This window comes from Osmerus mordax, chromosome 1, assembly GCF_038355195.1.
Source record: "Osmerus mordax isolate fOsmMor3 chromosome 1, fOsmMor3.pri, whole genome shotgun sequence".
NCBI lineage: Eukaryota > Metazoa > Chordata > Actinopteri > Osmeriformes > Osmeridae > Osmerus > Osmerus mordax.
Genome location: NC_090050.1, coordinates 16,599,539 through 16,662,863, shown reverse-complemented (window position 1 = coordinate 16,662,863; position 63,325 = coordinate 16,599,539). Strand labels below are relative to the sequence as shown.

At 44.0% G+C, this 63,325-nt stretch overlaps 6 protein-coding genes across 6 annotated transcripts; 4 read left to right on the top strand and 2 right to left on the bottom strand.

Moving 5' to 3' along the window:
• The first annotated feature begins 3,811 nt into the window (after window positions 1-3,811).
• Window positions 3,812-19,960, top strand: LOC136948573 (FYVE, RhoGEF and PH domain-containing protein 5-like). The gene is made up of 20 exons (XM_067242514.1): window positions 3,812-3,930; window positions 5,160-8,064; window positions 10,475-10,625; window positions 10,719-10,777; window positions 11,042-11,072; window positions 12,213-12,364; window positions 12,684-12,840; window positions 13,118-13,205; window positions 13,404-13,454; window positions 13,872-13,930; window positions 14,110-14,181; window positions 14,857-14,925; window positions 15,971-16,054; window positions 16,178-16,257; window positions 16,615-16,711; window positions 16,849-17,182; window positions 17,270-17,406; window positions 17,568-17,693; window positions 17,807-17,961; window positions 18,389-19,960. Exons 1-20 carry the CDS (start codon window positions 3,921-3,923, stop codon window positions 18,423-18,425), a joined length of 4,854 nt encoding a protein of 1,617 aa, XP_067098615.1. The 5' UTR covers window positions 3,812-3,920; the 3' UTR covers window positions 18,426-19,960.
• A 3,966-nt stretch (window positions 19,961-23,926) lies between these two features.
• On the top strand, window positions 23,927-35,096 carry prkcda (protein kinase C, delta a). The gene is made up of 18 exons (XM_067229422.1): window positions 23,927-24,040; window positions 27,132-27,261; window positions 27,376-27,575; window positions 27,704-27,770; window positions 28,099-28,255; window positions 28,806-28,837; window positions 29,018-29,103; window positions 29,244-29,373; window positions 29,474-29,574; window positions 29,941-30,037; window positions 30,122-30,252; window positions 30,351-30,524; window positions 30,776-30,867; window positions 32,727-32,789; window positions 32,893-33,031; window positions 33,307-33,495; window positions 33,590-33,718; window positions 33,806-35,096. Exons 2-18 carry the CDS (start codon window positions 27,153-27,155, stop codon window positions 33,962-33,964), a joined length of 2,055 nt encoding a protein of 684 aa, XP_067085523.1. The 5' UTR covers window positions 23,927-24,040; window positions 27,132-27,152; the 3' UTR covers window positions 33,965-35,096.
• Window positions 35,097-35,333: 237 nt separating this feature from the next.
• On the top strand, window positions 35,334-38,670 carry rft1 (RFT1 homolog). The gene is made up of 10 exons (XM_067240961.1): window positions 35,334-35,507; window positions 35,683-35,768; window positions 35,878-35,997; window positions 36,117-36,408; window positions 36,492-36,626; window positions 36,772-37,032; window positions 37,151-37,295; window positions 37,425-37,530; window positions 37,638-37,887; window positions 38,126-38,670. The coding sequence occupies exons 1-10, from the start codon at window positions 35,445-35,447 to the stop codon at window positions 38,288-38,290; spliced, it is 1,623 nt and encodes a 540-aa protein (XP_067097062.1). The 5' UTR covers window positions 35,334-35,444; the 3' UTR covers window positions 38,291-38,670.
• Window positions 38,671-39,100: 430 nt separating this feature from the next.
• On the bottom strand, window positions 39,101-40,054 carry mustn1a (musculoskeletal, embryonic nuclear protein 1a). Its single transcript, XM_067239823.1, has 3 exons — window positions 39,928-40,054; window positions 39,694-39,814; window positions 39,101-39,332 (listed from the first exon to the last, which is right to left on the bottom strand). Exons 1-3 carry the CDS (start codon window positions 39,934-39,936, stop codon window positions 39,235-39,237), a joined length of 228 nt encoding a protein of 75 aa, XP_067095924.1. The 5' UTR covers window positions 39,937-40,054; the 3' UTR covers window positions 39,101-39,234.
• A 783-nt stretch (window positions 40,055-40,837) lies between these two features.
• On the bottom strand, window positions 40,838-45,353 carry ruvbl1 (RuvB-like AAA ATPase 1). The gene is made up of 11 exons (XM_067239808.1): window positions 45,084-45,353; window positions 44,524-44,610; window positions 44,267-44,399; window positions 43,534-43,685; window positions 43,168-43,257; window positions 42,299-42,448; window positions 42,132-42,195; window positions 41,821-42,019; window positions 41,639-41,741; window positions 41,455-41,546; window positions 40,838-41,362 (listed from the first exon to the last, which is right to left on the bottom strand). The coding sequence occupies exons 1-11, from the start codon at window positions 45,222-45,224 to the stop codon at window positions 41,203-41,205; spliced, it is 1,371 nt and encodes a 456-aa protein (XP_067095909.1). The 5' UTR covers window positions 45,225-45,353; the 3' UTR covers window positions 40,838-41,202.
• Window positions 45,354-45,815: 462 nt separating this feature from the next.
• On the top strand, window positions 45,816-55,656 carry eefsec (eukaryotic elongation factor, selenocysteine-tRNA-specific). The gene is made up of 7 exons (XM_067240602.1): window positions 45,816-46,326; window positions 47,650-47,857; window positions 47,981-48,077; window positions 48,523-48,687; window positions 49,953-50,591; window positions 52,751-52,907; window positions 54,724-55,656. The coding sequence occupies exons 1-7, from the start codon at window positions 46,029-46,031 to the stop codon at window positions 54,903-54,905; spliced, it is 1,746 nt and encodes a 581-aa protein (XP_067096703.1). The 5' UTR covers window positions 45,816-46,028; the 3' UTR covers window positions 54,906-55,656.
• The last annotated feature ends 7,669 nt before the right edge of the window (window positions 55,657-63,325 follow it).

Below are 63,325 nucleotides of genomic sequence, written 5' to 3'. Positions count from 1 at the left end.
AATTTGATAAATATGATCATCCTTCAGGTCATGATAAGGATTGTGCATGACCTGTAATTCAGTTATCACAAGACATTTATCTCAAGCCCAGCTTCATGCAATGTGATGGTAAGTCTGAACTACATTCCCAAGTTCCTCTTTCTTGTTAGGAAATGAAAACCAGGAAACCATGGGTAGTTTCCACCATTTAGTTTACCTGAATGCAATACATTTAATTAGGCTATATGACATTGACAGAATTTCATTTTTCAGCTGGTGTGATCCTTTGGAGAGTATTTTTCTCTATTGCCTTCGGTTTCTCCTTCAGAGTTGTACTGCAAGTGAAGATAGATGTTTGGCTATAAACTTCAACACCACTAGAAGCCAAGACCACTGCTGACATGACACAGATGAAAGGACAAAGGAAAGATTCAGCATCTCCCCAAGCACACTCTTTCCTTCAGTCCTGACCAACAACATATAGACAAGCACACACAGTAGTATTGTTTCACACATAATATTGTTTGCTGATGTCCTAATCTCCCCCCCCCACACACACACACACTCTTTCGGCTCCCCTGGAAACAAAGTACAGGAAAGAAAGAAAGAAAGTCTAAAGAAATGTCCTGTGGTCATTGTGTGAACCTCAGGAAGGTCCTCTAGAAGAACAAAAACAAGCACCCAGCTGTGTTTCTTCCTTGGTGTGATGTGATGCCAACTATATTTACCACCATGACACATAAGGTTGTCCTGGTTTCCCCATCCCTCCCCACAGCTGACAGGACTCAGAGCCATGGCAAGATCAGATGCCCAAGCAAAATGCGTGTGTGTGTAATTGAGTTACTGGGTGTGTGAGGGGGGTAAAGAGAACAAGAGAGAGAGATACAGTATGTGTCTGTGTTTGTGTGAGAGTTGATGTTTGTCTACAGTGTTTAAATAAATATGTTTTTAATTTTCAAAACAGAAGAAAACACATCCACCAAGTCTTTTGTGTATGAGGCCCACAGGCTCATATGGTACAAATGATGTGAGGCAAAGAAAGCTAATAAAGATGACTACACTCAAAGTTGGATTTTATTTTCTCTCCATTGGGGTATTTATATCCTATGCTCCCTGCCTTTGTATTTGCTTGTGCAATGCTAGCTGTTCCAACGCAGAGTTTTTCTCTACTACTTTGCCAACGACAAACCAATTTCCATTTCAAGAAATTGTGAAATAAGTATGTCTGGCTTGACAGAACCTGAAATGCTGTACATTAAACTTATATTGTTGAATAAACATAATATTTTCAATGCTACATTTAGGGAAGCAATAAAATAATTAATACCAAAGTTACAAATGGCATTCTGTCAAAGCATTTCCATTTAAACTTTATTAAGGGAGGGGGCACTTTTTTGAAAAGTGCCCCCTCCCGCTGCTCCACTTTTTGCTGAAAGACCTGAAAACAGTCACAGGATGGAGTAAATCAAAAGTGCTTTTTAAAGCCTCAGTCGTATTGTTTCCCTTGGAGCAGGAGGGAGGAGCAGGAGTGGACCCACCCTTTCCCTTAATGTTGGGGGGGGGGGGGGGGGGGGGGAGAGACATTTCTTTGTCACTTTAAGTCTGAGATCACTGAGCACTGCTGGCCCACTTAACCAGGATGAAAATGGGTGAATGGTTCGGAATGTATCAAATGTGTGTGTCTCTGTATGTGTGTGTTTTCATGTGTGCCACATCTGCAGTCCCTTGTTTATCAGGAGATCCATCATTCCCCTCTTATACCGCAAAGGCCCGAGTCCACAGCCCTCCCCTTTATTGACTCAACATGAAAACACTATTATTGCACCAACCAACAGGGTAGCAGCACATAATGTTTTTCAATGAGCAAAACAGTCAGTGTCAATAGCAGAGCTATACCTCAGCCAGGATTGCACTAAAACAGAGAGGTGACACGTACAGGCAAAGGGGGATCATATATATTTAAAATGGTTCATTTGATTCTAAGTCATGTGGAATATATCAGTTCCATTTCATACAAGAAGCTCTCCTCTTGGGGTACTGTTCTAGGTTTGCTGCATTTGTAATACTGGTGTAAAGTGTTAGTTCTAGTTTAACAGTGGTGCCCAGCATGTTTTTTTAGGTAGGTTACATCTTGAACATATTGGTTATTAAATTCTTTACCAAATTATGTTTGATATGTTGGTATTCCTGTTGTGCATCCATAATATGCCTCTTGACCATAACCACTGCACAGGCCATGGGCTAGTTCCTCAGTTTTGCAGGTTTCTACAGTAATCCCCAGTCAGTGAGAGAGAAATGATGACATGGGACAGAAGCCTACACTTTCGCCCCTTTCCAAGCAGATGCAGTTTATGTAGTCATGTGCAATGTCACATTAGGGGGGAATGCCCCTGGTGTTTGGAAACATTTTAATCCTACAGTTTTCCTTTTTAAGATATGCTACTATACCCATGTGTTAGTCTTGCTTTGAACTGTGTCTGTAGGGATTACTTCTCTCTCCCTCGTCAGGGTTTGAGTGTCTCTCTCTCTTTTTGTGATCCCATGGACGTAAGTGATGTGAACTACAAGTTCAGATGTGTCACTATGACACAGATTTTAATTGTTGACGTGTTGCTGAACCTCAGAGAGACAGATGGATAGTGTAAACCGGTTTAAATAAGAGGTGATGTTTGAACCACGTTGGATAGCATGGCAGTCTCCCCTTCATATTGCAATCTCTTCTTTAAATGTTGTGACCAAACTATGCCAGTCACAGTAGATGTTGAGTTACACACAAGCATTGCTTTTCTTTTTAAAAGATTTGTACTGTGGTGTTTTTTACTGAGGTGTGTTTTATTTATTTACATTTAGTCATTTAGCAGACGCTCTTATCCAGAGCGACTTACTGTAAGTACAGGGACATTCCCCCAAGGCAAGTAGGGTGAAGTGCCTTGCCCAGGGACACAACGTCATTTTTCTCGGCCCGGAATCGAACCAGCAACCTTCTGATTGGTAGCCCGATTCCCTAACCGCTCTAAACCTAACCATAACCACACCTTGTGTGTGTTATTGTCTTGTGTGTTAGTATGGTATCATAATGAAGTTATTTTAGTGGACAATAAAACACATCTATCTATACATAACTTGAAGGGGTTAAATTTGACCGGGATGTCCATCTGTTGCTAAGGAAGTGGAGCCCGGTTGTGAAGGAAACAGGGAGAACAATTTCCTGTTATGTATAACTGTTTTAAGAGGCTGCTTCTCTCAAATCAGAAGGCCATCAGTCTATGGGACCCTTGGAATTCTGAATTTAGCCAATTGTCTCAGCTGCCAGGCTCCAAGTTACTATTTTATAAAAAATGTATAGCAACCATTTACAAACTGTGTTATCCATTTGACGATATACTTATTTAGTATTATGTAAAAAATATATCTCATAGTAAAACAAGTTGTCTTTGATAAAATAGAGATATGAGTAGGAACAACGTACAAGGTGCTTGTGTGTACTCAACGTCTCCCTGTAAGTAGGTTTAGCCTTTGTCCCGTTATTTAACACACTCCAATCTTATTTAACAAATAATCTTACTTAAAGGCACAGCTTAATAAAGTCGTCCAATAACACTTTGGGAGAGTGCATTAGAAGAGCTATCTGCATTGTTAGCTTTCTAGCTGTATAGAAGGATTATAATAAGTCATAGATTGCTTTCTGAAATTCTGAATAGTCTTGTCTTCCAGATCGGGAGGAAGCTCGGAGGAGGAGTAGACTGCTTCTCGCGCTCTGCAGCTTCCAAAGCCAGACCCTCATACATCAGTTGCGCCTTCAACACATACTATGGGCGAGATAGCCGAGGACCACTACCGTTGGAAAGTAACTTAACATGAAAACATCAGTTTTCTGAAGGACGGCTTCACTGATACAGTAGATGTATTGAACAGGCTACGTGCGCGTATAGTAACCCAAAATGAACGCAGGTAAGATATGAAACATCTACTACATTGTAGTCATATTATCCTGTGCAGGATAATTTTGCAATTTCGGGTTGGTGTAAAATAGAAAAAGGTGTTTGGAAGCCGAAATGATTTGTTCTTTAAAGGGCAGTGAGAACAGTCCCAGTTGTCAATAAAGGCGGTCTGCAAATGTTTAAGGAGCTCGGTTTAAGCTTGATGTAATCTAAGAAAAACGATGCAATGCTTCAGTGGCTATTTTTTACATGTTTGAGAAATAGGCTAAATAATGAAAACGTTGAGTAAAGAAGAAAAATACAGAAGACTATTGATGTACAAAATAACTTTTGAGTAAAAAACAGGCTGATAGATTAAGTGCTGAAGTGACAAGAAACTGAATGAGAAGATATGCGCTGAAGTGACAAGAAACTGAATGAGAAGATATGCCTATTCTACTGGGAAAGTCATATTTAATCATTATTCAACTATATTTTCTTGCATAGGCCTACTTAAGTCTGTATTTAGCTAATTCAATTATAGAATTTTGCTGCAATTTGGCTATGTTTTCTGTTCCAGTTAAACATGAGAAGGTAACAGTTTCTTATCATAGCAACTTTTATTAGTTGCTATATAAATAATTAGTGATCGCTGATGACCGTAGAAAGGTTATTCGCGACACAATGTAGGTAAATCCATACAATGGATATTCTTAAGCACATTTCTCTCTTTCTTATTCACTACAAATGAGAATATACTGTATATATTCGGGCAGTCAAGGAAAATCTTGAGGGGGGGAGGGTACAGTATGGTCACTGCATGGTGACGTTTTAACAGGTTAAGTGCTCTTTTACAGTAAGTTTTCATTAATGCAGCAGAATGGAAACACTTTTTTACAGTCAGTTGAGTGAGTCATAAATCATTTTAACAAATGCTGTCATAAGTTATATCTTCAGTTCAGACCTTTATATATTATGTCAATTGATATAGTGCATTCACAGATCTCAAATGAACAACCGTCTGAGAAGGGCTTCTCTGTGAATCACAGGATGTGACTCAGGGAAATCCTTCAGTGCCATAGTTTTTTTTTTTTTTTTACAGAATGTGGGCTGTTAATATATTTCCCATGAGCCTTATCAGTTTTAAAATTTGTCTATTATGCATATTTGGCAATACCTGTAATTTTACAACCTTTTGTGAAATATCATGTAGCGTTAGACGTTTGTTGAGTTGATGGTCTGTATTTTTCTTTGTTCCAGAGTATAAGAAGCCACTTGTGGCTCCCAAGCCACAGCTTTTGAGCCAGGCCAACTTCAATCTGTCTTCCTCCCTCATGTCCAGACCTTGTTTCTCAACCAGAGGTCCCAAACCTCCTATTGCTCCCAAACCTAAAGTCCCACGGAGACTGAAGGAAACAAACACCATATTCTGTAACCATGCCCAAGATAAGTGCATTAATGGGACAGACAAGGATTTGGACCATGAAACAGACCTGGAGGACTGCCTGAGTGGAGGGGAGGCCCAAGGGTCAGAGGGGGAGGGTTTAGATGAGGATGAGGACAGACCAGTAGAGGCTCAGTTTGACTACCACAATTTCAGTTCAGGAATCAAACAATTAGAGAATGGATCTGAGGAACAAGAGGACAAGGCAAAGGAGATGGCAATCATGGAAGAAATGATGCAGGAAGAGGAAGACTGGAGAATAACAGACAGAACTCAAACAGAGGAAGTGGACTCTCTGGACATGCTGGAGGTCAGTGATGCTGGATTCACCATTGACTCAATGGATGGGGTGGATATGATTGACTCAGACCTGACTGATGACATTGATGCTGAGGGCTGTGATGCAGGCGAGGCTCTGGCTGACACAGATGGCCTCTCAGTGGGAGACTTCTCTGTCACTAGCATTGAGGAGGATGAGGAAGCCTGCTGCCTCTGCAGAACTGTGTCTGGGAGAGAGGACAGAGAAATTAAGGAGGATTGGGAAGATAATATCCAGGGAAAGGCAGAAGCTGTCAGTATTACAACATATGCAGTCACAGATTCTCTTGAAGAGGAACCTTTCGTTGTTTCTACAAAGGAAAACTGTTTTCACATTACCCATCATGTGTCATCTTCCAGAGTTAATGAGGAGAGAGTGGTGGAATGTTCACATATTCTTGACATTCCTCCAAATGTCCAAGAAATGGAGGGTGGCTATGACGAAAGGGATCTAGGCTCTACTGTTGCTCGAGAGAAGACTGAAATGACCCTGTCTGATGGTTATGGGAGCACCAAGGACAAGACTCACTGGATTCAAACATTCTCTGTGATTAAACAACCTGTGACAGTTCCACAGAGTTTCTCTGAAAGGGAGTGCCAAGACTATGAGGATGGAGATGAAAACAACCTTTTAGACAAACAGGAGGAACCTGATGCTTTTGAGGTCTGCCAGACCCTTGAGCCCCACTACATCTACTCTGAAGACATTATTTATGAAGAACAGAGCTGGACAGATGAAAAAGGTCATAGATCATCACAGCATGAAGCCATATCACAGAAATCTTCCTCAGTCAGCGATAGTAGGTCACCACTGAGTGAGTATGCAGCCATAGACAATTACTCTTTGGATGAGGACATTGGGCAGATCGAGTGTGTATCCTCTGAGGATTACGTGGAGATTGGGGAGGATGATGATGATGATGATGATGGTGATGATGGCAAAAACAACAGAGGTCAGAGCATCACAGGTCCATGTCAGAAAACCACATCCATGGAAAGTGAGGAGCTCAGAGCCCAGATCGCTGATGGTTTGTTAAATCCCAATAACAGACGGTTCAGACTGGTGTCTATCTCAGTACCAGCAGACACCGACTCTTCTTTGGCCTCCTCCTTCTCAGACAGCCAGCTGCTCTCTCTTGACTGCTCAGAAGTGTTCAGGAATGAGGAGGACCTGGAGGGCCATATTGTACCTTACCTGGATGAGACCACAGACACAGAACAGGACCTCAGTGATGAGCATGTCTATGAAGAAGCAGGGCTGGATTCAGAAGGGGAGAACTTCCTCCCCTTTGACAGGAAGTCCATGGTGATGCGGTCCCGCTCACTGTCAGGGAAAGTACCCGGTTGTGTACCTGAAACAGTTCCAGAGGAGGCGGGTTCAGAATGTCCCCTTCAGAAGTACTTCATGGGGGGATATGAACGGACAGAACCTCTGCTGAGCAGCAGTCCAATGTTAGGCACAGCCCGGGCTAAGATCTCCTCCAAACCTCAAAATGTTGTTCTATATCCCCGTTCCTTCTCCATGGAGGGACGGGACATGCCTCTGTGTGTGTACAGGGAGGGTGAGAATTTCCTGAAGGAGAGTGGCCACATGAAGAGGGGGGAGGACAGTCTGTCCCTGCCGTGTGTTATAGGGTCTTCTGGGAGCTTTTCCCAGATCTCCTCCCTGCCCTCCAGCAGCCTCTCCACACCTACATCTGTGGTGGACATCCCTCCACCCTTCCAGCTGGCCCACATCAGTAAGAAGCCCATCACCAAGAGCTCCCCCTCCCTCTTCATTGAAGGAGACTTCCCTGACCGAAACAAGAAGAAGAAATCCTCCTTCAAACGCTTCCTGATGCTCAAGTTCAGACGGAAAACAGAGAGTAAGCCCCTCGTGGATGCAAATCAGTCTTCCAGGTTCTCTTCAGAGCCCGGCAACCACTCCTCAGGTCGGGTCCTTGATTTAGACAGGCGGAGCACAGGCAGCTCCCCGCAGCTCAAGTCCCGGTGTGTCAACAAAACCCAGCGCTCTCCGGACTCCCCTTCCACATTTCTCTTCTACAAAGACGGAAGGAGAAAAGGAGGGTCTGTCGCATTCGCCAATCGTAATGTGGCACGGGTGGAGTCATTCGAGGACCGCTCGCGGGCCCCCTTTACACCCCTACCTTTGACCAAGCCACGCTCCATCTCCTTCCCCAATGTCGACACATCTGAGTATGAGAACATTCCTGCCATTAGCTCAGATTATGAGAATATCCAAATCCCGTCCTGGAAGCCGATGAGACTGGGAACCTTTGCAGAGTTCTTTGAGCATCCACGCCGGGTGTTGTCCTCCTCCAATGAAACAGATGGATATGTGGACATGAGTAGTCTCCCTGGGTTTGAACACAAAGCTCAGTCAACTGAGCAGGACACTGAAAGGTATGGTGAAACTCCCGAAGTGTCTGTGTTTATTTGTGTAGGTGTATCTCAACATATTTTATTTGTAGTATGGTGTGTTTATTAGTACACAAGTTTGACACATAGGTACTCTTGGAGGTAATATTAGTGATCTTTGCTGTCACCTCTTATATGGAGGACCAGTCTTTTTTATTACCCTGCTTCCACTGTGTCGGTTTACTGCACCCTCGAGGTAGTGGATTTATTGTAGTTTATAATGGAAGGTCCCTTGGTGCCATGACACCACACAGACACATACATATAGTATGTGCTTACTGTACATGCAACCCCATAGTCTTAATTAAATCTTATAACTCCTCTCTGGTTTATAATATTGCTGAGATCTCATGGACCACGGGAAACACATCTAAAAATGTGTTTATCAGCGAGTAGGCTGATGTGTGTATATGCTCAGTAACAACCAAGTTACCAAGCTTCTAGTCTGAGACTCAAAGTAATACAAGCCTTAGTGCAAGGCTCAAATCATCTTTTACAGCTTGCTGAAGACTGTAGTGCTGCATTTGAGTTCTTATTTCTTATATTCCACTGTTGTGAATGGTTGAGTTGACCCATTCCCCTGCTTGGCTGCACAATGGTGTATCCCGATCACGCAGACCTCCCCAAGTGATTAATAGGCAGGGCATTTTGGAGTCATCGCTTCTTCCCTCCAGCCAATCAGAATCAAGATACCATCTCGGTGTTCTTGTGTGTTCTATAATAACCAGTTTCCCTCACAGAAATGCTGTTTTCTCTGCTAATTTATCATTCTGGAAGTGTGTGCAAAAAAATATATGGTTTGCTAATAGTGGAATTGTTGCACAGTTGTTCAGTTAACATGAATGTTGCAAAAAGTAAAACATTTAGGTTAGTGAATGCTTAAAATGTTTATGTTCATTTGGTATTTACTCTGGCCAGATTGGCAGACTTAATGTGGCAGGATTTGGCTGGATGTCAGTATGTATCGGCGAGAACATTTTGACAGCAGGTTTTGGCTAGGTTCAGACTCTAGCTTTGGCTCTTATTGTACTGTGCTGAAGGTGTTGGCCAAAGGAAAGCTTGGGTGTGGGGACTGTTAGGTCACTGCCAGGTCATCCCTTGGGAGGAAGCATCCTGCCTTTCAGCATTCACTTCCCTGTTTACAGGAACAGCCTGAAAATATTGATGTTTGACTTAATATACATACTGTACCTCTACCAGCATGCAGAAAGTTTAGATGCAGAAGACAGATGACACGTGCATTGGATCTGGGTCTGTTTGTGGTTCAGCTAACCTGGTGTTACCCTGTCTTGTTTAGGCTTAGGCTACCTGTCAAATCTTTACAGAATATATGAGCTATTATTGCTGTACAAAAAATACAAGCAATACTAAGAAATGCTATCCGTCAGATCTCTGGGCCCTCCATCCCAAACTATCACTAGGAAATAATAGCCTCACCAAAGCGAGGGGAAGACAGGAGAGAGACATTTTAATCTCCTATCTTAATTTGCCACTGTAGAGTTAGCCTCTGGCTGTCATAAAACATTACTGCAGAGAGGCAGCCGACACTGGGATGTCCTCTCCTTGCCTGAGACCTAGAGTTGTAACGTTCTCTAAATTAAAATGTGGTCTTAGGATAGTCAATTATTTGTTAGACAGGTTATGCCCTTCCTCTTTTGGTTCTGTCTGCGTGACAATCATGGACACCAATCCTGCGACACACACAGTTCATGGTCTATTTGTTAATACACTTCAAAGGGTTAAACTGTGGGAGCGATGAATTCATCTGCTAGTTTTCAGCTGGGGCAGAGAACTTAACATGATATTCACGTGGTGCTTTGTAATTTAAATTTCTTTGGCGCTTGAGAACCTGGAGCTTGCAGTCAAACATAAAACTATAACATCCCACTGAGCAGCAGACATTAGCACACCCAGCAAGTTTCCCTTCACAATTTCATTTGGTAGTATGTTGAATCCTATCAACCTACAATACCCTGGGCATGTAGCTATTGCTGGTGGAATTGTAAGACATCCTTATCTCCTCTAGACACATATGTGATCTATACTGAAATATTGATATAATCCAATATGTTTGAATAATAGTTCTGTTTTGAGTCTGACTGACTCTTTTTACAGTGTGCATTAATATATAATAATACCTTTACATTTGCAGATAGATAAAGACAAGGATTGAAACTACCCACTTGTGTGTCTCACTACATCCCTCTAACTCCTTCCTCCTGCTTGTAATCCTTTGTTCATCCTTTGTTGTGTTTGAGCACGAATGCACTTTGGTTGTAACTGCCAAGGTGTAACGCAAAGTATGTAATTTTGTGTGTTTGTCTCTGTGGGTTTCTATATGTATGTACACCACGCGAAAAAGAAATGGCTGTCTGATTCCGCTGTCTCCTCTCAGTGCCTACACAGAAGCCTACAATGTGTGCTCCATAATGGTAGGCCCACCCAGTGTGTCTGAGGGGGAGGTGGGGGGACTAACAGCCGATGAAGAAGACGCAGGGCGCACCTCTGAGGACGAAGAGGGAGTCGAGAGTAGTTATGATCGACAGGTTCGTTTTAAGCCTTTTGAGTTGTATTCTTTGAGTAATTATTTTTGTTATTAATAAATGTCCGAAGGTTCCTAATAAAGTGTTTCTTTACAGACAGATGGGCGATCCAGAGCATTTTACGTTGCCAAGGAGCTGGTCGACACAGAAAGATTGTGAGTTACGTGTTTCCCAATTATATCCGATGTAACAAAATCATGTATCAATAAAAGAGCCATAGCCATTTCAATAAACTGTAATTCAATTACCTTTAAGTTCTTTTAATGGGCATAAAGGGACAATTCACTCCCAAATCCCCCCAAATATTTTTTCTTTCGGATACAGTTGTACTGTAGTTCGGTGGAGAAGAAAAGTTGGTCATTTTGATTTCGGGGTGAACTTTCCCTTTAAGTTTAACCAAACTGTTTCTCTCTCTGCAGACACGTGAAAGCGCTTAAACTTCTCCAAGAGGTAGGTATCAATGATTTCACCGATTGACATCAGATGCTGTACATATCAGGGGATACTGTAAGCTTAGATCTACATTGATGTCCATTTCCTTTATGTTAGTTACGGTATGACTATATTAGAAGACTGCAGGCATGTTAATGTAACTATATTATGGAAGAATAATGATATCATCAACCTACTGTACCAACAGAAATACATAATTTTGTATAATAGGTAGGTGAACTGTATATCCACTGACAGAAAGTACTCCTCTGTTGTCACTTTAGCCACACAGTGTTTGGGGGATGGTCTCCTCTCCCCTTAACTACTGCTCTGGGGTCAAAGTGTATCTGGGTTACCTTCTCTCTGCATTACATCACAGTACACTGTCTTTCACCCTCTGTATTGAAAAATCCATATAAAAGTGGGTCAGACCTCCCAAGAGACTGATTCCACAGTATGTTAAAGTTTAATTCAGCATTATTGCTACAGTACTATGAAATAACCGGAATACGATTTTTTGCACGCCTGAGTTGATCTCAACAGATAGATCAGACAGACAGTACAGTACAATGTACATGATGATGTGAAACGTGTCACAGTATGGGATTACCATGCCTGCGTTTACAGACACTGTTCTATGAGAAGTCTGGCTGGAGGAGCAATCCTACAGAGTCAAAGATAATCTAATGTTCTGTGGTCTGTCCTGTACACTAGTTTAGCTAACTGACAACTTTATGCTGTCATTTAAGCCTACGGTCAACATAAAAATAAACATTGTAGCCAGTAAATAATTAGATTTAACATCAACTAGTATGAGTTTGTGTCTGTGCAGTATTTACATTTACATTTAGTCATTTAGCAGACGCTTTTAACCAGAGCGACTTACAGTAAGTACAGGGACATTCCCCCGAGGCAAGTAGGGTGAAGTGCTTTGCCTAAGGACACAACGTCATTTTTCACTGCCTGGAATCGAACCGGCAATCTTCTGATTAATAGCCCGATTCCCTAACCGCTCAGCCGTCTGACCCTGATATTATATTTGTGTATGTACTGAACAACAGAGATGAAAGGGTTCGGCACCAGTGGTAGTGTGTCTTGAATATTAACACACATGATATAAACATGACCATCCATCTCTGTCTCCCCTCTCTGTATCAGGACTTCAGGGAGGCAGTGGGGGCAGCTGTGGGAGAGGAGGGGGAGCCTGTGTTGGAGGATGAGATGCTGAGGGAGATTCTTAATGAGCTGCCTGATGTTTACACCTTCCACCGCAGACTGCTTACTGAGCTGGAGAACCGCATCCGTCAGTGGTGAGAGTCCCACCAGCCTACACTAACACATAATATAGAATGTCCTGTCAATTTGAGAGAATTTAGAATTGTCTACATGTACCATCATTGGTCAAGATCGACAACCATGACTGCCTGACTGAGGCCTATGGCTCTCCTGGGGTTTACCTTGCAAGGACCCTTAGAGTCCACATATTTCTATGATAAAATACTGTACTGAACATTAAATGTTTTAACATTAAATGTTTTAGATTGGAGCTTATGCCTAAATCTGTATCAACATAAAGCCGTGTGATCATTACAGTTTCCCATTTCCTTTCAATTATTTTCTGCCATCCAGGGAAGAGAGCCAGAGGATTGCAGATGTTATCCTGTCCAGGAAGTCAGAGTTTGTTGTCTTCACAACCTATATTGGTCACTATGACCGCAGCATGAGCTTACTTGTGGAGAGCTGTCATGGCTCACCAGCCTTTGCCAACATCGTCCACCAATTTGAGGTCAGACTGAACTTCTCTCTACCACACGAACAAAATGCACTTATTCCAAGTTACAATTGACTTCACAACATTACATTCAGTAAATGTGAAAATATCAGTCAGTTTAGTGTTACAAAGAATTTGGGGGGTTGACTGCAACATTTTAACTGTATTTTTCTCTCTTGGAAGTCGCTTTGGATAAAAGCGTCTGCTAAATGCATAAATGTAATGTAAATTGTATGTATGACAATGTATATATAGTATGTTCAGTTATTAGAAGTGTTCTCTCTGTCCTCAGCAGAGTCCGGTTGGTGTGAATGTCTCTCTCAAACATCAACTGCTGCAAGTCATAGTTCGGGTAGCCCAGTACCGCATGCTCCTCACAGGTGAGTATGTGTGTGTTGCCTCATGCCTACACATGCCACATACGTATCTAATAACTTTAATTCCTTTTATTCACCATCACACAAGACTCTCATCCACATTGGAGAATGCTATAGCACTGCGTGGTATCTCATCCCAATATTGAGATGTCTTTCACATTGTTTTGGTCTGTAGTCTCTAAACTTGGCATTTATCTTCAGATTATCTGAACAACCTGTCCCCGGACTCCAAAGAATATGAAGACACACAAGGTACACTGACACTCAACTTTTGGAGGCATATTAGTACATTTGGCATGTTGGGCTAGTCATGAGGGAGACATTTTGGGTTGTGTTCCTCCAAGATGTTTGTGTGGGTAGATCAGGCGAGCCATTTCAGTTCTCTGCTCAGCAAGCTGTGGGTCTGTAATTGACAAGAGGACTATATAAGAGTCATCATGGGAGCAATTTCCAGGCCAGATCAGTAGGCCTTTCCAGCCTTCTGCCCTCTGACACCATGAGGGTACAGACTCCACAAGGGGGGTGGGGGGGGGGTTGGGGGTGGCTACTTGATGAGATGTTAATTTTTCAAAGCATGGAAGCTGTAGGGGGTTGAGTAAATGTTTGTGCCTCACTCTTTGCTAGACTGTTGCAATATTTATCTGCTTCTTTCCTTTTTACCTCCCTCAGCTGCTATAGTGATAGTGTCAGATATCGCCGATCAAGCTAATGACAGTTTGATACATGGGGTAAGTGTTAAGTGGGCAGATAAATGTTTGTGACTCTTCTACAGAAGCGTGTTCTCAGGAAGTGTTCGTATGTGCGTGTGAGTGAAATATAAAGATTGTACTGGTTCTCTTACAAATGTTCTTTTATGTTCTCTCCTCACACCTCTCTCTTTCTCTGTCTCTCTCTGTCTGTCTGCCAGGAGAACCTGTTGCGTCTAGTCAATATCGAGTACAGTGTCCGGGGCCAGAAGGATTTACTTCAGCCGGGCAGGGTAAGCTGATATACGCCTTGTCCTGTCTGATAACAGCATTGTTTCTGCTCTGTATGGCTATGTATTAAAGGGCAATGGGCACCTTCTCACCCCTCCTCCACTTCCACCACCTTCCTCCCTCCAGTCTTCCAGCCCCGGTCACTATTTATATAACCAGTCAGCTGTGTCTGGGAATCCCCTTTCTGTCTGATAGAGAGGTGTAGTGCAGCTGACCTTAGTAACCACTCTTACACAACCACATTAACTGCTGCTGCCTCTCGCTACATGTATTGTACATTTCTCTCACATTCACCCATCAACACAACTAAAACAAGGAAGACTGACTGTTCTTATTGGGTCCATTGACCTATGTATGTAGGCTGTGTCACGATTTGGTTGTGTCAGGTACTGGTCTGCTTCTGAACATAACACGGAAATGTGGACTAACTATACAGTACCAGGAAGTTACCCCTATGAGAAAATAATATTTCAAAGTTTAGTGTTGACTCTACAGGGTGGAAGGCAGATTTGTGTATGTTTTAGTTAGTATGTTCACAACTAAGTGTGTGTATAGTATGTGTTAGTGTTTGTTTGAGCTAGGTGTCACAGTAGGCCAGACACACACAGGCACTGTGACAACAGCTCACATCATCTAATGGGAACATGTGTGTGTGTGCATGGACATTTTGTTCTCAGGTGTTTGTGAAGGAGGGCACCCTGATGAAGGTTAGCAAGAAATGCAGACAGCCTCGACACTTGTTTCTGGTAATTTCCTTTTCCTGTTTCCTGTTGGTTTGTAGGACACCAAAACGGCAACATCCTGTACAAAATACTACCCCTGACTCAATAGGGGTTAAAAACTACAGAAGATGTAAACACTTTGAAATCTGTCTACATCTGATTCCACCATATTAGTAGTGTGGTAAAAAGGGAGAAGGAGGGGGGGAGAATGGTAACAAGGAAGTTTGGATGGGATGAAGGAGAGTGGTGAGCAGGAGGGAGGGTAATTTATAAAGCTATATAAGTCTAAACAGAGTAATGACTCAAGACAGGCACATTCTAGACACATCTGTAGCCGTGCCAACAGAACACTGTGCCATCCAAATCTGAAGAAGGTTGGCACTTGGCAGGATGAGTGAGAGAGAGAGAGTGTGTGTATGTGTGTGTAAGAGAGAGATTGAAAAAGACAGGGAGAGGGAGAGAGAGAGCACACGCACAAGCGCGCAAGAAGAACAATTTCATTTTACATAGCATAACATCAAATTCCATTTGATTTTGTTCTAGTTTAGTAGCTAAATTACAGAAAAATACAGAAAGGGCTGTTTGTTAAGGAGAGAATGTGGTCTGCACCTATAGAACAAAGACGACATCCATCTTTAGTTCATTATTTTGAGATTTTACTGTAACCGTAAACCATTTTTGGACCAGTAGTTTAGCTTTTCTTGACAACTTGTCATGCCTGGGCATCAGATGACTTGGGAAATCAGTCTGCTTAGATCTCTTAAGATCTCCCCGGTTTAATCCTTGATTTTGGCTCTGGTCAGCCACACACGTCACACATCTCTCTGAGCGGGGATAGATCTGCTGCATGCAAATGTGTGTGTATATATGTGTGTGTACACGTGTTAGTGTATGTGCTGATGCTGTAGAATTATAAGAAAAGCTCAATCCAGTTGCTACAGAGAAAAATGATTAAGTTGTGATCAAATCCCCTCTCCCTTCCATTTCTCACCACATTTTTCCCTAGGATTAGAGCGCCCTCAAATGGCTATTATGGGTATAATCACACACTTTTTTTTTATGTTGACAGATGAATGATGTGCTGTTGTACACATACCCCCAGCAGGATGGCAAATACAGACTGAAGAACACTCTCCCTCTCACTGGTGTAAAGGTCAGACTCTGTTTCTCTTCTCTTTCATTCTCTGTATCTCTCACTTTCTCTCCCCCTTTGATTAATAAAGTTGTCTAACTTTAATTGGTGTATGAGTTGTGTGATACTGGGTGTCTGTTCCAGGTCAGTAAGCCTATCATAGAACATGTGCAAAACTCTCTGAGGATTGAAGGAGCAGACATCTCCATCACCTTGTCAGCAAGGTGGGTCACAGTCGCATTGCCAGAGACCTCACACACCAACTCATCACTCCTCCCTGCTACAGTAGTAACAGAACTTGATCTTGAAACTGAAATGTGAATTATGAGGGGGTGTTCTTATTCTAACCACATTGACTCTGCTATGGTAAGATACTGTACAGGCTCAGTCAAACAGTATTCCTCGCTACATTGTAATTTACAGAAGAATCTTATGCAGTCCTGCACAGTAGTAGTAGTTAAGAAATATAATGTAATAGAATACTGCACAGTAGTGAAACAGGTTAATGATGCACTGTATGTAGTATAGTGAGTTGGATACACAACTATTACACTATGGTGCATGTTTGTATGTGTGTGCAGCTCCAGCAGTGAGAGAGAGGACTGGTTCCACACACTTAGCCGTACAGTGGCTGACCTCCATCCCAGAGGACCGTCTTCATTAAGCTGTTCAGGAGAGGTGAGCTTCTCTTTGCCAGACACAAGCACACACACACACACACACACGTGTGCACACACACACAGTGCCTTACAAACCCTGACCATGTGTGCTAGTGTAGGCTCCTTATTCCTGTGCTTGGTGCATGTCTGATTTAGTCCAGAGAGCGTGTGTGGCTGTCTCTAGGAGAGAAGGCTCCTACGCTCGTGCCTGTTTCTCATGTGATGATGTGTATGAACTGCACCTCGGACTTCAGCATCACTCTACGCCGACACCACTGCCATGCCTGCGGGAGGGTGTGTCTACCAAACACAAACACATACACACGTGTATGCTTTGTGTGGTTCTGTGTGCTGAATGTGTTGAATTCGCCCTGTCCTGCTACACAGATAGTGTGCCGGAGCTGCTCCAGAAACCGCTACCCTCTGAAGTACCTGAAGGACCGCATGGCTAAAGTGTGTGACCACTGTTACAGCGAACTCAAGAAGAGAGGTACAGTACTAAACACTGTCACAGCTCACGTGGTTTACACACGCTTCTATGTCTCTCTGTGATTGACTGTTCCCTGTCTGTCTGTAGGGGGAGATGTGTGTGGCCCGACAGGTCATGACAGTCCTCGCCCCAACCGCTCCAGTCGGCCCCTTTCTACTGTCTTCCAGAACATTCACCCTCCAAGCCTTTGGAAGAACCGCAAAGGCACTGCCTCTCTGTCCCAGGTGACTGTTTAAAGTACTCTTTTACAGTAATTACCAAAATTCATCGGTTAGAAGAATATTAAGTTATTATTAAACGTGCTGCCTCTAGATGCTGCTGGTGTTCCATTCCAGCAGTGGCTGTCTAACTATAACGGAGGCCTGTTGGTTCTCTGTGCTGCCAGGTTCATGTGTCTGAACAGGGCTCCGTCAGCGGCAGTTTGCAGCGCAGTAAGAGAAGCAAGAGGAACTGGAAAAGACTGTGGTTCCTTCTCAAAGACAAGGTGCTTTACACCTACCAGGGTCATGAGGTGAGGGGAATACATACTCCCCTTAAACCTGAACCACACACACAGACACACACACATCACAATGTTGTTAGAACTTTACTGTGAACATCTCTGTCTGGATCTGTTTTCTGCAGGAAAAGGTAGCGTCTGAGAGCTTGCCTTTGCTAGGCTTCACAGTGAAGCAGCCTGATAGGCCAGAAGGGGAGCAGCAAGCCAACGTCTTCCATCTGTACCACAAAAAAACTCTGTACTACACCTTTAAGGCAGAAGACAACCACACAGCCCAGAAGTAAGCCCTGCAACACTGCACTGTATTACATGGCTTAGGAGAATGTTTGTGGGGTATGCCAATGGGAAGTAGGTTTGTTGTTAAATGTTGGTGGGACAGCTTTTTTAATAACTGGGGATGCGGCCTTTAAATATAATGTTCTTAATACAAAGTTTTGTGTGTGTGTGTGTGTGAGAGGGGGGAGACAACAGATTTGTTATTTTCATTTTTGGATCTGCATTATTTTGTAGGATGACATTTCCCTCCCCCTTTGTGTGTGTGTGGACGTGTATGTGGGTGTTGGTGAAGGTTTGAGTTTGGGTGGGTGTATGTGTTCCCATGAATGTGTTGCTTTTTTGCCGATGTTCCTTAATAACTCCAAATTTTTTATTTATTTACAGTCACCATGAAACCTAGAGTGTTGTAATAATGCCATGTCTCTGTCTAGGTGGGTGAATGCTATGGAGGAAGCTACAGTTTTATAACATCGGCCTTTATGGGTGTTGTAACATGGACCAGCATGACTGACCTCACCTCACAGACTCAACCCGAGTACCTGTCTGTTGCCCAAAAAATGCCTGAATGTAAAACAAAAAGGGAAGAAGAAAATGAAATGGCCTGAATTGCCTCTGATGCTGGTGTTTCAACCGTTGTAACAGGAGATAATACAAAGCGTCCTTATTTTTAGATAGGTGGCGCTCCATCTAATATCCGATATCCTGCAGTAGTAGGTGTGTTGCTGAGGGCCAGGAGAGCTGGGAGCCCAGATATGTACCCATCCGGAAAATTCCATCATGTAATCTTATAACTGGAAAAAAAAAGATTTTAACCTGAGTTTGAGAATTGGATGAACCTGCTGTTTTGTTCAAATAAAATAACTTTTTAAATTACATTTTAAATTACATTTTATATACACTTTATTTATAAACCCAGATATTATGAACATGACTAAACTGAATGTGTTTACCAAATGCCAATTGCAATGTAGTGTTTTATGTGATGTTGCCAAAAGTGAAGGAGGGAGCGAGCCTGTGCGTAGCCGTGTCACAGTGCATGTTTTATAATGGCCAAGTCTTGAAGAAGAGCACAGCATTACAAAAATAGAACACTGTAACAAATGAACGACCTGTTTCTTGTTCTTTCACACAACATGTTCCCTCTGTAAAACTAGCCAGCTGAGCATGGAGTACCTTAACACCAGAACTGCAGTCCTGCTCCAAGTATAAAATGATGTTGCATTTAAAGCATATGTTTTTTACATTGTAAATTTCTCATGTACTGTATTTTCTTATATGGCCTTGCAGCAATGTGCAAATGTGCATACGTACATGTGCATATTTTGATAGGCAACATTATTTTGCTTTATTTGCACTGATGAAAAAAACAAAAGACCTGAAAAAAGAAGTGTTCTCATCTTTCTTTTCTTTTTTCTTTTTTTTGACTTTGTTGCCAAAAGTCTATTGCCTTCAAGTTTGTCTCCATTTTTCTGAATGTGTTCTTAGAAGTAGCAAAGAATTGGCCAGAAAGACAAAATCATATCGCTGCTACTTCCTAAATATAACAAATGTAAAACATTACAATTTAAGATCAAACTCGATTGATTGAAGTATACCCACTTCAGTTAGCACTGCACCTCTGATGTGGACTGCTAGGACTCCTAATACTGGCTTTATATGGAGAGTAGCCATCCTAGTGTTTGTTATGTAAAATCTATTCTCAGTCATGATCTCCAAAATGGACTTTATCCTCAAGGAGTTTTTTAGTGTGTAAAATGTGTGGGAAGTTCTCTTTGTTTCACTGTTGTTTTATGAAGTTCCCCTCTATGTCCTCTAGATGGCGTGCAGAATGAAGGTTGAGGACATTCAAGTTCTTGTTGACTGCCTTTTGACTCTGACTTCAACAAGTATAGCAACAGTACAAAAACACATGTATATATAAATACTAGGTGTAAGGACCCAGAACGCTATCTAAATCCCTACCCTCTGTTTTCACAGTGAACCGAGTTACTAATAAAAGAAAGTGAAACATTCATGATTGGATCTTGGTGATTATGTTTTATGGTGTCTTAGTGCTCTGTTGGCTACACAGCTACACTACTGCTACTGTAGACCCCCACCTTCCCCACACACATACAGACCAGAGAGGAGGGCAGAGAAGAGGGCAGGGCTGCTCTGTTTCTTAGTGTCCCCTGGGGCTAGCTGACCCAGAATAGAGATGGGGAGAAAGTTTGTTTTATGGAGCTCCTGAAAGTTGCAGACACCTCGTCCTACATAGGATAGATCATTTATCATTCTCTGCTCTCCTTCTGTCGGTCCCTCCCAGACCTCTCTGTTTCTCTCTTACCCCACCATGTCCATCCATGTAAACAAAAAAAACATTTAATTGTAAGATTTCTATAGTTCTGACATATTGTGGACTACTATTTAGAACTCAGTTTGATTCTACCGTAACTAACTGATGGTCATTATTACAGTGGGCCAATCCTGCACCCACACACGGTGTACCCTGAAGGAAGCCTTCCCTCCCCTGATATCTGCACCTGCTCCTCAGGGCTACGTCTCTGTCATCTTGTGTGAATTGTCCTCATTAGCCATCAATGCTTTTTATCTTGGCTGTGTTAATGGCTGCTGCTGATGCTAACGCTATACTTCAGTCAGTATTTACAGCCCCGAGGATTTGCTTGGCAGTAGACAGCACATGCTGATGATAAACAGAGAAAGCACTGTAATGAGACCAAGTTCATTTGAAGGTGGTTGAGAGTTTTGTTTATTAGCCTTTTTTACCCAGTAGAATATCAATACCATTATGCAATATGCAATGTCATCTCATCTGCCCAGTCCTCTCCTAGGTCACTGTTGTATCTGTCTGTTTATACCATCCACATCATTATCATGATTGTGTTTCCCCCACAAATTCAATCTATTGTGTCTTTCAATAGGGACTTGGGATACAATATAACAAAATAGCATAGACGAAGACAGTAACTTGAGCTACAAGATCAATTTAGGTACAAGCAAGGAAAAGTAAAGATAAAGAATGGAGCAGAGGAGGAATGTCAGCTGAACTCTGCCTTTCATTTCTGCCTTGTGTGTTCTCATTATCAAGGGAGTGTGGAGTGCTGGCTTTAGGGTGAGAGGGTTGATGGTGGGAGGATAGGCTACAACAGTAGGATGGCATGAACATGCAGCTGTGTCAGAACTAATGTGCACACATACACAATGTACTTTCACACACGCCGTGGCCAAAAGTATTGGGAGAAACATACATTTTGTGTTTGCAAAGCTTGCTGGGCCTTGGCATAAAATGACTGCTAACATAATTTCAGTAAGTCATATCATCAGCACAGGGGAAAGTGTGAACTAGTTCTAGCCAGGTGAAATCACTCTATCATTCTGATTGGATTTTAAGAGCAGATTGACTGCTGTAAAAGAGGGGACTATTTGCATATATTGAAAATGTTCACCCCAAAAATGCTTAAAAAAATATGAAATGTGCCTTATTGTATGTGAAAACATTTTCCTCAAATACTGAACCAGCAAACTTAGCAAAACACAACATTTGTCATTGCCAAAACTTATGGCCACAACTGTACACACAACAAATGCCCCAGGTATGAAGTAGCAAGGAAACTAGTAACTAGTCAGGTATTCACTCAGCAAAATCATCTGTTTCATGTAAAAAAAAATTGGGCATGGGCTGTAGAAGGAAGTTTGTTTCCTTTGAAAAGACTTGGGGCAGTCATTGAGGTGGGATATGGGACAGCTGTGTGAGAGACAAAGAGGAATAGAAGAATGTCCTAATGACATTGGTTTGACATTTCCAGGACTGCACCTTGTCTAATGCTTCTCCGCAATGCAGTAGAGGACGGAGAACTGGAAGAGGAAGAAAAGAAAAGCAGGTGTAGAGGAGGGCGGGAGAGGAGAGGGACAAGCTGTTATGGCCTCATTTTCCAAGTCTGCATACCCCACACTGACAAGTCAATGTTACACCTATTCCCCTCCCTCCCTCTTCCCTCTAAATCGTTCCTCTTTCTCTCTCCATTAAACAGCAAAGATAGAGAGGAAAAGCCACACTTTTAACTTCTTACTCACTGGTATCCATACAAAGAATGTGTGTCATAGTTTCCAGTCTGTGCCTAGAGTCTACCTCCTCTGTTGTCACCAGTCTCTATCCCAGTCTGCAGACAAGGAAACATAAACAAATGGATGGGGCTGACAGAAGCCATTACACAGAGCTACAAGGGCAGGCGCCCCAGGTGTAGGCTGGGTGTAGAAGAGGAAAGGATTGGTTTGGCTTTCATAATATTGTACAGTCCCATTGCTCGCTGCAGCATGGCAGGTTATGCTCTTCCTCATTCTCTCCCTCTTTTTTGCTGTCTCACTCTCTAATCTCGTGTTTATCAAGAGATTGACTTCTACATTTTAAAGAGAGGTTGTGCTGTGCTCTCAAAGACAGTATTGGACTACACACAGAAAACACAACTACAATACACAAAGCCAGAGGAGGCAGTGTCAGTGGAATTTGTACATCATGAATATTATACCCACAACCACGAACCTCTCTGTACCTCTCTCTCACACACCCACCCACCCGCACGCACACACACACACACACACACACACGCACACACGCACACACGCACACACACACACACACACACACACACACACACACACACACACACACACACACACACACACACACACACACACACACACACACACACACACACACACACACACACAGTGGCATGTTCCCCTTGTCATTAGCTCACAGCTGGGTGAGAGAATAGAGTAAAGTGCAAATGACTATGACAATACATTCATGTAATCTCCACATCCTAAATGTTACTATTTGTTCATGACAAGAAGTTGGGGCACTCCAGACAATAATTTACGTAACACACTTATGAGAACTGGGAACTGGGGAGTAAGCTGTGTTGAACTGTACAGTATGCATGCCAGTTGGTCTATGTAGTTAGAGAGGTTGGCAGAATCTGTGTGAGATGCCCTACAGGAGTACACAGGTGCTGCATACAAAGGCAAACGTACAAACACAATCACAAAAGTGGAAAATCCTGTCAGGTAAGGAGTTCCCTAGTTCTGTCATGAGTCAGGATCTCCCTGTTATGTAACTCCTGAAAGGGTATTATCAGGGTAGAACAGGGACACACCTGTATTCAGCAGTTTTGACTTTCAGCCCAACAAAAACATCCTCACCTACACACCAGTGTGTCTGTTCTGTGAAATTATATTGGATTACTTAATTAATAACTAATTAGATACAACTTAACTGGTACACAGTGGGTGATGGTGATAGCATATGTGAGTATTTGTGTAGGGGATGCGTTTAGCAGGCATGTTGCTGAAATGTTGGGCAGAGATGAGTAATGTGGAGGGCTAGAGCCAGTTTAGCCTGGAGACAGAACCAGCAGCTGCAGGATCCAAATCTGCCACCTCCACAGCCACACAGCGCTGCCCAAACTCAGACTACCCCCGCAAACCAACTCTACAATCCCATCCTCCGAACACACACACACACACACACACACACACACACTTTGCTGTGTGTAAAACCCATGTCTTTTCATACATTAGGCAATCAGGATAGATCCTGTACCAGAGTTATCAGCTGTAGGTTGAGACCCATTCTTAGAACAATGTTTTAATCTAACCCAGAGATGAAGGAAGTAAAAGAGTGTGTACATCAGAAAGATTTAGATATATAGCAACTGTTGGCGAAGTGTCTGACTATGCTTTGTGAACCTGCTTCATCGTCCTCATGAGCACTCACCCAAGTCGTCTATTCAAAAACTACAGAGACAGTAAGATCAAAGACACGTCTACTTTGTCAAAATGTACACAAAATGGGGACACCTACACTTATTGTTGCTAAATAGCTTAAAGTGCGTCCGCAATGCAGTGTGTGTATGTGTGTGTTTCATTGTGTGTCTGTACCTGGTCGACGTCACACAGTTTGCGGAGAAGCTAGAGCGCGCAAGTACTTCCTCAATCGAAGGAATCACAGAACGAGAAACGGGAGGAAGAGACCGACCACGACAAGCATACGGTAACAAGAAAATACAAGTTTTCAAGTCGAGGTAAGTGAATCACACGTACTTTAACGTGAAACCGTTAAATAGTTCTAAATTATGACTACAACTAAAAAATTCGGTCCCTGCTATTCGCAAACATTCTCAAAAGTTTTGGACAAATTATGATGGCCTCTATGTTTTTTGTATTCAAGGAAATATAACGGCAAGTAGCTATCTTCTCAGTTAAAATAACTTGCAGTTGACTATGTCTATGTCCAGGCTCCACAATCTGGACTGCCTACAAATAAATTGAATATAAATGTATCCCTATGTAAGGGACGTCGTAAGACTGTTCTGTTCTGATATCCGCAACTTGAAGCTACATATGTGGATATAGTCGGCCTATAGTTAATATCACAATATATGGACCATCATGCATTTGTTGGTTTACTAGTATGATGCACTTATTTAAACAAATGGATACAATTTATTTTCATTCACATTTTGACATTGTGTTATCAAACACAGTTAAAATCACCGCACCACTGTTCCGGTCACAGTTTAATTGGTGAAATTAACTCGGTAAAGTCAACGTGACAGTTGAACAAAATATCCTAGTCTAGCCTACCTTTCAGCAATCTCCTATACTGGTTTATTTTGACATGAAAGATATAGATTTTGGGAAGAGCGACGTGGTCTACAGATTATTATGACACAGTTTAGAGCATAAATAGCCTATTTAAAAATATGCCTATGAATTGGCATATTTCGTCGATTTAGGTTCAATATAGGCTTATACAGTAAACTAGGTTGATTGGAAGGGAAAACCAAGTTATAACTGCACTATGAGTCACAATGTATCTTACTGCAGCTAACTGAAATGATTTACCACATCCTATTGCATTCATGTAGGCCTACTCGGACAGTTGTTAAGGATGTTGATCATCAACATACTGACACTGACACATCCTCCTTTGCAATATGATTTGTGATGTGTGTGAATGAGAGAGAGTCCATGTGTTTGTGTTAGGATATGTATTATCTACTATTATCTACAAAGGCTTGTCCATTTTTACATGCCTTAAAGATATGTTCAGTGGCTGCACAGTTTGAACATAACCAAGAAATACCCAGGAGAAGCTGGTCACATGGAGCTAGCAGCTGAGAGGGCCGGGCATCAGTAGCCATTGGGGTCAGTTCAGATTGCCCATTGCAGTATTACAGCACAAGTCTCTGACAGGCAGTCGTTACTACACTGTTCCTGTTTTATCTCATTCTATCGCTCAGTCTCTCTCTCTCTCTTTCTCAGTCTCTCTCATTAACAGACACACACACGATCCACCATCTCATTAATTTAGTTATCTCAGTCATTTATAGTTGTTTCTACGCATACAGGACATTAAATGAAATAGGACAGATTTGAGCATTCTCCCTGTCTGTTTGTGTTTCTATGTTTAGAATGTGTGTGTGTGGCTAAATTGTGAAAACAGATTGTGTCTAAAAACATTGGTGCATCAAAACATAGACTCAGTCATGCATACACACACACATACTATTCAGTAACGACCTATTTTATCTGGTTGCATGTTTCTCATATGAATGTTTCTGGGTCTTAAAGCGTTTTAGCTGGATCAGTCACAGTAAACACACCTTGACAACAACACACTTTTTCTGTGTTACCATAAATGGTACCATCACTATATCTGTGTGTGCTTCTGAGGAAGTGATGGAGAGGTAGGCTACAGTAACGGAGGGACTTAAAGTAGAACACTGATGATCTTATCAATCTCAATGCTTCCCTTCTCCACCCCCACCACTGTGCACACACTCACACACACACACTAATACCAACAACAGTGAGGTTATTATTGATTAGATAACAAAAGCATCACAGCTCAGGGCTACGGGCGTGAACCTCTATCGACTTTGCTTTTACACGTACTGACAAGCATCACTTCATTTTTATTTCTCTTATATAACCCTCTATCGCTATCATGTGCAAAATGTTACTTTCTTCTGTTTGTGTACTTTTTTTCTGCCCTTGTAGTTGGTGTTTGTGAGTTTGGAAGTTTGGAAGTGAGGCATGTAGAGGACCTGTCTGGGGTATTGGTGTCTGGACATGTCGGGGCTCGCTGGCTGTCAGGAACGCAGGGAAATACCTTTACTTCTGCAGCTCCACTCACAGTGGTGAACAACATACTTTACTGCAGGAAGGGTTGAAGAGATGGCTTCTCGTTTCTCAACATCACTGTCATACTGTTGCACATAGGAGTTCAGAAATAGCGGTAGAGTTTGAGTAAAGATGTTGCTTGCTTATGTCCTGTTGTGTCTGTGTGTGAGTGTATGTGTTTTGTAATAATTCTCCACCAATGCTTGGCACAGAGCTGTGCACACACACACACACACACACACACACACACACACACACACACACACACACACACACACACACACACAGGTAGATAACTAGGCATTCTTGACAGAGGTGCTACAATGACCTGGTTGCTAATGTATATGGGTGGGGTTTACATTATGAATGACTTAACCTACAATAAACATAAAATATATGTTTAACCTTACCTCAATCAGTATGTCATGCCTGAATTTCAATGCAATTTTACTTCTCCTTATTTGAAACGTATTTAAAATGCTGTTCTGCAGTGAGACCAAATAACTGTCCAAGTTTTACTTGTGTACAGTAGGTGACTTGTGGGAAGGGCACTCGTGCGTTCTTACTCACACACTCTGTTACTCAATTGGCCGATCACAGGCCTCTCAATCACAGGACTCTCAATCACAGGACTCTCAATCATCGGACTCTCTTTCAATCAAAGGACTTTCTTTAACTGAGAACCACGTTTTTTGTGTTATTTCTTTTATTTCTAATTAGAGAAGCTTTTCAAGTTCTTTAGGCTGTCTGTATAAAAAGCAACTACCTAAACAGTAATATTAGTAGGACATTATTGATGCGTATGTATTGTGCATATAGAGTACATGTGACTGAAGCTTGTGTGTAAACGTGTTCTTTTGTGTGTCACTTACAGAGTACAGATGGCGATTTCACTGAATCATGGTACTTCGCCATGTGTATTCAGCAGTAATCAAATTGACATGTCAATATATGTGACTGGGGTAACATTCTGGTCTCATTGAACAGGTGGCGCAGGGACTGGTCACCATGGCGCCCTTCTTGCGGATCGGCTTCAACTCCTACGACCTGGGCGTTCTATCTCCCCTGGCTGACCCCCCCTTCTGTGCCATCAAGATGAAGGAGGCTCTCACCACTGGTGAGGATATGGATTGTGCTGTATAGACTGTTCATGCATACACAGTATGTTTATGGCATGACGCTAATTCCAAAGGGGCCATGCCATTAGATAACTCATACCCCCACCCTCCAGAGAGGGGTAAGACCCTGGTCCAGAGGAAGCCCACCATGTACCCAGCCTGGAAGTCCAGTTTCGACGCCCACATCTACGAGGGCCGTGTGCTGCAGGTGCTGCTGATGAGGACGGCAGAGGAGCCTCTGGCTGAGGTCACAGTAGGAGTGTCGGTCCTCGCCGAGCGCTGCAAGAAGGCCAATGGACGAGCTGAATTCTGGGTAAGGCGCAGGGAAGTGCGACACAGAAGTGATACAGATCTGTGTTAGTGGGGTTGTAAAGGCGCTTTGCGTTTGAATGGAAGTGTTTGGAGGGGTTGGTCTCGACAATCTACTGTGCGTGCATTCAGGTGGATCTTCAGCCTTCGGGGAAGGTGATGATGGCAGTGCAGTACTTCTTGGAAGGAGCTGATCCAGGTGGGGTGTAATGATTTCTTCATCTTCATGATCTCCTGATCCATAGACGGATCAGGAGAGAACAGACTGCATTCCACCGAATGTGTTAGTGTGTATGTGTATGTAAGAGAGAAAGAGAGAGAGAGAGAGAAAGGGCGAGAGAGAGAGGGAGGGAGAGAGAGAGAGAGAGAGAGAGAGAGGGAGGGAGAGTGTGTGAGAGAGAGAGAGAGAGAGAGAGAGAGAGAGAGAGAGAGAGAGAGAGAGAGAGAAAGTAGAGGGACTAGCTTATTTTTTTCCAAACAAATAAACCGAGAGCCTGTCTCTTCTCTTCATGTGTGCCTCTTGGTAGAGAGTAAGCAGTCTGTGAAGGAGGAGGAAGGACCCACCATCAACCGGAGACGAGGGGCCATCAAACAGGCTAAGATCCACTCCATTAAGAACCACGAGTTTATCGCCACCTTCTTCAGACAGCCCACTTTCTGCTCTGTCTGCCGAGAGTTTGTTTGGTCAGTTTGTCCTCTACACCGGGTGTGTGTAATTGTGTGTGGACACGCTGGGGTGATGAGCTCATGTTTTATGTAGATACCATTGTATCTCCACTTGTGTCTCTCTTGGGGTGTTGGAGCCTGAGCCGATCAGAATTCCTATATAGTTTAGCAGAAATAAACTCAGTTAGACTCAATCAAATGCTAGCATTTTTGTCATTTTAAATGACAGGAAAGCATTTCAAATGTGCATTTCCGACTAGTAATTCTGACTAGCAGTACTATCTAACAATATGCTGAACCCTTTTAAATATTGGTTGACCTTGAGGTTTTTTATGTAAAAATGGGTTACCAGCAACAGCAATAGATTATCGGAGGTGTGTGTGTGTATGAAAGTGTGAAGCTGGTTTCTGTACAGTTCTGTGAGCATATAAACCACCCCTTTGCATCCAATGGCATTCATTACCATTCTAATCAAGATAGCAAGGCCATTATTGTCAGCAGTCCATCCTGATCTGGAGGGCATGATCACAGCCCTGAGCTCTCCCTTCCTCTTCTGTGTCCTCCACAGGGGACTCAACAAGCAAGGCTACAAATGCCGACGTAAGTGGATGAAACCAGCACCATGACATTCACAAAAAAATAAATAAGTATGACAATTTGACCATATTTCCCCTCAAATGGAAAATAAGAACTGTAAACACAGTTATATAGGTTTTATGATTTGTTGATCAGCTGTCAGATGTGGAGTGTATGAATTTGTGTTCACCTTATATTTTCCAGAATGCAATGCAGCCATCCATAAGAAATGTATAGACAAAATCATTGGAAGATGCACGGGCACAGCGGCCAACAGTCGGGACACTGTGGTACGTTGGACCAGGTTCTGTCCAGGCTCCTGCTCTTTTACCCCAGTACTTATTCAACCAGGTTGAGAGTTTTCTCTGGAGAAACCTTCAGGAAACTTTCAATACATGTGTGGTACATTCCCTCGTATGTATGTTCACAGTTCCAGAAGGAGCGCTTCAAGATCGACATGCCGCACCGCTTCAAGAACCACAACTACATGAGCCCCACCTTCTGTGACCACTGTGGGAGCCTTCTGTGGGGCCTGGTCAAACAGGGGCTCAAATGTGAAGGTAGGGAACAAGCTCTGTGTGTATGTGAATGTGGGTGTTTTGATTCTTCTCCATGTGAAAGTGTGTATGTCTATAACCAAGTTACTCAATTCTCTCCTAGACTGTGCAATGAATGTCCATCACAAGTGTCAGGATAAAGTAGCAAACCTCTGTGGGATCAACCAGAAGCTACTAGCTGAAGCTCTGACACAAGTCACCCAGGTTGGTAACCTTAACGTTTGTGTCAGCATGTGTCTGTGTGTCAGCATGTGTTTGTGTGTCAGCATGAGGTTGTGTGCGTGTGTGTGTATTTGTAATGTGTGTGTGTGTCTGTGGCCAGACGTGTGTCTGGGCGACTCCCGAGTCAGGCCAGGCTGTGTGGCACCAGAAAGCTGAGCTGCCTCCTCTTGTGTGTTTAAGGACACAAGGCTAATGTGCTCCTCATGTTCTCATTCATTGATTCACTGCAGTATAATCAGATCCGTTAAACAGTCTGTTGTACTGTATATTTGATATACCTCTGCTTATTTAGCTCTCTCTTTCTCTAAGGTATATTTCTCTTGTCGTATTTCTGCTGTCCATTCACAGAAATCCACAAGGCGCTCAGACCCAAACCAGCCAAACCTGCCAGATATAGGAGTCTATGAGGAGGTCTCAAGGAACTTGGTTGCTCTGGATGTCAACGGTCAGTGTGTATGTGTGTGTTTGTGTTTGTGTGTGCGTGTGCGTGCATTTTTGTGTGTGTTGATGAGGATGTTTGCTCTTGTAGACGGCACCCCTTATGGCAGGCTGTGGGAGGGCTCCAGCCCCCTGCCGCCGACTCGTTTCACCCATCTGACCCACATCAACGTGGACAACTTCATCCTACACAAGGTTCTGGGCAAGGGAAGCTTTGGCAAGGTAGGCATTGCCATGATAACATAAATTTGCTTTCTGGCATCTGTAAGAGGACAAGATTACTAACAATCCTCACCTCTCCTGCTCCCCTGCCTTCGTAGGTCCTGCTGGCAGAGTTAAAGGGCAGTGGAGAGTACTTTGCAGTCAAAGCTCTGAAGAAAGATGTGGTTTTGATGGATGATGATGTGGAGTGCACCATGGTGGAGAAGAGAGTTTTAGCTCTGGCCTGGGACAACCCCTTCCTCACCCACTTGTTCTCTACCTTCCAGACTAAGGTAACTCACATGCGCACATGCTCGCACACGCACATAAACACACTCATAGAGTGACAGTGAATACCTTAAATACAATAGACTTATAGAGCTATACGTCAATGCCTTAATCAGGGTAACTTTACTGTGTGGTCTGCACATCTATTGTCTTTTGTTGTCTTTTGATTTCCTATTATTCTTTGCAAACCACATACTGATATGATTTACATATGTGGAAGGCCACTGTAGTAATGCAAATGTCCTGCTTGTGACAGGAGCATCTGTTCTTTGTGATGGAGTACCTGAATGGAGGAGACCTGATGTTTCACATTCAAGAGAAGGGTCGCTTTGACCTTTACAGAGCCACGTGAGTAGAATCAGCCACAGACTGACAGGCAAATTGACACACACACTCACACACACGCATATGCATACACATTCCACAGACAAATACACTAACATTCCACTCACACAAAAACAGACGCACAAACTCAGACCCATGGATGTTTTGATGGAAAACAGATTCGCACAGTTCTGGCAGTATATTATACATTGGTCTCTTTCCATTGGTCAAAGCAATAGACTGTCCTTGTAAGGAGAGGGTAATACGAGTGGGTGAGGGTGTATGTGTGTGTGACATCACTTCATCAGTCACTAAACAGGGTTGTCAACACAAACATGACATCATTTCCACCCTTCTCTAAACCAGAGACTGGGGAAACCTAACTTTTCAAGTAGTTTGACTCGTTCAAGTAGTTTGACTCGTTAAAATGGGTTAAACTGTCTAGTATTAGTTGAACTGAGTTACAAAGCTCCCATCCTAACACTCTGTGTTGAGAACAGGTAAGATGACAGGACTACTACACTGCTGCCAAGCCAGTGACACTCTATCCAGCTGGGAGTATTAATTTTTAACCACATTCTGTGCATGAGTATTCGTGCATGTACTGTGTGTGTGCATTTATGTGTGCACGTGTGGATTCTCCACGAGAAGCTGGCAGCCCAGAGTGGAAAGTCTTTCCTGGGTTTGGTTTCCTGGTTATGCAATAGTTTTCCCTGGCCAGAGTCTGAACCAATGAGTTTCCAATGAGCCCACTATCACAGCACAAAGGGCCTGTTGATCTGCTGCTACCTCTGAACCCACTATCATCCGACAGGCCCCAAACCTCACACTACCACCAGAGGGGAAAACACATCCCATTTATACTCTCCATTTATACTCCATTACTAACAATGTAACTCCCTGTGTCTGAGTTCCCTCATCCTGCCTAGGTGGGAGAGTTTGTCTGAACCTTAAACAACTGTTTGTGTAAGAGCATATGTACTGTACATTCAGTATCATTAGAACCTATACTAGGATTTACCCAGACATTTGATAATGACTTAGTAATCATTAGTGGTGAGTGAGAGTTAGAAAACAGGTCAGGCTGGACAAAGCCATGTATCTTATCAACCAGTCAATCAATCTGTCAGTAAATCAGTCAGTCAGTCATTCAGTGAAGCCCATTGAATCCTCAGCTACATGGGTACATCGTCCCCTGCTTTCTGGAGCCAATCTGTTTCGCCTTTCAGAGATGATAAAAGAAGGAAGCCAGTGATAGGCTTACAACTAAGCTAAGGCTGCTTGGCTGCCATTGGTCGCTGCTCAGTGGTCTCAGGTATCTCAACAGGATAGCATTGTTCACCTGTCCTCACAATACCTCTCCATACAAATGTCCACTTCAATAATTAATACTGTGTGAAAATAAAGAAAGTTACACTCTCTATGGGCTTGAATACTTTCAGAGCAATTTGCAAAGCCAGGATGTAACTTCTTCAATACAAGTCTGTGTAAAAGCATTGCTGATTATCACAAACTCTTTTAAGTTGGTTATTTATCTTGAACATTGTATTGTTGCTTCTCTATTAAACATATTAAGGGTTTGATTGCCCTGCATCAGCAATAGGGCTGCTATGGGTCCATCAATGGAAGAAAGAGAAAGCTGAAATTAAGCTAGTTGAAGGAAACCTAGGTGGGAACATATATTGAGTGTGTTATTCTCTATTTTCCATTTGACACCATTAGTTTTTTTTCTGCTGTAGGCATCACATGAACACACAGCACAGCCCACAGAGACTGCATTCATCACCTCCTACACCACCTTGGAAAAACACTGCCCTCCCGCAAAACAAGTTTTAGATCAGGATATGTTTACCTTATTCTCTCCTCCCTCTTCCCCTTTCAAGATTCTACTCCGCTGAGATTGTTTGTGGCCTACAGTTTCTACATTCCAAGGGGATCATCTACAGGTAGGGCATGAACAACACATGCAAGCACACACACACACATAAACTGATCATGATAAAAACAAACAACTCAGTCATCACTTCCTTTTTATCTTTCTGCTGTCAGAGATCTGAAGTTGGATAATGTGATGTTGGATCAGGAGGGACACATCAAAATAGCAGACTTTGGCATGTGTAAGGAGAACGTGTTTGGAGACAACAGGGCCACCACTTTCTGTGGGACTCCAGACTACATCGCTCCGGAGGTACACAACAAATATTGAACTGATGTTATGATTTGCTCTGATTGATAAATGCTAACAGGTTAGTCTAGCTACGTGACTGAACAGCGTGATGTGGATCTTGTAGCAGACATGGTTTACCAAATGGGATTTGTTGTTAATACAATTACCGATGTTTACATTTTGGCAATACTTTTTTTCGTCCTTTATTTCAGAGACCCTCTAGGTTTACCCGGCTAATATGTTAATCAAATAATCAATTTGTTGGGATGTGTGTTTATGATGCCATCTCTCATTAGATCCTGCTTGGACAAAAATACTCCTTCTCAGTGGACTGGTGGTCTTTCGGAGTGCTGCTCTATGAGATGCTGATTGGCCAGTCACCTTTCCATGGTGATGATGAGGATGAGCTGTTTGAGTCCATCAGGATGGATACACCCCACTTCCCCCGCTGGATCACCAAGGAGGCCAAGGACTTGATGGAAAGGGTTTGTACTGTACCCTACTCCAAATATAAAATATACCTGTCTCTCTGAACTGAGCTAGCATCGTTGATTGTGTTTGTCTTCTCTACTCATGCAGTTGTTTGAGAGGGACCCCACTCGCCGGCTAGGCATTGTGGGAAATGTCCGCGTACAGCCCCTGTTCAAAAACATCGACTGGTCGGCCTTGGAAAGGAGGGAGGTGGAACCCCCCTTTAGACCAAAAGTGGTAAGAGTCTTATAAATCTGTCTGTCAAGATAGTATAGAGGAAAAAGGTGTACAGTGTTACTTGACTAACCTTTACACCCATTACAGAAAGCCCCCAACGACTGCAGCAACTTTGATCGTGAATTCCTTAGTGAGAAGCCCCGCCTCTCTCACAGCGACAAAAACTTCATTGATTCCATGGACCAATCAGCTTTCGCCGGCTTCTCCTTCATCAACCCTGAGATGGAGCACCTTCTGGAAAAGTGAGGAGCAGACCTTCATACCAGTCTCCACCCTGGGCACTGACATCCCAGAGGTCAAAGGGGAGAGGTGAAACCAGGGTTTAATTAGTACTGTTTTAGGGTCTGTTCGTCAAGGTGTCTGTTCTGTCACGTGATCAAACCTGCAAGTGAGTGAGCGGTACCATGTTCAGTATTTTGTGTGCCTGTTCTGTAGTTAAGCACAAACAGTCATTCTCTGGTACGTAGAAATCACAAGAGTATAACTTACAGGAATTGTCCTTTGTACAAATAAATAGTTTATAAATGCATGCTAGTGTGTCTAGGTGTTTGTGAGCTGTATGTAGATGATTCTATTAATTGCCACCTAAATTTTTGGTCATTGTTATGACACTCACCAGTTTGAAGAGCCAACACAAGGAGCCTCCGATTTTCTCCCATTCCTTTGCAGTAAAACCCTGCCTAAAAATAGAACTGAATTCTGATTGTTAAGATGGCTCCTGTTTTGACACCTGGAACCTTAAATGTGGGATACACTCATTGACAACAGTATAGTACCATCACAAGGGATGTCTGGCCCTTCCAGTGAATGGAGCACTTTAGTGTGTGTGGATGAAGGTGTTTAGGTTTGTTTGAGTTATCTGCTTGCAGGTCCAAAGACCTCACACCAACATTCACCATCTCTCCTACAAATGAATTATTTGACTGAATCATTGCTTTTGGTTATGTCGCATGAAGAACCTTTCTCGGTCAATAAGAAAGATTTATAAAAATGTGTGGTTTACTGGTTTGTGTGCCATCTAGTGTTAAGTAAATTCAGAAAATTCAGACAGAGCAACTACAGGTTCACTACACAGTGAACAAAATACAAGCACAGTGGTCTGTCTAGTTAGGTAGGCTATTATATTCCTGTTGTGAAATATCTCATTTATAGACATTTATTATTTGAATGATTTGCGTACTGTTTGCGATGCTAAACATTGGAAAGGGACCTATTGACATGCTGTATAGATATATATGTATATTGATTTAACGTGTATATTTTGGTGCGCTTTAATTATGTGCTTTTTTACCGTCTCCATCTTTTAAATCTTATAAAAAAAATCATTCCAATGTCTGAAGTCAATCTTTCTGAAATGTCCCGGCACAATAAACTTTTCAAAGTAGTTATGGAGCTTTGATGAATTAAATAAGCGTAACTATGACCTAGAGACCTACAAATAAACAATGGGGGTCATATTTATACATGATCTGCAGCTACGGGTCTCAACTGAATCTTGTGAATCAAAGTAAGATAAGATCGCCCTCTGGTGGACCATTACTTTTAGTGTCAATGACGTATAACGGATACGTATAAGATGTATACGGAAGTGCGGTTAGTGTGTAAGAGACATGAGTGAAAATGCCGGATTTCAACTTCGCGATGTAAAACACGGGTTTGTTGAGATGACTTGGTGTTTATACCAGCTTGCCACTTAGTTGTGTCATACAGGACTTTACACAGGACAATGAAGTCCCAAGACGTGTTGAAGGATGCATCCACTCTTGCTTCATACAATGTATTGCTACAGGTAAACCTAACGTTCTAATTCAATTACTTGAACTTAGTTCTGTCTGACAGTTGATACAAGGTGATATCGTGACAGAAACTACTTTTGAGTCTTGACTGGCATTATCAAGGGTCTTAAAAACAATGTATGTCGATCTGTATTGTGTTTGTGCTTACATTTCCAAATGATGTTTCAGGTGATGTTTCGTGTGCTCACCTTCTTGCTGAATGCGTTTACCCTTCGTTTTGTTTCCAAAGAGCTCATTGGTGTTGTTAATGTAAGGTAAGATGTCATAATGTGTAGACTTACAGCTGCTGTGATTCTGAGATGACTTAACTTGCTAAAAAACAATACAATACTGTGTGTTTATGTGTGTTATGTGTATGTGTAGGCTAACACTGCTGTACTCCACGCTGGTATTCTTGTCCAGAGAGGCATTCAGGAAAGCATGTCTCAGTGGATCTGGAACAGATCCTAACTGGAGACAGGTCATCAACCTGCTATGGCTGACGTGAGTTTGTGTCACCATTGACTACTGAGATGTATACCAAAAACAAAACCTCAAAAGTTTAACCTTTTTGCTCTGAACTGGTATGTGTACATGTTTTCCATTGTATTTGAATCTCCCAGGTTGCCTTTGGGTGTTCTGTGGGGGTCCCTGCTTGTGTGTGTTTGGCTATGGCTCCTGGAAGTGCCAGACCCCCAGGCCATACCACACTATAGCCCTGCTGTGGGGCTTTTTGCCCTGGCTGCTGTGCAGGAGCTGCTGGCTGAACCGCTCTGGGTCCTGGCTCAAGCACACTTGTTTGTCAGACTGAAGGTGGTGGCAGAGAGCCTGGCGATGATCGCTAAGTGTGTTCTGACAGTGGTTCTGGTGGTATCTGCCCCTCAGTGGGGCCTGTACATCTTCTCTATGGCTCAGGTACAGAGTAGTCTAACACTTGAAGTTCAGCAGAATGTTGTGGATGTGGATTTTGTACTGATCTATCTCCTGTCAACTCCTAGCTGGTGTACACAGGGTTCCTTGTCTTGTGCTACTTTGGCTACTTCCTGCATTTTCTGGGGTCTGGTGAAGCCCAAAGGAAGGCCTTCCCCCTTCGCTGCATTGGAGACCTGCTGCCTTCCAGGGTGAATGAAGAGGTAATGTTTTCCACAAGAAAAATGTCACTTTGTTCATGTCATCCAATATCTTACAGCTTGGGCTACTTCGTGTTTGTCTTATATGCGTTAAATAGCTACCCAATGTTTGGTCATACTACTGTGCTGTTTTTGTGTGTGTTTGTAGCCGTGGGTGGACTGGACCCTGGCCAAGCTGACGTGGAGCTTCTTCAAGCAGTCCTTCCTGAAGCAGATCCTGACGGAGGGAGAGAGATATGTCATGACCTTCCTGAACGTGCTTAGTTTTGGGGATCAGGGTATATACGACATTGTCAACAACCTGGGCTCCATGGTGGCCCGCTTCATCTTCCTGCCCATCGAGGAGAGCTTCTATGTCTTTTTTGCCAAAGTTCTGGTGCGAGGGCGGGATGTGAAGAGTCAGAAGCAGGTCAGAGTGGTGGAGACGGCCAATCAGATACTTGGGATGTTTCCATTGTGCAGTGCTAGTTCTGACCCTGGTCAGCTTATATCAGATCATATGATCCTGCTCACTGATTTGTCTGCAGGAGGATGTTGCTATCGTGGCTGAGGTTCTGGAATCTCTTTTGAAGTTGGTGCTTGTGATTGGTCTGATCATCACAGTGTTTGGATATGCCTACTCTGAACTTGCTTTGGACATTTATGGGGGCTCCCTGCTCAGCAGTGGAACAGGTGAGATGACAACATCATACGTGTGTGCCACAGAAGTGATTTACTAATGCTTATTAAGTTACACTATGATGACGTATGTTTCTAGTGTTGTTGATGGCAGTGTTTGTATGTATTTTTCTGTTGTTGAAGGGCCCAGTCTTTTACGATGTTTCAGCTCATATGTACTTCTGCTCGCTATCAATGGAGTGACTGAGTGCTTTGTCTTTGCTGCCATGAGCCAAGAAGAGGTAGACAGGTAAGAACAAACACAAACAGACATACATAGGGTTCTGTGATTTCCTACACAGTATGAGACCCTAATCACTCACACTGTCTGACCCCAGCTGTCTGTCTGACCCACAGGTATAACCTGGTGATGCTAGCCCTCTCAGTCTCCTTCCTGTTCTTGTCCTACATGCTGACATGGTGGGCAGGGGGGATTGGCTTCATCCTGGCCAACTGTTTAAACATGGGCCTCCGTATCCTGCACAGCCTCGTCTACATCCACCGCTACTTCCAGCAGAGCCCTTGGACCCCCCTGCGTGGCCTCCAGCCCTCCCCAGCCCTGCTGCTCGCTCTGGCTCTTAGTGCAGCCCTCACTACCCTCTCTGAGGTACCTGCACATATCCTTCTCTCTTTTGCCTCATTGCTGACTTATTTTACTGACCAGTTATTCTCAAGTCTGTCAATATTCTTTCATCTAGCGCTAGTCTTTGTATTTGCCAAAGACAATAGTTACCTCGCGTTGTTAAAAACTTTAGATTGATTAAAATTGTTTCATATACATTCAGAATGATCCAATTGTATTCCCTGCACTCATGCTGTCGTCCTCTCTGTGCCTCCTGTTCTAGGGTGCTTTCTGCTGTGATGGAGGGTGGATGCTGAGGCTGGTCCACATTGCTGTTGGAGCAGGATGTCTTCTGGGTGTGCTTGTCACTGTCCTCCTTACAGAGACTCAACTTGTTCAGTTTGTCCAGACTCAGCTTCTGCCCCGGTACAGAAAGAAGCAGACATAAATCTTCCCTGCAATGGGAAGAACAGACTTCCATCACTTAAGATGTGTAAGTAAAAACTGCAAGGGGTGAAGCAAGAACCGTGCTTTGCTCTTTAAAGCATTCCAAGTATCCAAATGGTCGGTGGATGGCTCTTCGTACAGTACATTTTGTATATGTTCATATGGCTGTATACCCATGGGTATAGATCCATGTGATTCACTGATTTAGAGATAGTGGCAAATTATGTCAACTTTTCTCATTTCTAAAACAATTTCAACATTTGATTACTAGATGGCATTGAAAATGATAGTTTGGGTTTCTAACATTTAGGCCTATGTATAATTGTACACATTTGAATGGATTTCCAGCTTCCCTGCTTCCATCGTGTACTTCTCTTGTTGCTTGCTATTAAATATAAGTAAAAAGATTTTTTTTTTAATCTTTTACACATTTTACTAATGTTTTTTGTTATTATTTTACTGTTTGTCAGATTTTTTTTTTCCTGAGGCGTTTAGTTTTGTAATTCAGACATCAGGTATACCGTATATCAGACCTGTTTTTGACCCTGCCATCAAATTGTGCCATCTTATTGGAACGGTCAAACTGGCCTTATACCAGCACTTTGCCAACTGAGGTGTGTGTGTGTGTGTGTGTGAGCTGTCAAGATCCCTTGTCTGAAACATCCTGGTCACAATAAGTAGAGTTTTTTGTTTTCAGATGTTTTTGTTGTTGCAAATGTTCTCTGCTTGTTAGTCTTTTTCAAAAAGGAAAAAATAAGTTCTGTTAGTTTCTTGTCAATGGAGCCATTCATCAGGATCTACTGTACACTGATTTACATTTGATTTTTTATTAGACCATCACAGTTATCTCATATATCCAGGTCGCAAGGCAAACAGTACAAGTGGCTAGTTTGTACAGACCTAGAAGCAAGTGATAAATCTAAAGATGATCCCAGAAGGCTTCTTCTACTTTCGGATCGGTCGAGTGGGTGGTTTGTTGAAGGCAGTCTCGGCCCCTGACCTCACTCCACTGAACACTGACGGGGCGGCCTTCCCAACACGCTCTGAAACGGCCCACACAACAAGAACCATCAGCCTCGCACAGTAAATCAGGCAGAAACCAAGAGCTCTGTAACACAATGGTTATGCACAGTATAAACAGTGATTTGTCAGGCAGGAGGCGAGAGATGGGGGCATTCTGTTTGACAGAGCTCTGAGAATCACCCCCCTCATCTCTCGACTATCCGGAGTTCTGTATATGGAATGGAAAATTCAGTTTGATAAGTCTCACTGTAGAGCATTTTTTTACATACAATGCTGTATTTGTCAGCAGAGCTTTTCCAAAACGAAAACGATAAGACCCATTCACACAAGATTAATCCCTAAACTTCAATGCCATGTTGAGAACATATGCTCACAACTTACCACACTCTTCCATCACTTCAAAGGTCTTGCTCTTCACCTCCCCTTTGAGACCTAGCTTATCCTTTGCTTCAACGAGATCTTCTTCTCTTACCTCTGGTCGGCTCTCCTCTCCCTCATCTGGCTGAAATTCACAGCAGATAGTAAAATATCAAAAGATATGTTGTGTTGCCCCAGTAGTTTCCTACGAACCAAGAGATCATGCTTTTACCATCTGCCAAACTGTAGTATTCTCACCTGAGACATGCTGGCTGTCAAGTTGTTGTAGAGGTTGTGGTCCAAAGTCTTTCCCTATCTTAACTTTCCTACTGCTGCTCTGCCTAGTCCAATCCAACAAACTAGAGCAATCCGCCCAGGCTATAAATCTCTAGAGGACTATAATTCTATTGCAGGCCCAAAGGATGACTCAGTCTGGGGGCTCCTCCCCTATTTCTCTGGTTCTGTTTGTTCTCAGGATGTTCCATTCTCTTCTATGTCATTTAGGAATGACGTGATCTCCTGCAGCTGGAACAGTTATTACATTACTCCCAAGTATTTAGACAGAAAACATCTAGGATTTTAGTTGTAGTAAAAAAATCCCCTTTCCTTGCTATGTGGCATTGTCTTTTTATTAGCCTTATCTGTAAATGTCAAACTCGACAAATGTAATAAAAACATTTTAGAGCTTCAAAGACAATTGCCTCTCAACTGTCAAATACCGCTACGGCAAAAGCAGGTGAAAGGGTTAGCTTTTTTTGTTTGCTTTACAGACTTTAAATTAGGATAGTTACATGGTCATCTTTCTTCTACTCCATGACCTAGACTCTAGTGTGTTTCATCAGAGATGGGAAGTACAATGTTACTACATTACTTCAAGTAGATTTTTCAGGTATCAGTACTAAATATATGTCAGAGCTCATAATTCTGTACTTGAACTTGAAAAAGTGTAGTCAGCCCTTTTATCAGTCTGTTTAAACATGAGTATATGTGATCCTACTTGAATGAATGGTGTGTGTACTTTGCCATCTGTGTCTCATCGAGGGAAAAATAAAATAAACCAAGCACCTTTAATCTAGCTATGAGTCATAGGGACATCCGAGTCTCACATTCCACAAACCAATTATTACCTCTTGGATGCACATATAACAAATACTCAAGATTACAAATGTAAAAAATGCTCTCTTTACTCATCTTACACAAAACAAGTATATCTATAACACCAACATTTCGCAGTTTAATCCTTTGACAGTAATGCAAGTCTAAGTAGTTAATACAAAGTGAAGTTTAACAATGTGTTTTATGGCAGCCAACATGTATTATCTTGGATGCGTCAAATTATATTCCAATATTGAACAATTTATGTCAACAAGGCACAGATGGGAGAACTTACCAACTGGCATTCAACAGAAATGACAGGGCGAACAAAACAAAATTATATGGAAATAATGGGTACCAAAGGGAAGGCTATTAAATTTTAAATAAACATCACAACTAGTGACCAGTAAAAACATGCCACTGGAGAGATTCCACAGATCATTTCATATATTTATGCTGCTGGTCCTGGAGGATCTTTGCAGAGGACTTGGCATCATAGAAGAGCTCATTGATCTCCTCAATCTGCTCCCTCTCCACACCTTCCTTACCCTGAACACGCCCCAGAAGATTGGCTGGGGTCATCAGCTGCACGGCATACCTGGGACACGAGAGGTCAGAGGTCAGTACGCGCACACAGCTGTGCGACATGCATGCACACACAGGATACATGTAGGTCTGTATCAGATATACCTGAGGGTGGTCTTGTTGCCGATCTCTGCCAAGTGGCTGAGTGCTTCATCGCTGATATTAATCCCCTCAGTTTGAGCACGGATCTTGATGATCTACAGGAAAGGAAATCAAAATGATGTCCAAATAATATGCTGACACTGTAAAACCAGCAATGTGACAAACACATACACACACACACACACACCTGCTTCATCTCCTGCAGTGTGTAAAGCATGGTACGAATGATCATAACTCTGTCCAACAGGTCCAGAGGAATCCCATGAGGAGAGCTTATGTCTTCTGTCCCCCTGGACACCAAGCAGAAAAGAGACAGTCAAATACAGCCAAATACAATGACTGAATGGTGCGTCTCTATAACACGCATACCTTATGAGGCAGTTGCCCCTGTTGGATGCAAAGACGACAATGGGGGCGATGGTGCTCTCGAGGGCTCGGTGCAGGTAGGTGAAACACTCGATGTCAAGCATGTGAACCTCGTCTACAAACAGCACACCAGGGACCAGCTCAGCCACCCCCTGGTCGATGTACCGGTTCACCACCTTGTTGATCTCCGTACGTAGCTTATCTGGGAGGAGAGAGCCAATCAGGCGCCAGGGATCAGGTCAGGAAACCCATTGTAGTTACGTGGCACAGTCCTGTGGTGTGTGACATTAGACATATATATATTTTTTTTTTACCTGTGATTTCTGTCTTCTTGGGCTTCATCAGTTGTCCCATCATGGACAAGATGTCCTGGCCTCCCTGAGGAAACAATTTAAATAACTATATGCGTGTATGAAACTTGTAGAAAAATGGTTTGCATTAAAAGCCCAGGTGAGGCCGAGGCATGCCAGTGGATGTGTACCTGGGGTCGAGCATTTGCAATGTCCAGGTCATGTAAAGTAACATCTTGAATGATCTCTTTCTTCTTGTGTACGTCGCCTTTGGGCAGCGGTACATACTCTTCTGCCTCAAGGTCAAACTCGGTAGCGAAGGTGTCACAACGACCTTGTCTCTGTACTCACACAAGAGGGAGGAAAGGGTTCAAAAGAGCACAGAGATGTCAACTACCATCCTGTCAGGAAAAATGATGGTGGTCTGATAACTTTGGAATGGAAAAAAAAAAAGAGAAGAGAAGGGGGAGGGAGGGAGGGAAAGCAGGTGTATTAGTACAGTCTGTGCCTGCTGAAGTAGGAGGAGAGGGCAAGGGGCAGAGGGATCAAAGCATGTGTGAAGGGGGCTCCTTAGGGGGCTGTCAACAGCAACAAATGTAGCCCCACTGCCCCTAAGCCCACCTGCACTGATTAAAGCAGCCCTCGACACACGGTCAACACAGGCCACGAGGCCCTGTGCTGGAACAGAGGGATTGCAGGGAGGGGGGAGAGATTGACAGATAAAGGGGGAATAGGGACGCGCTGTGGAGGGCTGCAGGAATGAGGGAGCGTACAGTAGAAAGATGAAACACAGCCGTCACGGAGGGCTGATGGAGATGAAACAGAGCTGGTACGAAGGACTGAGAAGGACAGGCACAGGACAAAGAACTCGTTATCTGAAAAGTGTACTGGAACTTCAATGACAGAATCTTGAAGAGTACACAGTCCATATGCCTATGCCCACATAATGCAACTACAGTTCCTAAGCAATTTTTCTGTGTGTGTATCACAAAGACGTACATAGTTGAATGTGTGCGTTTGACAGTGGGTTGTGTAATGGCTTGCAGAAATGCAGGGGTACCTTGACAGCTCCGCTGTTGGCTTCTATGTAGATGACATCTCCCACCTCCACTCGCTCCTTCTGGAGACTCTCATAGATACTGGGATCCAGCTACAGAACACCATTAGGCCTGGGTTATTGGCAAGGACTTCATGATATCATACACATCTCCATACATAATATAATACATAAATTATATTACCACAACACATTATACAAATGTACAATATATGCACAATACTATACAAAATCTTGAAAAACTACTGTATAAAAATACTACTGTGATACAATACCCAGTTTAGCTCAGTATGACAGGATTAGTTTAACCAGTCGGCCTATATTCTATGCTTCAACCCTCAATGAAAACTGTATATGCCCCAGACTGACCTTGAGTTGCTTAGTGCCCTTGCCCGTCTTCAGGCCAATGATGACGTGGCTGATGGTCTTACCGTAGCCTCCCATTGGGTTCTCTGTCTCACAGGGGGTCAGCTCCGTCACTTCGCCCTCATATACCTCCTTAGTCTCCTTGATACGCAGGCCTACAGGAGGCCATGGCACACACATGATAGCATATATACATTTACTATAATATGCATTCTCTCTATATAACATGACCACACTGTAGCTCTTGTTTTGGATACTCTTGCCTCTGAGTGGGCCACAGGTGGTGTGTCAGGCCTGGTCCTGGTCTGGTGGGGGGTGAGTCATGCTCTAGAGGGGGAGGTTGTCATTCAGGCTGCTCTTATCAGACGGCGTGTTGACATCCTGAGAATGTACCCCCACTCCCTACCTCTAACACGCACCTATTCTCTCCTGGGGGTGGGGCAAGAGTGTTGATGACCGACCCTCTGTCAACCCAAGCTCCATTTCCTACCCTATGACAGCTAACGTCAACAACCAGACAAACTCCTTCTCCCCCACTCAAGCCTTCCTTCCCAGTGTCAGCACTGACATTCAAATCCCCTTTTACAACAAAAAATCTTCTGTTTTTGGCCAAGTGCTTCATTATGCTCGGTTTCGGCCAAAAATTCAAATTTTGGTGCATTCATAATTAAAATATTGCAAATTTGAATGATCTCCATGCACCCCATCTTCCCTGTGTGTGAGAACAGTTACTCACCTATCGCTCTCCTGAAGTTCTCCATCAGCACCTCAGTTTTCTTGATCTCAGAAGAGTAAACCTCACTTCCAACCATGGGGCAGAAAGGCACCTTGTTACCCAGCTCCTGTGCCATGGCCAAGGCCATTGCTGTCTGAAATGGGGAGAAAGGGTTGAAGTATTGGGGGAGAAGGTCACGTTAAAATCAAATGTATGTGAGAATCAGGGAACAAACGAGGGACATTGTGAGCAATGAACAATCTGATCTTGTGCCGTACCTTTCCTGTTCCAGGTGGCCCAGCGAGCAACACTGCCCTGCCTGCCATCTTCTTTGAGCGGATCAGTTCTACAATAATACCGCAAGCCTGGTGACAAAGTGATTATATTATAATTACCGCAACTACAGTAAGCAAGAACTGCATAGAATTATTAACAATATAAAGCTAACGAATAACTAATTGTTGACGTTCGTAACAGCTCTAACGATGGCACAAACTGAAATGAATTAAGACACACATGTATAGGGATATAGGACTACAACTAGGGTTGTAAAACTCCGGTAATTTTCGAAGTTGGAAACTGCACATGTTCAATTGCAGTTAGCCTATAACAGGGAACCTAAATGTTGTTGGGGGGGAAAGCATTAGTTTGCATGGCTTCTGCAGCTTGATAACGAGCCATTAATTTGAATCAGGTGTGCTGGAACCGGGAAAAAAACATGCAGGACCGTGAGCCGTGAGGACCAGGGTTGAAGACCACTTAACTAGATGATAGTAAACGTTTAACTGAATAGGAGTTCCCAAGTTCCCATAGCTAGAGCTAGCTACAGTAGCTTTACCTCTCTCGCAGTCTCCTGTCCCACAAGACCTGACGCACTCTGCTTAGCATTGCCGGCCTCGTCTAATCCGAGTCCCTTCACATGACTGTGAGACGCAATGCGCTGAGTTTTCGTGGTGCTTTTCACCTCCTCGATTTTCATGACTTTTCTGAATGTCTATCAACAGAAATCAATAGAGATATATGTCTTGTACTCGATTGTTCTCCACTGTTGGAATCTGCGCTGAAACTCAAAACTTGTTTGTCGTCATGTGCCTTGTTTGTCGAAATGTGTTGCCATGTGAGTAACGAATACGAAGGAAAACCATAGGAAGTACCGCCTTATTTTTTGTTATAATGTCAACTATTGGCCAGTTTATACCCCGTTCATAAAACCATTGGCTAGAAACGAAGTCATTTTGTGACGATAAAACCCGCCTCTTTTACTCTATATCCGTACGTGTTCACGTTTCTTTGACGGTAAGGAAACTTAATAAAGAGCTACAATGTTCCTAAGTAAATATAAATGTAAAAATGTCTGAAGTATGTATTCTCTGGTGTTTATATGAATATTGTATGCTCATCACTCAAAGCTAAACCTTTTGAACTATTGCAAGTATTATTTGCTATGCTATTTGCATTTCTAATCATTTTTTGTATGATTCAAACCTGTGTTTATGGCACTGATAAGATAGAACTACTGTTCCGGGCAGAGGACCGTTTTTACTGATACTCGGCCGTGAGGAAGAACAGTTGACAGGAGGAAAGTTCCTCCATACAATCATCAGAACCAAAAGGTCTTCAAACTAAGATACAATTTCAGTGAACCAATTTTGGAAAGCTATTTCAGCAGTTGTATGTAATTTAGGCATTACGAAAAGCGAGCTAGCCTAGCCATAGTGTCAGTGACTAATAGTTTAGGGTTCCAGGATCAGGTAGACAGTCAATCCAAAGTTGCGACAGCAGTATGACAGACGCCACTTGTTGCAAAACCAATACCAAAACGCTGAATTTCAATGTTGGGGTTCTTGGACATGTTGACAGCGGCAAGACCTCACTTGCCAGGTCGCTCAGTAGCACAGCATCAACGGCTGCCTTTGATAAAAACCCGCAGTCCCGAGAGAGGGGCATCACTTTGGACCTCGGATTCTCCTCTTTTACTGTGGACCTCCCGGACCATTTACAGGAAAGCGCATATGAAAGCTTACAGTTTACGTTAGTGGACTGTCCTGGACATGCGTCTTTAATTCGCACCATCATTGGAGGTAAGATATGACGTACCTTCCGTTCATGGTAAAAGTTCCTGGAGAGAATGGTCTTATCCTTTCTGCATGATGCCACTAGTCTGTGATTCAATACATAGAAGGACCATGTATCTGCCAGCCTAGTGCACTGTTACCGTTCATCCTATTGTTGGCTTTAACTTATCTAAAGTGTCAGATGGGTGGTATAGGTCGTTGTTTCTGCACTGCATGTGGTTTAATCTTCAAATTAGGAAAGCAACACAGTAAAGTTCAGTTCCAAGCCCATCCAGCAGGGGGAGACTCCTTACTACAGGATCAGTCTTCTACACACCCCACTTACCACAAGTGCCTGTTACACTGAAAGGACAGATGCTAGGATTTTATATATTACATATTCATTCTATACATACGAACATATGGATAGACTGTATTAAGCATTTTTGATCACAGAACCCTACTGACATGTTCTTGTCCTCTGTCATGCTAGTGTCATGCTTCTCCTCACTCCCCATATTGTTTTCTCTAAATGGCTAACTTTTAGTATCTAAAGCTGCAGAAATGAATGCATGTCATAAATGCTTATTTTCTTTGGTTGCTGTATGTGTGTGATCCACTTTGTAGTTTTCTTTAGATTCAGTTGTCTGACTGACAGTCAGGGACTGACTGACAGAGTATCCTGTGGCTGTGGGTAGGAAGGACTTCACATACGTACCAACAATATGCATTGTGCAGTAAAGGGGTTATTGTCAACTCAACAGTTGTTGCTATAGGCAAAAACCAGAGTGGATGGCACATGCTGTAGATTAGGGTGGAAGGATGGTGTGGGGAGTACGTTTTTAATAAACTTCCTCCCTTGTCCCAAGTGGGGAGAACACAGGAAAGAGAAAGAGCCAAAGAGAGGGACTGAAAAGAGGGGAGCACAGGAAAGAAATACTGCCAAAGTCAGGGAAAGAAAAGAGGGAGAGGAAAGACAACCAAGTGAGCCTGGGCTCTAGTTTCAGCCCTCTAGCTCAGTTCTCTCTCTCTCTCTCTCTCTCTCTCTCTCTCTCTCTCTCTCTCTCTCTCTCTCTCTCTCTCTCTCTCTCTCGCTCCATTTGGAAACCTCCCACCATTGATTGAACTTTTTATGCTGTTATTCTTGGTTGTCTATCTGTTTCTGTTTTTGGCCATTGGTTATTCTAGAGTCTAGAATCTACACGGTTCTGACATGCAGTGTAACCTCCAAGAAAAGTTCAGGCTACTTGGGATGCACAAAAATCCTGTTTAGCTTTTACAGTTCTTCTTGTTCGGTTACAGGATAGTGATGGGGCATCTTTGTGGTGTCTTTTGTATTCTTGTTTTAAGGGGCCCAGATTATTGACCTGATGATGCTGGTGGTGGATGTGGTGAAGGGGGTCCAGACTCAGACAGCAGAGTGTCTGCTTGTTGGCGAGCTGACCTGCCCTAGAATGGTGGTCATCCTCAACAAGACTGACCTTCTGCCCCCCAACAAGAGACAGGGCGCCATCGACAAGATGACCAAGAGACTTCACAAGACCTTGGAGAACACAAGGTACACACACACGCGCGCGCGCACACACACACACACACACAGAGAAACAGATAACTATACACATTGGACACACTTTGTACATACACACTGAAGGCTAATTCCAACACTTTCCCTGTTGAGCAGTTTCAAAGACTGTCCAGTAATTGCTGTAGCAGCAAAGCCTGGAGGTCCTGAGGCGCCAGACACGGATGAGCCCCAGGGCATCCCTGAGCTGATAGAGGTAAGGAACCAAGGAGGGTGCCCCAAAATGCTCCTGGATTATTATTCTCCTTGCTTCTGTCTAAAGATATAGAAAAACCCATGATAAGGAGGTAAGAATCGTTGGATGTGTTTCACGAGCAACAATATTTTATTCAGACAGCACAGAGGAAGGTTAGTTTTACTTTATGGCGGCATAGAAGTATACCACATCAGGGGGTCCTACTGACAAATACAGAAAAAACAAGAGACACATTGTCAGGCAGTATTTATGAAGCCACAGGATAGACTCAACACTAGATATGGTTCTGGTTAGGACTGGCCTGTGTGTGTGTTAGAATCACACACATGCCCACAGTGACCTTACAATGTTATGACAGCAGTTTTTACTTTTCTTGTTGTTACTATGTGTGTGCGCTCGTTTGTGTGTGCGTGCGTGCGTGTGTGCATGTGCGTCTGTGTCCTAGTTGCTGAAGAGCCAGACATACCTCCCTCGCAGAGACCCAGAGGGGGCCCTGCTCATGGCTGTGGACCACTGTTTCTCCATCCGAGGTCAGGGGACGGTTCTGACTGGAACCATCCTGCAGGGGGCGCTGGCTGTCAATGACACTGTGGAGATCCCAGCTCTCAAGGTACAGTCAGCCTCAGTGATACTGTGGAGATCCCAGCTCTCAAGGTACAGTCAGCCTCAGTGACACTGTGGAGATCCCAGCTCTCAAGGTACAGTCAGCCTCAGTGACACTGTGGAGATGCCAGCACTCAAGGTACAGTCAGCCTCAGTGACACTGTGGAGATCCCAGCTCTCAAGGTACAGTCAGCCTCAGTGACACTGTGGAGATGCCAGCACTCAAGGTACAGTCAGCCTCAGTGACACTGTGGAGATCCCAGCTCTCAAGGTACAGTCAGCCTCAGTGACACTGTGGAGATGCCAGCACTCAAGGTACAGTCAGCCTCAGTGACACTGTGGAGATGCCAGCACTCAAGGTACAGTCAGCCTCAGTGACACTGTGGAGATCCCAGCTCTCAAGGTACAGTCAGCCTCAGTGACACTGTGGAGATCCCAGCTCTCAAGGTACAGTCAGCCTCAGTGACACTGTGGAGATGCCAGCACTCAAGGTACAGTCAGCCTCAGATAAGGCTCTCACACAGCCACACATGCCTACAGATCAATGATTCTCGACTACTATTACCAAGGAATTTTGATCCTGCGGGCCAGTATGTTGAGAAGCACTGAGTAGAGAGAGTAGCCGTTTAGAGGGTCACATTTGCGCCATGATGGATTCTTAGTATTGGAAGAAAATGGGTTGGAAAATCAAAAGTTTACTGGAAATGGATGGATGGATAGAGAAAGAGAGGAGGAGGAAAATAAGGAGGATGGATGGTTATGCAGGACAGGAGGATGTGTCTGTGTATGCTTACAAAGGCAGGCTAGAGGAACTGGGGTGGAGGAATGGAGGAAATGGGATGAAAGGGTGGGGGAAATGGGTGGTTTGGCAGTACAGGAGTTGGCTAATTTAGAACAGGTGTAGTCAGTCAGTCGACCAACACTTGCAGCCCAGGTCACTGTAAATATATACACTCATATTAAGGCATGGGAGCTTTATACCAACACGCAGTAATTAGACTAGCAGCCACTTGGTGGCAGCATTAGGCTGAACTGATGTCATAGCTTTGTGATGTTGGGTTTTTATGGGGGGTTTTGTATATAACGGCACTACAGAATTCATCCACAGACAAATCTCATAAATGACGATAAGGATGTAATTCTTGTCATAATAGTCTTTTATTTTAAGTATTGACATCTGAATGATTCCATGGTGTAGCTTAACATAGCATGTGTGTAAAGTGTCATGAAGCGTTTTCTTTGTCAATGATCAGTCTCCACTCTGCTCTCCAGGTGACGAAGAAGGTCAAGTCCATCCAAATGTTCAGGAAGCCTGTGTCTGCAGCTATGCAGGGCGACCGGGTGGGGGTGTGTGTGACCCAGTTTGACCCCAAACTCTTGGAGCGGGGGGTGGTGTGCACCCCGGGCTCCCTGCACACCATCCACGCTGCCCTCATCTCAGCCAGAAAGATCGGCTACTACAAAGGCCCCCTCGCTTCCCGTGCAAAGTTCCACATCACCGTGGGCCATGAGACCGTCATGGCCAGGGTGACCTTCTTCGGCCTCCCCCCTGGTCAGACCCCCGCCGTGCCCTCCGCCCCTCAGCTGGACCCTGTCGCCCTGGACACACCCTTCTCCTTTGACAGAGATTACTTCCACCAGGAAGAATACATCATTGGCCAGGGGGAGGCGGGAGGGGCGAAGTCTGACCCAGAACAGTGGGCCCTGCTGGAGTTTGAGCGTCCGGTCACATGCCCGTCTCTCTGCTTGGTCATTGGTTCTAAGCTGGACACAGACATCCATGCCAACGCATGTCGACTGGCCTTCCAGGGGAGACTGTTGGAGGGCTTTGAGGAGAAGGGCTATGCTGAGAGCACCCTGCCCCGCCTACACATCTACAAGACCAAACAGAAGGAGGGCCAGGTGGAGAGGGTGAGTCTGAGGAACACATAGACATCCATGTCAAATACAATTGAATTAAACTATTGTAGTTGAATCACACTCTATTGGAGTCTACACTGAATTTTTGTTTGGACTTTTGTTTTATCGTACAGTAACTGGTCTGATACTGTGTCATTCCCTACATCTTGCCCTTGATCCTGTGATTGTGTCACACCTCTGCCCTCTCTTTCACCCCCCCCCCCCCCACACACACACACACACACACGCACACACCCATTGTCTATGGTTCTTCTTGTTTGGATGTTTCTCATCGCAGTGGTAATGAAGCATGTTGCTGGGACTGAGCTCCTTTTGTACACACACACACACACACACACACACACACACACACACACAGGCCAGGCTGTGTGTGGGGGCGGTATGCAAGGCCTTAGCGTGTGCTGTGTGCTGTGACACGCATGCGGCCTCCTGACGCCAGAGCTCCCGTCTGGCTGTCAGCTGCTGGCGCTGTTTAGACACACCTGAGTGGCACAGGAATACCCACATGGCCCTCCGCATTCCCCCCCTCCACCCTGTTCTCTGTACCCCCCCCCCCCCGCCTCTCTATCTCTCTCTTTCATACACTCATTCTCTCTCTTGCTCTCTTTTTCCTGTTTTAACTCCTTTGTTTAGTCTAAGGTTGAGTCCCACTCTAACAGGGATCACAGCAGGGTTGTACAGGTTAAGTGTTGCTCATCTCATACAGCCTGAGTTATTGACCCTGATGTTGACCTCGCGCTGCGTGTGAGGTCAGACTCGGGTCATGTAGGTACCACCACGTTCACAACCTGCAACGATGCAGGAATGCAGCACAACGCTCCTCTGCTTAACCTGAATGTAGAACACTTGTCTAGAACTAGTCTCACGATACTGTAATCTATAATACAGAGATTTGATCAAACCGTGACTACTCAGCCCAGCCCAGAACCAGGAAGTCCTGGTTCCTTCTCCCACATACCAGCCATTCCTATGATGGGACTCCATGACTGTCTCCTGCTGTGTCTAACATGTGTAGGAACTTGTGCCTGTAGTTTATCAGCAGTCATGCATCAGTGGAGATGGAACAGAATGTCATAGAAAGAGTACGAGAGAAAGAGGGAGGGAGGGTTTGAAAAAGAAAAGGAACAAGCATAGAGAGAGAGAGAGAGAGAGAGAGAGAGAGAGAGAGAGAGAGAGAGAGAGAGAGAGAGAGAGAGAGAGAGAGAGAGAGAGAGAGAGAGAGAGAGAGAGAGAGAGAGAGAGAGAGAGAGAGAGAGAGAGAGAGAGAGAGAGAGAGAGAGAGAGAGAGAGAGAGAGAGAGAGAGAGAGAGAGAGAGAGAGAGAGAGAGAGAGAGAGAGTCAGATCGGTGCCCTTCCATTATCAGATCAGTGAGAGTCTCATTGATGGAAAGATTATTACAAATACAAACAAACGAAACAAAAATGCAAGGAGACGAATGAAACGGAAAGACAGACAGACTTCAGGGCTCTAGTTGGTTTAGCCCAGGGGTGATGGACATGAGGCAGGGACCAGGCTGGGCCTGAGTTGCCCAGGGGTGATGGAGGTGAGGCAGGGACCAGGCTGGGCCTGAGTTGGCCCAGGGGTGATGGACATGAGGCAGGGACCAGGCTGGGCCTGAGTTGCCCAGGGGTGATGGAGGTGATGCAGGGACCAGGCTGGGCCTGAGTTGGCCCAGGGGTGATGGAGGTGATGCAGGGACCAGGCTGGGCCTGAGTTGGCCCAGGGGTGATGGAGGTGATGCAGGGACCAGGCTGGGCCTGAGTTGGCCCAGGGGTGATGGAGGTGATGCAGGGACCAGGCTGGGCCTGAGTTGGCCCGGGGGTGATGTAGGTGAGGCAGGGACCAGGCTGGGCCTGAGTTGGCCCGGGGTGATGGAGGTGAGGCAGGGATCAGGCTGGGAGCTGCTCTTCTTCCTCCTTGTATCTTGGCGACAGAGTTAGAACGAATGTGAGATCTGGTAGATCAGAGGCTGTAATTAATTAGTATTAAACTATTAAAATAAAAAAGCAACACACATTGACCCCACTGTGCTGAATGAAGATTGCACTGCCTGCAAGGCTTATTATTTAATAATATGACATGCTCCTAATATTATCTGTTTTACTTATCATCTGCAGCCACGTCAACCACTTATGTTTCCCCTGGTCAGGTGACTGATGACTACACTGTGATTGGACGAAACCTGTTCAAGAAGGAGACCAACCTGCAGATGTTTGTGGGGTTAAAGGTCAAGCTGTCAACGGGTGAGGCCGGGGTCATCGAGGGTGGCTTTGGACAGAGTGGAAAGTTTAAGATCCGGGTACCAGGTAAGGAGGCGTGTAGGTGGCTGTGGATATAGTCTATGGACCTGTGTTCTCTTCATTTAGTTTTGTGCTATTTTGCTATATTTCTCCCTCTCTTTTTTCTTTCTTCCTGCCCCTCTCTTCCTGGGTTTTTGAGGCTCTGTGGTCATTGAGTGAGGATGTGGTAAGGCTGGTGGGCTCAGAATCCCAAGCAGCATTCCCAGAATTCCTCTGGGGGTTGCCTAGGTTCCGGGGGAAGTCTGCTCCTTGTTTGTTTTACCTTCTGTCAGCCCGACCCTCGGATCCACACCGGGCGGGAAGAGAAAACAAAAATATTTAGAAAGAGAACCATACCTACATCCTCCTAACACGTACTGAAGGCATCCTGTCAGCCGACTGAAACAGTCCCACATACACCTAAACTGTCTGTTCAGACACCCAAACTTTGTCTTATCTTTATCTCTTCTTCTACACCTCTCTCACCTTCTCCCTCCATCCCTCTCTCTCTCTCTCTCTCTCTCTCTCTCTCTCTCTCTCTGTCACTCCTCTCATTCTCCTTCAGGACACATAACCAAAGAGAGAGAGAAAGAAGGAGAGAGAGTATTTAGGGCTTAAAATGAAAGCCCTCTTCAACCTCAGCCCTCTTACACAACCCCCCCACCCCTGACCTCAAACTCATCCCCACAGCCCTGAGGGCCAGCTGCCTGGCACCGGCCTATGTCTGAGCTGATAGAAGGAGGAACAGGGCCAAGAAAAAGGAGAGAATGCTATAGAATTCTATACTTTATTCTTGAATACATTTTATATTTGTGTGGACGGATCTTTTCTTCTAGCAAACATCATGCTACAAAAGCTGACAGTTCTATTGCACTGTACATTAGCCGTGTTCATCATTTTTTTAATGAAAGCGTAAACGCCCATAGTTAAGATAAGCAGTGTAGACTCTGCTTCTGTGCGTGTGTGTGTATGTGTTAAAGAATAATGGGGTAGGACAAGCAGATCAGAGATATCAGTCAAGCCTTTCTTTCTGTCCAGTAACCATAACAACCCTCAGAGTGCATAACCATAATAACCGGCTGTCTGGCGCCGTGATGCGACGCTGGTAGGTGAGGTTAGACAATATGGCAGGTTGCGCAGAAAAGATTTCTCACCTCCATGTGAGCGTGACCACAAGCAAACAAACAGACACACATACACACAGGAGGAATGATATGTTGGCAGGGCCAGAGGTATCTGTGGCATGATTCTAAGTGCCTGAAGACAGACTGACACCAGTGCACCGGAAACGTCAGAGACACCAAGAAAGCCACACATACACCTACACACAGCACAACACCCGGCGACCACGATCCTCCCGTAGAACTGAGAAAGTGGAGCAGGTTGTGGAGCGTGAAAGCAGATTAGGAGAGGGTGGTGGTGAGCCAGAGACAGGGGGAAGGGACAGGAGACTGGACCTCAGTGTCAGGACAAGACCATGACAGCTTACTAACCATGAGGCTAGACTGTGGCTATCAGGAGCAGGATCATGAGGGCAGTGGTTCAGTTACGGGTCGTCAGGCCAAACAGGCTCCATCTCCTTTACTCCCCCCCCCCCCCCAGCCTGGCTAACAGGCCCAGAGGAGAAGAGTACTGTCTGCTGTCAGATCTCAGCACAATAAACTCAGAGCTGGTACACTCATGATGTCTTTTATAGCACTGGCCAACAGTGAGGAAGATAGATTTATTGAAAGATTGCACAGGATGCTGCAAGAAAAATATTATCATATAATAGCTCAATGATTCATCTTCATTTCTATTCCATCTAATGTTCTTCCTCTGTGTCTCTCTGTCCTGTCCTCAGAGGGTTTAAGCCCAGAGACCAAACAACTCCTGTCTTCCTCCTCTAAGAAGAAAGGAAAGGGCGGGGCAAAAGGGGAACCGGTCAAAGAGGAGGAGCCAAAGACAGACTCTCAACCTATCAGCATCCATCTCACTTTCAAAAGATATGTCTTTGACCCCCATAAGAAAATGGTCCAGTCCTGATCTATAGAGTACGGGCCATAGGATGAAACCACTGTACACAGTGCTGGGTAAGAGAGAAGGGGGATGACTGTATGAACACATCTCCCAATCAGAAAGACATGGAGCTCTAGTTTGAATGTTCTGTGTAGTGCTGAGATGCCTAAGCACAGAGATTGTGTTTCTTTGAGAGCCCAGTTTATAGTGGAGGTCATAGCAAAAATATTTTTTACACACTACATTTTAGTCAAACTTAGAAATTTTGTCAAATTTCCAATGTGGTAAATTTCCTGAGAATATCCTGACTTTAGATACAGTTCTGTTCTATATCTTTGATCCTGACCTGCTCTTTCCTTCCACGCTGTCCGATATTCCTCTCTCTCTCTCTCTCTCTCTCTCTCTCTCTCTCTCTCTCTCTCTCTCTCCTGCTCTTTAGTTCTTGTTTCTCTCTGCATTTCTTTATTTCAACTGTGCCTTCACTGACGTGACCACATCAGAATGCGTTGCCAAAGTAATCATCCATTTCCACTAATGTAACACCCGCTGAGTTCAGCGCTCTCCTTCCTCATCATGCGCTCCAGCTGGGGGTGAAAGGTCACTGTTCCCTGGGTTGGGTTTGGACACGTCCCTCCACTGCTCTCATGTGATTCCATTTTTATTTCAAAGTTTAATTACATTTTCCTTTGGCAAGACTCTGGCCAGGCTGTGTTTTACTCTGATTACCAGCTGGAATGAGAGAAGTAACTCTAAGTTTCCATTTGAATAATGTAAGAGAGGCAAAATAAAGTAAATTAATTCTGAAAGTATTCTCTGGATGTGTGTCTCTGTGTGTGTGTGCCTGCGTGTGTGTGTGTGTTTAAGGACGCGACATCATGTTAAGTGTTGTTTCCCCCAGGCCAGTCATGAAGATGCTGCTGTGGGAGATCTGCTGCTGAGGGAGATCTGCAGTCACTAGTCTAGGGTTTAACTGAGAGCAGGCCGGAGTAAGATGACTGGACTTATTGTGCATTTCTTTCTAGTAAACCACGCTAACTAAATGTTCAGCAAAATGATCAAAGAATATCACCATATATTTGTGTATATCACTCTAGTATATTAGTGACAGTGAACAACATCCGGCTACAGGTCCAGTTCACTGTCACAGCAGCAATGTTTAAGATAATTTAGACACTTTTTGTAACTAACCCTTTGTTACTTCACTTATCAAATAATGTTTTCATAGTAAAATCGCTTTTATATTACTACCAGACAGTTGAGCTGGTGAGGCCATGCCTACACTACTGCTCAGGACTGAGAGGTGAGAGTAGGGGACTTGGGGAGATGTAGCAGGTGATGTCAGCAGACTGTCCCCATGGACACTCTATCTAAGCAGGAATCTGTGGAAACCGGAGAGAGAGAAGAAGAGAGAAGGAGGAGGAGAGGACAGTGGGAGGATTGTTCTGCTGACTGACAGTCCTTTTAGCCTTATCTCCTCCAATTCCTCTTATAGAAAACGAGACTGAGGAAAAAACCTCTCTGTCTCTCCCCTTCATCCTCTCTTCCTCCAATTTCTTTCCCATGTCTATCCTGTCTTTACATTTCATCCAGTTTGTTTTATTTTTTTATTATTGCCTGTTTTTCTCTGTCCATCACACGTTCATTGGTTCTTCATGTTTTGCTCCTGTTCTCCCACATTCCTTCAGGCAGACAAGACTCTCAGGAAGACACTCATGCTAATGAGTTTGTACAACTTACCCTAAAATTGACAAAGGTTTGATGAAGACAGTTAGTTATGGATCTGTGTGATCTTAGCTGTATGTGTGTTCATTTGTTTTACATACATTTTGGACCTTTTTGGCCAGAGATGGAGAATAGAAAGTAAATAGGAAGTAGTGGAGAAACAGAGGGGAAGACATGCAGAAATGGTCCAAGCTGGACGCTGTTAAGGCCTCAGTTCATATGATACGCGCTCTGTTAGCCATCGGTGGCACCCCTGCATTTATGTTTAAACATCTGTGTTTGTAATTGTGTGTACAATTTGTGTGCTCAAGTAAGCTGTGCAGAGATAAAAACGTGCTATGGGAACCCTCAAAGAGTTCCAGCATCAGCATTTATTGAAAGATAAACAGGTACAGATGGATAAAAGATGGAAATGTCATCCTCATTCTTCAATCCTTTTTATTCTTCTCTGCAGTGCCTGTCTCTGTCTTGATAAAGATCTTCCCGCGGTTCATTAAGACAGACAAGACTGTGTGGGCTCAGTCCTGTTCTCCCAGTCTGCTCGGTAACATGCACGCTAATCCTGTTGCTAATGCTGTATGTGTGTTTGTGTGTCTCCTTGGAACCCTCTATCAGACTCGGAGTAGGTTGTGGAGGGATTGTCTAATCCGGTTTCAGGGCCATGGCCTACCAAGGCAGAAGGAGGCAGACAGGGAGACCATGTGACCATGTGACTGAGGCTGAGGCTTGTTTCTCACCTCAGCTCAGGCCTCCTCTCTCCCTGACACAGACGGCAGGTGGAGAGGTACCACTCCAAACAGGAGAACTATCACATCCACATTGTCACATGACCTGCTGGAGCCTTAGGTCTATGAACTGTATGAAGGGGTCTGTGCTGCAGACACAGTCCTATCCTCTGTCTTAAAAAAAGGGAACCTGTAGCATTTCCCATGTCTGTTTTCTGTTTCTGATAACAGATGTAGGACATGTTCTTATCCATCATTTCAATGACCCTGTTGTCTCAGGACAGAGTCTTAGATCCCAGATTCAACCTCTGAGCAACCATACATTCTTGTCTTAAGCATTTCAGAGCCCAGTCTGACCTTGTGTTGTTCTGTGCATCTGACAATAAAAGACTTGAACTTGAACATATACAGATGAGAGAAGGGATGGTGAGACACAAAACATGTATGATAGAAGAGGTAACAAGAAAGAGATGGATGGCTTGGGGGGCTGGGTAAGAAGGTAATTGACAGGGGAAGAGAGAGAGGAAAAAGTGGTGAGCCAGAGTAAAGAAAGATTAAAAATACTAATTAACAGGTGTTTGACTGATAAAAACACGCATCGTAAATTAACAGCAGTTAAAGCAGTGGGCATGTGGTTTGTTCAGCGACCAACGTTTTTAATAATTTCCTTCTCTCTCTCTCTCTCTCTCTCTCTCTCTCTCTCTCTCTCTCTCTCTCTCTCTCTCTCTCTCTCTCTCTCTCTCTCTCTCTCTCTCTCTCTCTGTCTAATTTGCATTATTTCAACTGTGATCAAGCTTTTTTCCTTCATTTTGTTTTGAAAGTGTAGTTTCTACACTACCCATGTACAGTAATCCCTTAGTTTTTATAGGATGTACATTTGATTCGTCACACTGCTACTGCTCGTCATTGTTTATCCATCGTTTACCAGTCTCAATCCCTGTGTTCAAGGGATCAATATATCAGTGCTTGTTGGGGAAAAAATAAATATTGAAATCTGTTCTGCAGGGTGCAGATGGATCCACCTTCTATCCTCCTCCTCTCTCTCGCTTCTCACCTCCAAATGCAATTAAGTACTGTATGATTAAAATGGACATTCTTTAATTATTGCTGCCCACACCCCTTTCAGACCATTTCCTGTACTCGCTATCTCTCATCCCTCTATCAGCTGCTGTTTGTCCCAGCTTTTCTGAATATACTGCTTTGTGATTGTGATGAATGTGATTTAAAGTAAAATCTCTGGCCAACTGATCAATTAGAATTGTTAACCGCACCACACCAGCCTAAAATGTGTGCTAGATTAAACTGTACATTGTTTCTCTTGTAAAAGCGTGAATGATGTCTATGCCATGTGTGCTGTACTGTTATGGGTGCTAGATATTAGATATCGTCTTTAAATGCCAGACTGAAAAATCTTATCAGCTTATTTATGACTCTTAAAAGTTGAGCTACAGTACCAAAGCATTTTTTTTTTTAAATTTTCATTTCATATGAAAGAAACTCATTAGCTGATCCCTCAGCAAAAATGTTGCAAGGCAAAAAGCCAAACACCCTTATGAAAGAAAAGCAATTGACCCTTCAAGGCCACCATTGTTCTCCCATCACCACCAGCTTGTTTGCATATCTATTCCTGTCTCATTACTCACACAGAGAAAAACATTCATGCAAATTAGTGCTGGCACTTTAATAAAGCAATGTATTGATATACTGTTTCCATATCCCTGACACACACACACCACATACACACACATCAACCTCCACCCAAAGGTCCAGTATTGTGTGACTGCCTTCTGTGTGTTTACCAGCCCTGTCATTCCCTCATCTCCCCCTTCCACCTCCATGTCACTGGTGGCTGATGGCTAAAGAATAACGGCCGATCATTACAGCTGAACACAGCACAGGCTTTGGGGTCAGAGGCCAGGAGCGGCGACACCTTGAGAAATGCCAGGCAGCGTTCTGTGATTCCCGTAGCTGTGCCGTGCCGTGTCATCCTGTCCATCACAGACCCCCAACACTGCCCCCTGGCTGGGGGAGGCCAGCGGGGAGGGGGTTACACACACTGACAACGTCCAGTGGCCCGCAGCTGTGAGGCAGAGATTGGCTCTCCTGTGAAAGGCTTGGTGTGGATGACAAGGCAGTTCTAAGAGGTTGAGTTATGAGGATGAAGGATGAGATGAGAGGAGCTTTGTCCCCCTCTTTCTTTAATTGTCTTCCTTCATTCTGACCCCCCCCCCCTCACCACCAACCCCCCTCACCACCACCCCCCCCCTCGCAACACCACCCCCCCTCACACCACCCCCCCCCCCCCCTCACCACCCCCCCCCTCTCACCCCCCCCCCCCCTCTCACCACCACCCCCCACAACCCCCAACTCCCCACTTTGAAAGCTCACCCCCAGTACACACCTTCAAACGCGATCTCCCTCTCCTAACGTGCCCGTTCACTGCACATTCGATGTGGTTGGTGACAGACTCGCATTGCCACTCAGTTGCTCAGTTCACTTTTGCTCTGCAGACTTCATCATGTGTTTGTGTGTGTCTCTCTTTGTGAATAAGTACCTTGTTCTAGTCTTCCTAAATCCATGACCATGATTCTCCTGCTTCTCCTCTGTTCCCCTCCCTGTATGTGTCTCTATCAGTCCTCTTTGTCCTCCTGTCGACTGGGCTTACCCCCCCCCCCCCACTCCCCCATGTATTCTTTTTATCAGACTGGTTGTACTGGGTGATTAGTAAAACGATATCTCTGTGGGCTGTAGACAGAGCTCTACAGACAGACGTGGTGTTAATTTGTTAAAGGCATGATACACTCTGTCACCCCTGGAAAAACTAGATTACGTTCACTGAACACCAACCAAAGTGATGAGGAGAGAGGAAAAGGGAGGTGGATGGAGAATGCTTGAAAAGACAGATGAAGGGAGAGCAATGGCTGGGAATGGATGGATGAAACGGGGGGGGGGGGGGGGGGGGGGGGGGGGGGGGGCGGGGGGGAGAGAAAACCAGATCTCAAAAAAGTTTCTTAAAGTATTCGGGGCATTCCTAGGTGACAGCTCTTGATCAGAGCACTGACTTTTTTCTAGAATCATCTCTGACCATCGTATAGAGACAAGTGTTTTTTCTCCCCATTTGGTTCATGTTGTATTACACTAGAACCATTTAACCCTTCACACTTGTGTCTCTGATCAGAAAATTGCATGTTCAACTTCACACAAGTGTGTCATCATGACTAATGTCTTGGTGTTTTGTGTGGGTCATGGAGTTATAATGTGTGGGCGGTACTGTCCTAAAAACTAGAGGGCACAGGAAGGGGCATCGCGGCTTCAAGACTCTGGCAACCCTAACATGCTGCTGGCTCCGTGTCAACTTAGATCAGAGAGCAACGGGCCACTGTGACACCATGGTGACATCATGCCTCTAGCCTGCCATTGTAACAGCACACTGTTCTGTTACTTGTTCTTTGTGCTGGCTCTCTCGCTCTTTCTCTCTCCCTATCTTTTCTTCCTCTCTCCCTTCCTCTCTGTCTTCCTCTCTCTTTCTCTCTGTCTCTATCTACTTGTCTTTCTGTATTTCTCTCTCTCTTGCACTCTTGAAAGTAGTACCACATCATATTTAACTCATTGAATGTGTGTGTGTTTGTTTGAACTTCGTCGTTTTGAACCAGCAGAGACAGGGTCAGGGACAGAGTGGACAGAACGTTTTCTTTGTAGCTCTTTCACCATCACTAAGTCAGGCCCTCCAGGCCTTCTGTTTTTAGCTGCCTGGTTATGGAGAGAGGGGTGGGGTGGGGGATCAGGATACTATGACTACTGCTTTAGTATGTAAAAGACTGTGACAGCTCCCCTTGATTTCTGGATAACCCACAGCAGGCAAACTGTCTACATAGACCTGGAGGGGAAGTCAAAGATTGTGTTGCAAACAGATTTATTTTGCGTTTTCTCAAAATGAAATTTGCTTGTGGACCATTTGCCATGCAAATCCTGCTCCACTGTGTTCCGTACCATTATGTACAATATAATATTTCGCTAATCCTATGAATCATTGATTACACGTAGATGTCTTTAAGATGTAAAATGCCAGCCATTTTCTTTGTGCTTTGGACATCTGTATATTTGGCAATGTGTTCTGTGCATGTATATCTAGGTGTCATGTAAGCAGTGTTACAGTAACAGCCCTGGGTCATCAGTTGGTGTGTCACGGTTGATACAGTACTGTAAGGTTATCAGATCTGCACACTGGAGGATATTTATTGGGCTACAAAGCACACGCTGTGTTTACTGCTATATCACACACTGTATACAGAGTTAATCCCTGCTTGACAGTCTGGGACCCTGGGGTTCTGATGGGCCAGGGGGGTCAGAGGGCCTGGGCTGGGCTGGGCCAGGCTGGGAACCCAAACATGGCTCTGGTTCTTTCTGTGACCCATCTGAGAGGGTGAGGGGCTGTCAGGTCGGTCTAAACAGAGCTTGGTGACAGAGGCTTTTAGAAGAGGCCGGTGAGTGACAGCGGTTTGGAGGAGCTGTGACACGGCGGCCTGGATGCTGCTGTTTATGTATGTACACTGGCCCTCCTAAACTAGGATTATGAAAACAGTGGCTCGCTGCCCATCTGATAGTGCTGTGGGGATGGGATCAGAGGCCGCTCTACTGAGTCAGAGAGACAGAGAGAGAAAGAGAGAGAGAGAGAGAGAGAGAGGGAGGGAGAGGAAAAACAGAGAGAGAAGGAGGAAGACAGAGAGAGTAATGAACAGTGAGAGAGGAGATGGCAAAAGCAGAAGAAAAGTGAAACCAGATAACAAACAAGTCAAACATAGCCAGGATCACTGAAGCTCTGTCCATCCATCTCTCTCTTACACCCATCCCTCTATCTCCACCAGGACAGCTAGTCACTTCAGTCACAGTCCCTATCTCTCTCATTCTTAGCCAAGCTCAACTCTTTGACAGAAGTAGAGAAGTTCTTTGTCTCTAATCCTCTTCTGACTAATTTGATTTCTTCCCTCTGTCTTGCCCCCACAGTTGTCTCCTCTTCTTAATTAGCTAATTTCCCTCTGGTTACACAGAGATTGGGAAAATTGACTAGCACGAGGCACTGCCCCAAATCAACTATATCTATTGCTTACCAATATCTCAACCCCTTAACCCCTCTCCCCACCTTCCCTGTCCTAGTTTTCTAGCATTCCAAAGTCAGAGCTACGCTGATATAACCCCCCCCCCCCCCTTCCACACACACACACAAACATTCCCCCTGTGCTTTTGCCCACTGGCAGTCATGGTTCGGTTTTCTTTGAAGTTGTACATGTAGAAGGAAGATTCTGGGGCTATTGTGCACTGTTCAGCCCATGGAGTCAGTACATTATGAGCGTGAATGCAAATCTTTACTGAATTGTGTGCATGTGCAGGCATGTGTGTGTATGTGTTTACTCTAACTATATGTCCACATACAGAAGCCATCAACCTTTTTCTTGTCTGTTATGAAACTATGTTAAATGAGAGAAAGTCTGGCTATAGGTAAAGGAAAAGTGAAGACTTTTCATGCACCTTCATGCAATTAAGCACCTTGAGCTACAATTCTTGTATGAAATGTGCTATATAAATAAAGTCTTACTTACTTACTTCTAGAGCTTGTTTGAAATGATTCTAATTGTTTTCTGCAGCTTTTATTTATGTGTCTAATATGATGAATCCCCCTGAAGCTGCTCACTCACTGAAAGACAGTTTACTGTCTTTGATTTGGAATCCTTTGGCTTTTTTCTCCCAGCGTTAATTAACCTTCAATAGAAAAAATTAGCAGGGAGGCGTAGAGCCCACACTTTGATGGGCACACACAGACACAGACGCATGTTGATAAGTGTTCTCTCTGTTTTCCATCTGAGATATCCCTCCCTGCTGTTTTTGTTGTTTTTCTGTCTGTGAACTTACTTCTCTCCAAACCGAGTGTGCCTCTGTCTCTTCAGAAACATACATTTTCAAAAAACGATTTCTCTCTTTCTCTCTCCTTTTTATTCACAGATG

What these genes read in the sequence shown, in the direction of transcription:
- ruvbl1 (XM_067239808.1), bottom strand. Translation starts at nt 45,224, where the DNA reads ATGAAAATCGAGGAGGTGAAAAGCACCACGAAAACTCAGCGCATTGCG. An exon ending in CAAGAAGACAGAAATCACAG is followed by an intron (nt 42,020 to 42,131) that starts GTAAAAAAAAAA and finishes CTCTCCTCCCAG; the next exon opens with ATAAGCTACGTACGGAGATC. An exon ending in AGGGGCAACTGCCTCATAAG is followed by an intron (nt 41,742 to 41,820) that starts GTATGCGTGTTA and finishes CTTGGTGTCCAG; the next exon opens with GGGGACAGAAGACATAAGCT.
- prkcda (XM_067229422.1), top strand. Translation starts at nt 27,153, where the DNA reads ATGGCGCCCTTCTTGCGGATCGGCTTCAACTCCTACGACCTGGGCGTT. An exon ending in CTTGGAAGGAGCTGATCCAG is followed by an intron (nt 27,771 to 28,098) that starts GTGGGGTGTAAT and finishes GCCTCTTGGTAG; the next exon opens with AGAGTAAGCAGTCTGTGAAG. An exon ending in CAGACTACATCGCTCCGGAG is followed by an intron (nt 33,032 to 33,306) that starts GTACACAACAAA and finishes ATCTCTCATTAG; the next exon opens with ATCCTGCTTGGACAAAAATA.
- LOC136948573 (XM_067242514.1), top strand. An exon ending in GTACCGCATGCTCCTCACAG is followed by an intron (nt 13,206 to 13,403) that starts GTGAGTATGTGT and finishes ATTTATCTTCAG; the next exon opens with ATTATCTGAACAACCTGTCC. An exon ending in ATGACAGTTTGATACATGGG is followed by an intron (nt 13,931 to 14,109) that starts GTAAGTGTTAAG and finishes TCTGTCTGCCAG; the next exon opens with GAGAACCTGTTGCGTCTAGT.
- mustn1a (XM_067239823.1), bottom strand. An exon ending in TGAAGTGATGGAAGAGTGTG is followed by an intron (nt 39,333 to 39,693) that starts GTAAGTTGTGAG and finishes GGGCCGTTTCAG; the next exon opens with AGCGTGTTGGGAAGGCCGCC.
- eefsec (XM_067240602.1), top strand. Translation starts at nt 46,029, where the DNA reads ATGACAGACGCCACTTGTTGCAAAACCAATACCAAAACGCTGAATTTC. An exon ending in AAGACCTTGGAGAACACAAG is followed by an intron (nt 47,858 to 47,980) that starts GTACACACACAC and finishes CCTGTTGAGCAG; the next exon opens with TTTCAAAGACTGTCCAGTAA. An exon ending in TGGAGATCCCAGCTCTCAAG is followed by an intron (nt 48,688 to 49,952) that starts GTACAGTCAGCC and finishes TCTGCTCTCCAG; the next exon opens with GTGACGAAGAAGGTCAAGTC.
- rft1 (XM_067240961.1), top strand. Translation starts at nt 35,445, where the DNA reads ATGAAGTCCCAAGACGTGTTGAAGGATGCATCCACTCTTGCTTCATAC. An exon ending in ATCAACCTGCTATGGCTGAC is followed by an intron (nt 35,998 to 36,116) that starts GTGAGTTTGTGT and finishes TGAATCTCCCAG; the next exon opens with GTTGCCTTTGGGTGTTCTGT. An exon ending in ACATCTTCTCTATGGCTCAG is followed by an intron (nt 36,409 to 36,491) that starts GTACAGAGTAGT and finishes GTCAACTCCTAG; the next exon opens with CTGGTGTACACAGGGTTCCT.